We start from the raw sequence: 72,089 nt of genomic DNA on the forward strand, positions 1-72,089 counted from the left end.
GATGCTTTTCCGCAAAAAGTGCTTTTGCGGAAAAGCATCCTGCCAATCTAGACGTGCTTTTCCGAAAATGCTTTTAACAGAAAACTTTTCCGTTAAAAGCATTTTTGGAAAATCATGCCAGTGTAGACATAGCCTGGGGGTTTCCCGGGATATCAGAGGTATTCCAGAAAACCTCTGCCACGTCCAGGAAATGCTTTTGCTCTTCTGCTTTTTTATTTGCTGTAGTGCAAATGCACTCTTTCAGAAGCCCTGTCTTCCTCCTTCCATGAGGAAGAAGGGGGAAAAATGGATAAAGCTGTAGTGTAGCCATAATGAAAGAAAGAGAGAGAGAGAGAGAGAAAAGATTATGGCTCATAGAATAAAGGCTATCTAAAGCTATGTCTACGCTACCAGGGTATTTCAAAATAATACGTCCCAAAATAACTATTTCAGAATAAGCATATTCCTCTTCACAAACAGGAGTTATTATTTCTGTATAACAAGCCAATTATTTCAAAATAACAGGCTTGGTAGTGTGGACACTCACCTTATTATTTCAAGATAAAGGGAGTTATTTCAAAATACCTCCCCAGTGTGGACATTCCCTAAGAGACTGACCTGACTTAGGCATCTAACTCCAGGAGAGATTTGACCATTTAGGTCCCTGAATGGAAGGAGGTGTTTTTTGGGTTTTTTTGTGCCAAGTCAGGCAATTTACTCTTTCTCCTCAGAATTTCCCTGCTAGATAACTTAGGGGCTCCCTGCTCAGCTTACTGATTTCTGAAGTGTTTGTATCTCCCCAGACATTGAGGGCGGACGACCTGGGCACCTAGCATGGGTTTGAAAATTCCAGTGAGCAGCAGGTTCCCAGTTGCTCAGCGCTGCACTACGGAAAGGAGCAATGCTCACATACCTTTAAGGATCTGGGAGTAGGAGCCTTCCCCTCCTGAACCCTATCCTCTCTGCACAAGGATATGTAAGTGTTGCAGGATCAGGCCCATATAATAGCTTGATTCCCACTAAATAATGTTTGCAGATGTTAATGTATTTTAAGAGTCTGCTTTTCATGCCTTGCACTCTGCTGTGGTCGATCTTCTGGAGTTCGATTTAGCGGCTGTAGTATAGACCCACTAGCTCGAACTCAAAGGATGCTCCCATTGGCACTGGTACTCCTACTCCTCGCGAGGAGTAAGGAAAGCCGACGGGAGTGTTTGTTCCTTGTTATGCTCCTGCTATGTGGACAAGAATTTAAAGTACCTCAACTGTAGCTATGCAATTTATGTAGCTGGAGTTGCATATCTTACTTTGACTTTTCCATGTAGTGTAGACCAGTTAGAGCCTGCTTCTGCTGCCATTGAAATGTATGGTAAACTCCCACTGACCTCAATGGGGGCTATCCCAGATCATTAACATAGAGGCTACGTCTAGACTGGCATGATTTTCCGCAAATGCTTTTAACGGAAAAGTTTTCCGTTAAAAGCGTTTGCGGAAAAGAGCATCTAGTTTGGCACGGACGCTTTTCCGCAAAAGCACTTTTTGCGGAAAAGCATCCGTGCCAATCTAGATGCGGTTTTGCGCAAGAAAGCCCCGATTGTCATTTTTGCGATCGGGGCTTTTTTGCGCAAAAAAATAACATGTTGTCTACACTGGCCCTCTTGTGCAAAAGCATTTGCGCAAGAGGGCTTTTGCCCGAATGGGAGCAGCATAGCATTTCCACAAGAAGCACTGATTTCAGACAGTAGGAAGTTAGTGTTCTTGCGGAAATTCAAGCGGCCAATATAGACAGCTGGCAAGTTTTTTCGCAAAAGCAACTGCTTTTGCGGAAAAACTTGCCAGTCTAGAGACTACATGGCTCCGTCGACGGAGCCATGTAAACTAGTTGACACAGCATAGGCAAAGAAGCGGGGATTTAAATAATCCCCGCTTCATTAAAATAAACATGGCTGCTGCACTGTGCCGACGATCAGCTGATTCGACACAGCGTGGCAGTCTAGACGCAGATCTGTTGGCTGGGGAAGCCTTTGCTGACTGATCCTGTAAACCTCGTTACACGAGGCATAAGGGATCGGTCGGCAAAGGTTTCCCCAGCCGACAGATCCGTGTCTAGACTGCCGCGCTGTGCCGGATCAGCTGATTGTTGGCACAGCGCAGCAGCCATGTTTATTTTAATGAAGCTGGGATTATTTAAATCTCCGCTTCTTTGCCTATGCCAGGTAAACTAGTTTACATGGCTCCATCAATGGAGCCATGTAGTCTAGACATACCCAAGCTGTTTTGTTACTTTCTTAGGGTATGTCTACACTACAGAGTTAGTTCGAACTAACTTAGTTCGAATTAGTTAATTCGAACTAAGCTAATTCGAACTAACGCATCTAGAACTAAAAACTAGACACCCTGGCCACCAGGGAAACCTGGGGAGGACTAGCCTCCCACTAGTTCGAATTAAGGGGCTACACACCCCTTAATTCGAACTAGTAAGTTCGAACTAGGCTTAATCCTCGTAAAATGAGGTTTTCCTAGTTCGAACTAAGCGCTCCGCTAGTTCGATTTAAATTCGAACTAGTGGAGCACTAGTGTAGCGCCTATGAATGTTAGTTCGAACTAACGTCCGTTAGTTCGAACTAACATTGTAGTGTAGACATACCCTTAGTTAATAGTAGCAGAGGAGTAGCCATGCTAGTCTGTAATTAAAAAAACAACATCTGAAGATGTGGGTTGTGCCCACAATACCATCTACATTTTTTGTTAGTCTCTAAGGTGCTGCAGGACCATTCATTGTTTTTTAAGTTTTTCTTGGTTAATGTAATTATAGAATAAACCACCAGTTTTGTCTGCCCTATTCCTTGCAGTTTCCGTTCAGAATGTGGCCCACAAAGGCACCCTATCCCAAATGTATTCTGTAGTGTTATCAATTCTCATTTTTTATTAAGGGTCCTGTGATATTTGGTAGTTTTTTTAAAGACTCAGCTCTTGGAGTCTTGTGATGACGAGATCATCTCACCTTTCCTTAAAAAAAAGTTTCTAGCTCTCTTGATTGTAAATGTAAATCCTAACGGCTCAAAACCCAGATGGCAAATAAAAAGAACTTCAGATGTATTAATTTTTAAAAAATCATGGTTTTTATACTCATCTCAAGGCAGTTTTTGCCTGAATGAGGCATGCAGGGCTTGAGCCAATATTTTTTTCCCCCATTGGCTTTTGATTCAGAGCAACCAAAGAATGCCCATATAAATTTTCTGAGCATCTTTCTTGTTCTTTAAAATGACAAAACCAAGATGCAGTACCAGCCCAATCCAGGTGATATAAAGCTGATAATAAACACCTCAATAATACTTTTTTGCATTCCCAAAGATCAGCAGTTCTCTAAGCACTTTACAAACATGACTGAATTATCTCTTGCACTCCCCTACCTGTTTAAGCCCCTTTCCTATTTTGTCCTGTTTTGATTCAGACTCCACTGGTGCACTCGCTCCTTAAGGTACCATTGGTCTGTCACTTTACCATTATCATGAAGTTCTCTCAGCCCTTTCACTTTGTATTGGATTTCATTTAATGTTATTTGTTGATCTTTTCCTTCTTCCCAACATGTTATTCAGTGAGTGCCTGGTCTAACAAGATACTGAATCAGAGGGGTAGCCATGTTAGTCTGAATCTGCAAAAGCGGCGAGGAGTCCTGTGGCACCTTATAGACTAACTGATGCTCCTACACTTCAGTTAGTCTATAAGGTGCCACAAGATACTGAATATATCCCTTCTGGGAGGTGTTTTTAGGTACCTTTTGAGATTGGATTCTTATGGTGTAAGGTGAAGTTCTGCCTTCTTCAGGCCAGATCCTCAACCATGAAATCAACGGCAGTTTTGTCATTTATTTCACTGAATCAGGATCTAGAATTAGGGTCTTGATCCAAAGCCCACTGATATCAGTGGGAGCCTTTCCATTGACTACAGCTGACTTTGAATCAGGATGGGCAGTAAGATGGCGGCAGTTTGCCAGGTTTAGCTCCTGCTGGGATGTCATTGCAATATTACCTGCACCTCCACAGATACTGATGCTTGCAGCTCCCATTGACTGCAGAGATCCATTCCTGGTCAATGGGAGCTGAAGGAAGTTGTTCAGACCAGGACACCACTTTCCATAGCTCCCACTGTCTGGGAATAGCTACCCGTGGCCAATGGGAGCTACAATCACATGTACCTGTGGAGACGCAGATAAATGCAGTGGCTAACCCTGTTGAACTGGATCCAGCCCAGGGTCCTATATTTGCCCTCTGTTGCTTTGGATTATGCCCTAGACAAGTTCACATAACTCCCATTGATTTAACTGTAGGTTCCGCATGAATCTCAGATGAGACAACTTGGTCCATAATTTAGTAAGGAATTTTCTTTCTAACATCCATGTTTGTCTGAGGATGAAATTGAATCATTAATTAGTTAGAGACAATGGAAGTGGTCCCTGACCATCTGAGAGCAGAACTGGGATATAACTTTTAATGACTTATAGATACATAGATATTACAGTAGGAAGAGAATGTTATGATCATCTAGCCTGATCCTCTGCAAAACATAGGCCATAGACTATGGAATCATCCAATATGGAATCATCCAATGATTCCAGATTCAAGCTCACAACATCTAGTTTAGTTAAAGCACATTTAAAAGAAAGACATAAAAATGGGCACCTTATTTTTAGCCTGAGTTTGTCTAGCTTCAGCTTCCAGCCACTGGATCTTGTTATTTCTGTCCACTCCATTAAAGAGTCCCCTACTATCAGAAATCTTCTCCCCGTCTCCCCATCAGTGTATATTAGCCAGGATGAATAGGAATATTGTCCCTGTTTGTCAGAGGCTGGAAATGGATGACAGGAGAGGGATCACATGGTGATTATCTGTTCTGTTTATTCCCTCTGGGTCATCTGGCATTGGCCACTGTCAGCAGACAGGATACTGGGCTAGACAGACCTTTGGTCCAACACAATATGGTTGTTCTTATGTAGATACATATAGAAAGGGACTGGGGGAGGGGGGCGCTTAAAGACCATATATTTGATGAGTTTTCTAATGTCATGTGAGATACCCTAGTATTCTTTTCATTTGCCATTGTTCTATAAATAGCGCCATGTCCCTGCAACCAGTCTATAAAGGTCACCTTATAATGCTTTCCTATCTTGTGTATTAAAAAGCAATGCTTTTCAGCTGGCATTCCAACTTCAAGTCAAGCATGATGTGAGTTTTGTTCCAGATAACAATGAAATGACTGCAAAGTTTGGTCTATAATTGCTAAAGAACATCACATCCATAGTCAAATAAGGGCACTTCATCAAACAAAACCAGGCTGTATGAATACCAGATTGTCTCCAAATATTTGATTCATGCTAAAAATATAGCACATTTATTAAAAATATATATTTATAAACAGTGGTATGAACAGCATACGTCAAGCAAATGAAAAAGAAAAAATAAACATGTCACTTATTTCCCCCATTTTATTGTTTTTAGGCAGATCTTGCTCAACAGAATTGTTTTTCCATGATTGCACCATATGTTCATTCTAAATAAAAAGCCTGTCAGTTTCAATGTAAACAAAATAGAGGGAAAAAATATTTGACCTAATGGACATAAAATCTGTGCTATGTAGCTATCTTTGAGAGTATACGATATACATTAGTAATTCTAAATAGTGTACAGTCTCTTTCTATTGTGTTTTGCATCCCAGATGGAGTGCTTCAGAGCTGCTACTTACATAATTGCAGTCATTTTCCCCCACCCCCAGACCAAAACCAAATAAAAAGGGAAAGAAGCAGAGCAGAAGAGTTTAGCATGTTACTGCGTGAAGAAGTCCTGTTAAATTAATTGTGCTTCAGCTTTTGCTGCCTACAGGCAGTACTTTTATGATGTGGTAATACAGTACAGAATCAATTCTGATTAAGCAACATGTCAATAGCCTACAATGTTTGTTGTCACCTTTAGCAGCCGTTTTGTCAGTTCTTGTCCTGTGCCTTCTGGCTCACAATGTTGTATAAATGTACACAAAAATGATCACAATGAGATTCAGAATTGTTCCAATAATCCCAAGCATTGCCAGGATGGTTTCTTCTTTGCTCTCCTTTTCTTGATTGCCTTTATCTTCTTCATTTCCACTAGTGATTACCATCTTGGTGGCCAGTTTCTTTAGCCTTCTCCTCAGGCTAATCTGGAATTAGAAAGAGGAGCACCAAAGCAAATTGTTAGTTATAATAACTCGTTTCTAATATTGGAGCCAATCCGCAGTCCTTACCCTAAGGCTATGTCTACACTGCAGGCTTCTTGCGCAAGAACTGTTTTGCTCAAGAGTTCTTGGGCAAAAGGTCTTCCATAACAGCGAATCCACACTGCCATGTGCTTTTGCGCAAGAGCGTCCATGGCAGTGTGGATGCTGTCTTGCGCAATAAAGCTCTGATGGCCATTTTAGCCATAGAGGTTTCTTGTGCAAGAAAATCATGTTGCTTGTCTACACTGCCTTCTTGTGGAAGAGCTCTTGTGCAAGAAGGCTTATTCCTTATGGGAAGAGGAATAACTTCTGGAAGAAGCCCTGTTTTCTGACGCTGTACTGTCAATTAACTTGCGCAAGAATGCACGTGCAGTGTAGACGTAGCCTCATTGTATTTTATATAAGACTACATTTTAAAATAGTTTACATTAAGGGTTCACAAACAATTAACAGGTGTTTTAGTAAATGGTTAATCAAATACAATAATCCAACACTCCGAAAGTTAATGATCTTACTATATATTTTAGAAATGTGCATTTATCTGTCTGTCTATCCGTCTGTGAGTCTATTTGTTCAAGAACTCCTCCTAAACAGTAAGAGTTAGAACCACCAAATTTGGTATGCAGCTTTCTCCTATCACAACTTAAAGCAAGAATTTGGTTGTGCTGGGATAATGGGATGTGCTTGGAATTTGATTGTTTCTCATAAAATGAAAAGGAAGGGGCCTGGCAGGAAGGAGTTTATACTTCAGAATAACTATGGAGGGGGAGGGAGCAGCAAAGGGCCAGAGATAGATGCTGGGACAACTATAACACCAGTGGGCCAGCAGGAGGCAGGGGTAGAGAAAGAGACTGCTATCATTTATATATTTCAGAGATTTTGTCTATTTGTGTGTCTCTTTGTGTGTCTGTCTTTCCCCCAGCTGGGGGATATGCACTCCCTCCCCTTGACTGTGCCCACTGGAGCTGCAGCGGCCATGAAGAAGTACTTCTCACCTGGCCCCAAGCTGCTGCAGTCAAAGAGGGCTGGGGGTGTCCTCTCTCCCCGGGGCAACCTGCATAATGAACCCTTCATCCCCACCCCACCCCAGAGCAATGATTTAAATGAAGAAAGTTAAGGACCCAACCAATGCTGGGTAAATTGTCTAGAAACTGGCAATAACGGTTTCCACTGATGTGCTTATGACCACTTATAACATATATTAATCATGTCTGCAACGTGACCATTATGTCTATTAACTTTATAAACTGTTTATAAATGTACTTTTCATACAAAGTATGTCTCCTGGCTCTGACAAACTCCCATTGTGAGGTCTGTGGGAGCTCTGTCTGCATAAGAACAACAAGGAATGGCCCATGCAGTGCGGTAGAGGGCTAGAGGGGAGAGAATTGGTTTATATTATAGGACCATACAGCAAATGGGTAAGAGAAGTTAAACAGATCAGACCCTAATAAGAAAAACAAAACTTGTGCCAGTTCCAGCTTCCCAGCTAATGGCTCTGGGCACTCAGCAAATTCTCCCCTGGTGGAGCAGTTAACCTCAGAATGAATTCATGGTCTCCCAGTATTATATTGTTGCATCATCCGAAACACGTTATCAGGCTGACGCCACATCACAAACAGATACACATAGATGTATCATCACACTGCCAAACCATCAATCATTTTCTTCTCAAACACGTTGATAACTATGGTGCTTTCTCTGTAAAAAGGTAATGAAATTGGTCCCAGTCATAAAATCCATTGCAGGATTTGAGTCTCTGTTCAAGAAAAAAATCTCCAAACTAAATCAAACAAAAGCCCATGCCTAAAACAAAGGGAAGCTGAAAGTCAAAATTGAGGTATGTCAAGTTGTGGGTGAAAGCCTTCTATAGTGGTTACCTATTGGGTTAGCTGTTACTGAATTAGGAAAACTGTAGAAGCTGGAAGACTAAAGATATTTGGATAAAAACAAACATCCACACATATGACACAAATGTCATGCTGACTGTTGTATGGGTCAGCAAGTTGGAATATGGAGAATACCAAAGAATGATAGATATTGTCTGCAGAAATGAACTGGCTGAGGGGAATGCTGAGCTTCAAGATGGCAAAAAATGCAGTGATAAGAAAATGGCTAAGGTGAGAAATAATGCTAATACAGAAGATCCAAGAAAGATGACTGTGATAGTCTGAACATGTGTCAAGAATGGACTCAGAACAGATGCATACCAGAGTGCAAGGAAGTAGAAATGAGGATATATTATCTAGACCTGGTGAAGAATTAAAGAGGTCAAAAAGGTTTAAAGATTAATAAAGCCATGAAGATGGTACAAAACAGAAAATGAGGAAAAGAATTCATCCAACTCCATCATTACTGCTCAGCTGAGGAGCAGCAATCAAAGAAGAAGCCTTTACTTAAATACCACTGCTGCTTCTCTGTCCAAGAATTCATTTTTGGCATGTTATTCTGTTGCAACTTTATTGTTACATAACAGCCTTTCATCCAAGTATTACCTCTCTAAGAATTAATCTGCTCCATGCTTTATTTTGTGGGATCCATTATCATTTTAATGTAATCTTTGGGAAAGTCTAATATTCTCTTTAATCTCCTGTGAGTGGAGGGATGGGGGAGGAAGGATGATCCAGTAGTTAGGGTCTTAGCCTGGCAATCAGTAGAGCCCATGGCTCAGTTCTTTGCTCTGTTGTAGCTGTCCTGTGTCTTCTTAAGCAAGTCTTTGTGTCTCAGTTTCCCATCCATAGACTAGACTAGCACTTCCTTACTCCACAGGGATGTTGTGAAGTTAAATATGGTGAAGTGCTCACATGCTAGAGTAATGGGGATCTCAGAGTACCAAGATGGATAGGTTGGAATAGCAGACACCAAATCCAATAGTCCCTTAACATGGCCACTAGTATATGTTTATAGGACTTCCTGGCCACTGGGAACTTAGCAATGGGAGTGAGGAAAAAGCTTAGATCTTCTGCCTTCAATAGCACAGACCAATAACAAGTGAGCTAAAACTGCTCTGTTAATAGCCATGGTTCTATGACACTGAGGCTGTGTCTAGACTGCAAGCCGCTTTTTCGAAAGAAAGCAGCGAGTGAGTCTGGATGCTCTCTTTCTAAAAAGCCCTGTTGGCATTCAAGAACGCCTTTTTTCGAAAGAGCACTTTCGAAAAAAGGCGTTCTTCCTCGTGAAATGAGGTATACCGCCGTCGAAAGAAAAGCCGCGTTCTTTCAATTTAATTTCGAAAGAACGCAGCTGCAGTCTAGATGCAGGTGAAGTTTTTTCGAAAAAAGGCTATTTTTTTTTAAAAAACCCCTGAGTCTGGACACAGCCTGAGTAATTATGATTCTGAAAAAGGGCAGCAGCAAGTACCCCTCTCCAACTTATTGAAGAAAGTTTGCCAAATCTAAGATCTGGAGCATGCCCCTAAAGAAATGCCTGCACTAATATGCCTGATGGACTTTGTACCTGCTGGCACTTCAATTTGCTTTTGAAAAAGTTTTGGAAGTGACATGACTCAAGATTACAAGTCATTATTTATAAGGTCCTCAATTGGATTAAAGGCACATCCTGAATGCCCTGAATTCAGATGGGCTCCGGTGGAGCTAAGCATGATCACTGACTCGTGGGAGATGCTTTACATGTTGCTGGATCATCTGCCTGCTCTTATGTATTATTGAAACAACATTTTGAAAAGCACCATAGGCCAGATCCTCAGGTAATTTAAATCAGCATAGCTCCACTGACTTCTACCGAGTTACATCCATTTGCACCCTCTGAGTGTCTGGCCCATTATGTTCAATCTAGCTTAAAGATCTGATGCTATAAATTCTGCATGCTTAATCCACAATCTTAGACAGTCACCAGCAAAATTGTTCTGATCTTTAAACTTGTTTACATTCCCCAGGCTATCAGTTGTGATGACACATTAGCAGATACAAGAGCTTTAATTTTCTGAAGACAGTTTCACCCTCCAGGGATGAGAAATGTGCTACAGAATGAGTTTTGATTAGCAAACTGAAGAGGACACAGAAATCATGCAAAGAGTTCATAAGCTATTGAAATGTGACACCTCCCTTATCTCACAAAAAAGAGAAGCTCTAGTAGTGCTCAAATTGCAAAGCAGGGAAGAGAGGATTCTAGAGATATTTAATACTTGAACATCAGGAGTTTGAAAAATCATATGGAAGTGATATTTCTAATTAAAAGTTCTTTTAATCTCACTGTCCCTCTAAGGATGGAGTTTGGAGGGAACATTTAGTAACTTGCTCAGCATCAGCCAGTCATTCCCAGTAGCATTAAGAGATACTGTGCTGATGGAGGTTCAATTTTCTGAATGAGACATAACAACAATATCCTTAGCACCTGTGTTTTGCTAAAGATCCACTGGCATTTTTTGTCTGAGTTGTTCTGGCCAAGTTCCTACATTCTTCCTACCTAGAATCCCTCTGCAGTTCCAGATGGACAGGGTATTTTTCATTTCCTAGCCTAAATAGTTGATTCGTGTGCCGTGTGATTTTAAACAGTAGGCACGTTCCTCCCCAGAAGCATTTCAGTGAGAAAAGGGCATTTTACAAAGAATCCTGCCTTTATTCAGAGAGAACCTGGGGGTGCTTTGGGATGAAGAGGATCATATAAATGTGAGGCATCATTAAGAGAAAGAGAAAGAAAAGAGGAAAAATGCAGGAGCTTTATGAAAAGTGCATTAAAAAGTGACAAGGCGAGTGAGATAATATTTTGTATTGGACCAGCTTGTGGGGATGCGAGAGACAAGCTTTAAAGAGATTACCTAACCCATCTTCTCTTTCTAATATCCTGGGACCTATACAGCTACAACTACACTGCAAACATTAAAAAACCCCAGCATATATAACAATAGGTAATGTGGCTGATCAGAAAGAAAGCTTGAAAGCCAAAGAGAAACTTGAACCAAAGAGAGCGGGGCCTGAACTGAGAGAACAGAATAAAGGAGAGAGCATGGTCCTGGCTGAGAAATACTCCAGCAATGTAGGAGAGAGAAATGTGCTAAATGAAAAGGGACATCAGCAACCCAAAGGGGAAGAAGATGCTGGAATATAAGCAGTTTCTGAACAGGAAAATGGAAGGCCAAAGAGCACACCACCATGTTGTCAGACTTTAGGCCAAGAGCCATAATGATAACATGCTATTTGGTAGAATCCCAAAACTCTTAAGGGCATGGGACCTCCTCTAGGATAAAAGCCAGCCCACAACAGCAACATGGCACAGTCTAGGCCAGGTAGTAAAGTACATTGTGCCCAATTACCTGCAGGAGGAATTTTTAAGCCAACCAGATACAATTATGCAAAACAGGGCCACTTTCCATGAGATGTCCCATCAATGGCCTCACCAGCACTGACACGGGTTCCTCATGTTGTGAGAACTAAAAAGTTTGAGTCTAGGGCACAGTGCTGCAGCCCACTGATTGCATCTGTCTCTGCCATTCAGGAATGGCTTGTTTCTATTGTGCTTTAGACCTGAATGGAATTACATTAACGATAATTATTTTAAAAACAATCTTCATGCCCTTTTGAATAGAATGTATAATGATGAATGAGTGGTAATTATTCAAAATATCCCCATCTGTCTACGATGCGCTTGATTCCACATCTCATACGTTTGGGAAGCTTGGATTTGAATTGTATGACTCAGCTCAAATGCCAGAGATAGTGTGGAACACCTCACAATGTTTCTGCTCTGATACATTCATCTTCTTTGGGGAGCTCCTGATCTCTTATACAGTGCAATGAATAGTTATGGAACATTTAGGCTCCTCTGAGAAGCAGAAGTATGACTTTGTGAGGACACTGAAAGTCCACTTTTTTCTACTTACTTTAGTACTTAATATACATATATTTAGATCTTCATGGAGTCTGTCAGAAGATTCTTCCCACCCTTTCACCCCCAAAGATTATCTTTGAATCATCCTATAACAGCAATTCATGGAAGACCACATGGTCTACCTTTAAGTTGTTCACATGAATTACTTTACAATATGGCCACTGATCTTCTGAGGCCGGTCAGTCTTACCTCGGTCCCTGGAAAAATCATGGAAGGGATTCTTAAGGAATCCATTTTGAGGCACTTGGAAGAGAGGAAAGTGATTAGGAATAGTCAGCATGGATTCACAAAGGGCAAGTCGTGCCTGACCAATCTGATTAGCTTCTATGATGAGGTAACTGGCTCTGTGGACGTGGGAAAGTCAGTGGATGTGATATACATTGACTTTAGCAAGGCTTTTGATACGGTCTCCCACGATATTCTTTGCCAGCAAGTTAAGGGAATGTGGATTGGATAAATGGACAGTAAGATGGATAGAAAGATGGCTAGAAGGCCGGGCCCAGCGGGTAGTGATCAATGGCTCAATGTCAGGATAGCAGTCGGTTTCTAGCGGAGTGCCCCAAGGTTCGGTTCTAGGACCGGTTTTGTTCAATATCTTTATTAATGATCTGGATGAGGGGATGGATTGCACCCTCAGCAAGTTTGCGGATGACACTAAGCTAGGGGGAGAGGTAGATACGCTTGAGGGAAGAGATAAGATCCAGAGTGACTTAGAGAAATTGGAGGATTGGGCCACAAGAAATCTGATGCGGTTCAACAAGGACAAGTGCAGAGCCCTGCACTTGGGACTGAAGAATCCCAAGCATTGTTACAGGCTGGGGACCAACCAGCTAAGTAGTAGTTCTGCAGAAAAGGACCTGGGGGTTACAGTGGATGAGAAGCTGGATATGAGTCAACAGTGTGCCCTTGAAGCCAAGAAGGCTAATGGCATATTAGGTTGCATTAAGAGGAGCATTGCCAGCAGATCCAGAGATGTCATTATTCCCCTTTATTCAGCTCTGGTACGGCCACATCTGGAGTATTGTGTCCAGTTCTGAGCCCCCCACTACAAAAAGGATGTGGACGCATTGGAGAGGGTCCAGTGGAGGGCAACCAAAATAATTAGGGAGCTGGAGTATATGACCTATGAGGAGAGGCTGAGGGAGTTGGGTCTGTTTAGTCTGAAGAAGTGAAGAGTGAGGGGGGACTTGATAGCAGCCTTCAACTTCCTGAAGGGAGGTTCCAAAGAGGATGGAGAAAGGCTGTTCTAAATAGTGACAGATGGCAGAACAAGGAGCAATGGCCTCAAGTTGTGGTGGGAGAGGTCCAGGTTGGATATTAGGAAAAACTATTTCACTAGGAGGTAGTGAAGCACTGGAATGGGTTACCTAGGGAAGTAGTGGAGTCTCCATCCCTAGAGGTGTTTAAGTCTCGGCTTGACAAAGCCCTGGCTAGGTTGATTTATTTGGGATTGGTCCTGCCTAGAGCAGGGGGCTGGACTTGATGACCTTCTGAGGTCTCTTCCAGCTTTATGATTCTATGATTCACTGTAAGAACCTTCTTTTAAAAACAAAACAAAAACAATGTATGTTCTTATTTCTCACACAATTTACTGCTCTGTTATCTGTATCTTAACTCATGCGTACTGGTGATTAAATTTTCAATTAGAATATTCATATGAGACTGCATTTAACTGTGCTTGTGCCAGTGCTGAATATGGGCTAGAGGTCTGGCTTTCTCCATGTCGTGTGTAGCACACGGGTGCTTTGCTGGCTGAAAGGAGGATTGCAGAAGCTCTGGGGAAAATGAGGAATGCTGCTTTCGTGATGTGCTCCCTCTTCTCCTAATCTCTGCTGAACACCACTCCATGGGATCCAGCTCCTCACATGTAGCAGGGCTGACCAGGCTCCTCACCAACAGCCCTGCAATGCAAAGGAGGCCCCATTAGATATACTCTACAGTAGTGTGACTAGTTCTGCTTCCCTTCTGTGCTTGGAAATTCTTCCCTCCAATGCCAAGCTCTGAGGTTGGTAGCAGCTAAGGGAGTCTATGGCAGCACACTACCTGCAGGGACCATACTACCAAAGGGAGGCAGGGAACAGAGAAGGAGGGGGATGTAGGTAGCAGTGCAGAAGGGAGGACAGCCAGATGACCAGCTCTGGCTGGAGCTGAAGCAGGAACAAGCACAGGTTGAGCAGGGACAGAGGCAAAGGCAAGAACAGGCATAGGCTGAAGCAGGTGTCATTTGTTCGAACAAATGGGGTAGCAGAGAGCTTCCCCAAGGAGGTAGCAACATTCAACAGATTAGAGTGACTACTTTCATTAGGAGCCTATATATTTGTCTTGGGCTCACCTGGTTAGATACTTAGGGTATGTCTAGACTACATGCTGGCAGAGGCATGTAAATTAGACTTCCCAACATAGTCAATGAAGCAGGGAATTTAATATCCCCCACTTCATTAAAATAAAAATGGCCACCGCGCTGTGCTGGCTCAGCTGATCGTCGGCACATATGTGGCAGTCGAGACGCAGATCTGTCGATGAGGAAAGCCTTTGCCAACAGATCCCTTATGCCTTGTGAAATGAAGTTTACAGGATCGGTGTACCGGTAGTTCGGAATAGGAATCCTAGTTCGAACTACCTAGTTCGAGCCCCGTGTAGCCGTGCTGCACGGGGTTCGAACCAGCCGGGTTTTAAAAATGGCGGCTCCCCGCTTATGCAAATGAAGCCCGGGAAATTCAAATCCCGGGCTTCATTTGCAAGTGCGGTATGCCTACATTACCCCGCTAGTTCGAACTTGCGGGGTAGTGTAGACATACCCAAAGAGCCTTAAATTTGTCCCCTGCTCTATTACACAGATCTTTGTATGACAGGTTTTGTCTACACTACAGCACTAATTCAAACTAACTTAATTCGAATTAGTTAATTCGAACTAAGGTAATTCGAACTAGTGCATCTAGATCTAAAAACTAGTTCGAATTAGCGTTTTGCTAATTCGAACTAGCCTGTCCACATTGAGTGGACCCTGAACCGAGGTTAAGGATGGCCGGAAGCAGTGCCGGCAGGGCATCAGATTAGGACTTAGAGCGTGGAGCTGCTGTCTCAGGCTAGCTGAGGGCTGTGCTTAAAGGGTCCCGACCTCCACCCCGGACAGACAGTTCTCAGGGGTTCCCCGCTCACTTCTCTAACTCGATGAGGGACAGCAAAGCAGTCCTGTCTTGGAGTGCCCTGAGTACCCACACTCGGCACATCACAGCACTCGGCCATCAGCCTGGCTGCACTTGCCGCAGGCTGCCATCGGGGGGGTGTTAATCGGGGAGCTGCAGGAGAGCTTCCACTTCGAGGAGCCCGCAGAGCCACCCCAGTCCTCCCCATCGGGGGCTCGTACCCCATTCCTCCCTCACCTCCTTCCACTTACCCCTCCCTAGCCCCCCTTCCTGATGTACAAAATAAAGGACATGTGTGTTCAAAAATAGAAACTCTCTTTATTGAACAAAACTTGGGGAGACTGGGAAAAGGAGGTGGGAGAGGGGAAGAGAGAGGGTGGGAGAGGGATGGGCAACTAAAATAATCAGGGGTATGGAACAGGTCCCATATGAAGAGAGGCTAAAGAGACTGGGACTTTTCAGCTTAGAAAAGAGGAGACTGAGGGGGCATATGATAGAGTTCTATAAAAGCACGAGTGTTGTGGTGAGGGTGCATAAAGAAAAGTTCTTCATTAGTTCCTATAATAGAAGGACTAGAGGACACCAAATGAAATGAATGGGTATCAGGCTTCAAACTAATAACAGAAAGTTCTTCACAAAGCAAAGAGTCAACCTGTGGAACTCCTTGCTGCAGGAGGCTGTGAAGGCTACAACTAGAACAGAGTTTAAAGAGAAGTGAGATCAAGTCATGGAGGTTGGGTCCATGGAGTGGTATTAGCCAGGGGGTAGGAGTGGTGTCCCTGCCCAAGATTTGTGGAAGGCTGGAGAGGGATGGCATGAGACAAATGGCTTGGTCATTGTCTTCGGTCCATCCCCTCCGGGGTAGCTGGTGTTGGCCGCTGTCGGCAGACAGGCTACTGGGCTAGATGGACCTTTGGTCTGACCCAGTACGGCCATTCTAAGCTCAGGGCTCGGGGTCGGGGGTCTCACTGGACCACCTTGATTTTCATGCACACCTGCTCCTGGATGGCCAGGCTGGCAGCTCTCCTGCCTTAGACGGCCACTTTCCTGTGTCTAGTGCGGAGGTCGTGGATGTGGTCCACGATGTCCGCACTAGACCAGGCGGGCGCCCACCTCTTGTGGCCCTGGGCAGGCTCCTGGGAGCCGCCAGCCTGGTCCCGGGAAGAGGCGGAGGGCTGGGTGGCAGCGGGTGGCTGGCTCGTGCCGTGCCAGGTGTAGGGTCTGCTGGCTGGGTGCTGGCAGGCTAGCACCTGGCACGGGCACCGTAGCCAGACCGTGCCCCTTTAAGGGCTCCGGGGCCGGGAGGGGGGCAGAAGAGTTTCCCTGGTGGTGCCCAGAGTGGCCACCAGGGCAAGCTGGGGAGGGCTAGCCTCCCACTAGTTCGAATTAAGTGGCCACACAGCCCTTAATTCGAACTACTTAATTCGAACTAGGCGTTAGTCCTCATAGAATGAGGTTTACCTAGTTCGAATTAAGCGCTCTGCTAGTTCGAATTAAGTTCGAACTAGCGGTTTGCCTTTGTAGCGCCTATCAAAGTTAATTCGAACTAACGTCTGTTAGTTGGAATTAACTTTGTAGAGTAGACATACCCACATACAATATTTTTAAAATATCATAGGTAAGAAAGAAAATAGTCAAATTACTTGGATGACATACAAATTCATAGAGGCATAGATGCTTCCCTACCTCTTTCTTTGGTTAGCGTGTATTGGATGTTTAATAACCACCACAAGCCCTTTGTGTGTAGGAAGAGCACAAGATTATGTAAAATTGGTGTGGTGAATAGTCTGCTCATAGGAACATTTGCTGAACATGGCTTTTTAATTATTTGTAACACTCCTTAGCACTTTTCAAAATTGAATGCATAATGCAGCTAAAAGTAAAAGTATGCTACTAGAATCATGCATATTGATTGCACAGGGGACATTCTCATGAGGAACAGTGATTCTGAAAAAGTTTTGGGGGCATTAGTGGACAATCAGCTGAGCATGAACTCCCAGTGTGATTCTGTCACTAAAAGGGCTAATGCCATCCTTGGATGCATAAACAGGGGAATCTTGAGTAGGAGCAGAGAGGTCATTTTGCTTCTATATTTGGCACTGGTGTGACAGCCACTGGAATACTGTATACAGTTCTGGTGTCCACATTCAAGACAGATGTTGACAAGATTGGAAAAGGGTTAGAAAAGAGCCATAAGAATGATCAGAGAACCTGCCTTACAATGATAGTCTCAAAGAGCTCAATCTATTTAGTTTAACAAAGAGAAAGTTAAGGAGTGATTTACTTTACTTAGTCTAATGAGAATCAAATATTTAATAATTGGCTCTTCTGTCTAGTAGAGAAATATATAATATAATATGATCCAATGGCTCATAGTTGAAGCCAGACTAACTCAGATTGGATATAAAGCATACATTTTAAATAGTGAGAGTAATTAATTACTAGGACAATTTACCAAGCATCATGGTGGATTCTCCATCACTTGCAATTTTCAAATCAAGATGGGATGTTTTTTCTAAGGACACTGCTACACAGCAACATTATTTCAAAATAACTAGAGTTATTTCGAAATAACTTAGTTTGTGTCTACACAGCAGACAGTTATTTCGAAATAATGTTGAAATACTGTCAAGCTGGAGGGCTTATTCCTCCGACTCCTGTAACCCTCATTGTACAAGGAGTAAGGGAAGTCGGAGGAAGAGTGCTCTATTTCAAAATAAGTGCTGTGTAGATGCTCCCAATTTCAAAATAAGCTATTTCGAAATAAGCTACACAATTGACATAACTCAATTTTCATAGCTTATTTCGAGTTAAGCCCTGCTGTGTAGACACATCTACACATGTCTACCGGGAAATTATTTCAAAATAACTTATTTTGAAATAATAACTCCCAAAATAACTATTTTAAAATAAGCTTATTTCCCAAGGAAAGCAGAAGTTATTTCAAAATAACCAGCCCCTTATTTCAAAATAATAGGCTTGGCAGTGTGGATGCTCTGCTTGTTATTTTGAAATAAGAGGAGTGTAGACCAGGACTAAGAGATGTCCAATGGGGAGCAATGGGAGGTGTTACTATTTTGGAGACAATTTGCTGATTTTCCTGCATAAAAGAGAGGTTGAATTCTTTCTTTAAGGTCAAAGCTCACTTCATCACCATATAACTACAACTGGTGCCTCCTTAATATGCAGAAAGTTGAGAACCTGAGAAGGGAGAAGGCAGATACTACAGCATTGCTAAATACTATGGTGTCTGGAGCTATTGCACAATGTAAGCCAGAAAGACAATTGTACTGATTGAGAAAGTAAGAAAGTGCAGTGATTATACTTTGCTCTTTTCAGTCATAGATCTTACAGTATTTGCAAAGTAGGATCAGTATCATTATCTCTCCATGTGCATGGAGAAGCTGAGGCCTAAGGCAGGAAAGTGGCTTCCCCAAGATCACACAGTTTGTCAGTAGCTGGGAATACAGCCCAGTTTTTTTTTGGCTTCCAGTTCAGCATCCAGCCATTGGTCCAGATGTTTAATGGCTGTAAACTGACCTCTCTCTGTTAAAAACAATGGAGCTTCACCAGCTTACACCAGCTGAGGTTCTGGCACACAAGTTTTTAAACAAGCCAATCTGTTGCATCAATATTTTAATCCAGTGTCCCATAACTATGCAGGAACATAGGCGAAGAATGTGATTTATATTTTGTTGACCTCCATAAAATCTGTATAACTACAGCAGCACAGATGGAATTCTTAAAACACACAAGGATGGGGATGAAAACCACAATTGTGTTTCTAATATAGCACACTGAAGAAATTATTCAAGAACAGTTTATCCTACTGAAAATATTTCTCCTGTAAGTCTGTCAAGGTCAGTGTCATCTTAGATTATCTGCTCCATAAGTGCCAGCCACACAAGTTAGACCCACCCAAGGGCTGTACACTCTCGGCCAGAAGGTCATTAAACACTTGCACTTGACCTATGGCTCCTGAGACTAGAAGAAGAAGAACTGTAAGTAGAATGTGCAGGAATTTTGTTCTGTTTGAAGTGTATTTTATTTTGGTACCCAAGCAAGTGAATAAAACATATGGAAGTAGATTAGAAACTGGGGACTAAAGCACCAAAGGAATTGTTCAAGTAGATCCCTACTGAAATTACCTGTCTTATTGGGTGCAAAATCTGTTTGCTGCAAAAAAGCCAGCCACAGAATATAGTCTAGTCACAAGTGCAGCTAACTGGTCATGAAGAACTAAACATTTTTAGTTCATCTGAGCCCTTTACAATGTTACTTGCCTTCTTGGCATCCCCTAGTCTTTATGGGCCTGATCCAAAAGTCAAAATAACATCAACAGAAAGACTTCCATTGCCTTTGTTTTGCATCAAGCTCTATATGGACCACTCTGGTGCTTAGCAGTACATTTGAACTGCATCTTTCAACTCCATAGGTCTCCACATGCTCTATAGTTTTCAATATCTGATATGCAAATGGTGCAACGTGATCTATAAGTGAAATGTGGCTAATTCTGGGTTGAAGCTCAACTAGTACTTAGAACTTCATAGGACAGGAAGATACAATGACTTTTCAAAAGGCAAGTTGCATGAGCAATTTACACAGTGAGAAATGTTTAACACCAGACATCAAAAGGAATTACTTCTCAGTGCCAGAAACCTCAGACTGCAGGAGCTATAATGGATTAAAAGTCTTAATTTGTAAAAAAAAACCTATATTATCTTTCTTGTCTTTCAAAAACCTAAGCCAGAGGGGCTTCACACTCCTAACTTTGCTTTTTAAATAAAATCTAAGTGTTTCACTTGACAAACTCCAATTTAAAATCACAACTGGACATTGGTATCAAAGCAGAAAGCACTTTTTTTCTGAAGCAAGCCTTTCCATTGATTAACAATGGATTTTTTCCCCAATGGATCCACTATTTCTATTCATTTTGTTATTTGGAAACCTCTCTAGGGAGACATAACATTCCCCTGCATTGTAATTACAGTGGCCTGTTTCACATGCATGTGTGTAATCAGGCAGGGAGCTCCAGAGGTATCTAGCCACACTTTCTGGGAGAGCCCTCTTCTGTGGAGAGGTTCCTGGAGTCCCAGAAAGGCTAAAAATCTTTCTGGGACTCCAGGAACCTCTCCAAAGAAGGGCACAGGCTCCCAGGAGGGATTCAGAACAACCTTTTCTCCTAATCTTCAGCTACATTGGCAGAAAACCCCTCAGATTTACAGAAAGGTGGTGTGCTTGACTATAGCTCTCTGAAAGAGAGGCCAGCTAATGAGGACACCAAAAAGCATTGTCCAAAGTTCATGGATTCTTTTTCTTCCTGTCACCCAAATTCTTTAATCGCTTCTTTGCTCAGTTCTTCTTTTACCTCCTTACTTTTTTCCAAGAGCAACTCCAGATGAGGTAGACAGATTTTTCCACAATGCAGCTCCACTTGGGGTGGAGGCAATGTCTGCTCTCATGGCTTGAACTAACAGTGACTTGCTTCCACTCACAAAAGCAACTTTCCTTGGCTGACCCTGTAGGCACTGACACATCTCCTGACCTGGATCTCATACCAAAAGTACCCCATAAAAGCCAATAAACAGCTCTTGGATTTTCAGTTCTCAGAGATCATTAAAATTCAAACCCACAGAGGAACCACTCTTTTTAGTAGGACACACTGGCAACATTTGCTTCAAACACCCTAGGCTACAAGTGTCCGAAATTGATTTCCAGTGATATGCTCTTGGTGATGGCTCCTATAAGATCCTTCTTACATTTCTGCAATTGAAGTTAGGTGACTTTCCTGACCCTTCCTTTTGATGAAATCATCTCCTCTCTGGAAATGGCTTTAATGATCACTGGGGCTCAAGAAAACATTGCTGAAAAGCATCTGTGTTTGCCTTTAGTCTACACATGGATGGTCTTGTGGCTAAAGCAAAAGATTAGGAGTTACTGGAGCTGGCTTCTAGCCCCACCTCTACCATGGACTTAATGCTTGTGAAGCTGATTGAGACCTTTCAATTTATGTCAGTTAAGGAAGTGCAAAACATGACAGTTCTAAGAAAGCACTGAGATCTACTGATGAAAAGTGCTATATACTAGCTAAGTAGTATATTTTTTATTCATTATTATTTCTATTTAAACAAATTAATTACAAACACCCCTCTGGACACACTATGCACTGCAGAGAGGATCCTGTGCACAAGTGTCAGACTTTTTATTTTGGTGCCTGATTTTCACCAGAGCCTGGTATAATACATGCTCCTTTTCCTTCACACTGTCAATTAGTACCATGAAAATTAAAGGTTTGAAGAAATAAGTGCTCTACAGACACCTCTTAGTGAAAGACACATTGCCATCTGTCAAAAGCTAGGCCCTCGGACCCCCTTCACTATCTTTGCACTACATCCATTTTGTTTTCTCTGCCCGGACTTGTCAGTGTTAATTTTTGCCTTTCTGTTTCTTTTAGCAGTCAAAACCATCAGACTAAAATTACACTGGGTGCATCACCCTCCAACTAAGGAAGATTTACAGCTGTTTTGGCTTCATTTTTTAAAATGTCAATTTGTTTTTATTTTATTTTCCATTTTTATGGAACTTCTTTTTCAGCATTGAGCAACACAGTCAATAAGGCTAATAAAACCTACAGAATATGTTAGCCTATAAATTACTCCTGACCCAATTTGCAGGTTTTTTTATAATTGACACAGATGTAGAAATACAGTCATTTTAGGCAGGAGAAATGCCTCTTTATCCGTTCCATCTCATTGTGGAATTGTACCCAAAGGAGGTGCTTGACTGAGAGCATGCCTAGTGAGTGGGAAAAAAAGCAGCAGCATATTGAGCATGCCATGTGTATACTTCTGGACTAGCCTAGTATTCCTGGATTATTCACTAACATCAATGAGAATTCTTACATACACAAGAAATGCCTAATCAGGTCCTTGATATACTGAAAAACGTCTGACAGCTGACTCTTTACTAAGGTCTTCAATGTATAAAACATAAATCACAGAAAATTCAGGAACAGGGAGCGAATTTCAGGCAAAGAAATAAGTTATAAAGCCACATTCCATATTCTTTTTAGCAATTTTAATGCAGCCTCACCCAGTGTAGTGTTGTTCACTGATATGAAACCAATTAGAAGCCCGATTCAGCTATTGTTGAAATCAGAGGCAAAGTTCTGGGAATTGGCTCAGGTCCTCCAAGCAGAAGTCATTGAAATAAAAAAAATAGCCACCAAAATTTTCAGCCTAAATTTGTGTGTCCTATGGAAATGGCCCCAATATTGAATCACTTTGTATGATAGCACAGGAGACCGTTGAGTGACAATAGTAAGAGTCAGAGAAAGAGAACCTGTCTTCTAAAACTAGCAAATAACAACGTAAGTCTAAAGAAAACTGTAATATTCCAAAAGTTTCTCTCCTTCACTGATTCAGCACTCAGCTTGTGGGAAAAACCTTTCCCCAGCTCCATTCCTCCACCTTCATTCCCGATTAGAGATTAAAGATCCACTACACCTATTGTCAGAGAAACAAAAATGAACATCAGTCACAAAAAAGCAGGAAATACATGCAAAGTGAAATCTCAAAGAGAATGAATAAGAGAAACATTTGCAAACGAGAAAAGATCAATGTGTAATTCATGCTAAGGATAATAACAGAACATGACATTTGTTAAATGGTAATTCACAATGCCAATGAATCCTGGTGTTGCTCGTCTTATATGACACTTTAAAAATTCTAGTTATTAATTGGGTTATTTGGATTTAGTATTTTTATGGAGATAGCATTTATAGACAGTAAGCTCTTCAGGACAGGAGATTTCTCTTACTGTGTATTTGTACAGTATTTACCATGGTGGGCTCCAACCTTGGTCCAAGCGTTAGTCAAGTAATTAATAATAATAATTGTGGTTCAGTGTGCTGACTATAAGCTAGACGCTCCCTGAGGGCATGTCTACACACCAGGGCTAAAGCTGAAATAAGCTATGCAACTTGAGCTACGTCAATTCTGTAGCTTAAATCAGAATAGCTTATTTCATCTTTTGGCGCTGTCTGCACAGCAGGAAGTCCGAAGAAGATCACTCTTCCTTTGACTTCTCTTACTCCTCATAAAATGAGGGTTATAGGAGTCAGAGTAAGAAGTCCTCCAGCTCGATATTATTTTGACAGTATGTCGAAATAATTGTTTGTAATGTAGACGCTAATTGTGTTACTAGACACGGACACGGACATCAGTTATTCCAAAATAACACTGCTGTGTAAACGTACCCTGAGTTTTTAATCACAGGTCTACCACTTAGTCAGTGGTTATACTTGGGTGCAACTCCCACTGAAGTCCAACATAGCTGTTAAATCCTTGCATACGACGCCCGAAGAGGGAATAGCTGGCATTGTAGTCCATAGGCTTCCAGAGAAGGCAGGAGACTGAATTCCTTCTCTCAGCCTATTTTGTTCTCCAAATGCAGCTCAAATGCACAATCCAGCTGGCAATACAAGCTAACTAGTGAAAATTAAAGGCATTGTGGTTAAAACCTACTTAAAAGTTCCTTCACACTGTGAACATCATGGCTTGAGATGTTACTTTAAACTTGAACATTACAGTGAATACCAAGCTGTATGGTATGATTATTTTTTAGGCAAACCTTTCTGTATAATCAAAAAGAGGTATTTGTAGGAACAAACTGTTTTGACAATAAATAGCAGACTTCCCTTTATAGCACTGTCTAACATAAATCCACGTACAGTTTTTATTGTATGCTCTGTGAAAGCAATGGCACTGATGCTTATTAGCACGTTATCTGCTATAGATAAACCAGGGAATTAGAGCCAGATTCTCAGATGGTTTAAGCTGGCATAATTCCACTGAAGCCAACAGAGTTATGTCAGTAAACAAGACACAGCATCTTGTCCCCTGCTGGAAAAAAAAGCCAGCAAATGATGCAGGATCTGACCCATCATTATGCGACTGAACATTTTTACAAGCATTAACTGACTAAGCCTCAGTTTGGGACACATCAATAAGATTTATTAGCCCCATTTTATAGATGAGGAAAATCTCATCTGTTAAAACCACTTGTAACATACTTATCGCTGCTTCCTGGCTAGGGATGTAAGAGACTAGTTGACTAAATGACTACTCGATCAGCAAATGCTGATCAGGCAATCGAATAGGAATTCGACCAGTTGCTTTCCCCTAACCTTGCTGCCTCTATCAGAGAGAGGCAACAAGGGGAGAGAGCAGAAGCCAGTGCTCGGGGGAGCCAGCTTAAAAACCAGTTCCCACCGCACCATCTCTGCAGGGGCAGGGGAAGCAGAGGGCAGTAGGGAAAGAGCACAAGTGGGGATTAAAACATCCCTGCTCATACCGGTCCTGATGCCTGCCATGGGTGGCTCTTGTACATTTTGAAGGAAGAGACACAGTCCCTGCTGGTGCAGGCTCCCGCTGCCTCTCTTCCTTTGAAATGTACCAGAGCCGTCCATGGCTCGTGTACATTTCAAAGGGAGAGAGGCAACGGGAATGCCCTGGTCTCTCCCTTTGAAATATACAGGAATTGTGGGTGGCTCTTGTACATTTCAAAAGGAGAGTCACAGCAGGATAGTGAGTGCCCTCCTTATCAATTAATCAACTACTTTATTACCCGATTAGTCAAAATTGAACATCTATATATCCAGCTAGCTAACAAGTCTGCGGTTGTGAAAAGAGATATTAACAAACATAAAAATATCATTTTTCACAGATGCAGACTAACTTGCTGGCAAGTCTAAAAAATGCAACCAAAAAAGCCAAAGAAACAATAATAAAAAAGATAACAACATGCAAAACACCTTATTTGTGTTTCTATTTTGTTTAGGTCCAGTAAAAAATAGAGACAACTGTACATTATTTTTATTACTGTATCTGCAAGAAACCCCTACATAAATAAATTATTATGACTGGGCATGTATGTGTGAATAAGTATTATTATAATAATAAACACTCTGAAGCCATCAAAAATAAATTGATGTGAAAACCCATGTGCTGCAATTGCAGCTGCTGCATTGCCAAGCTCTCTATGCTGGAAATTTTATGGGTCCTCCCCAATCTATCACACCTTGACAAACCAAAGTAGTCTAGAAACCCTCACCATGGCACACAGGGTATGGAAGCCTTAACTTGCAGGCTGCCACACACACAACTTCCCCTCCTGTTCTGCACAATCCCATAATAGGTCTTAAGTGACAGGGGATTTGCATGGTTCCACTGTACCCAGGTGAATTTCACTCCAACTAAATCAGTCAATACAGGTGTTCAAGACATCACTTCTTGTTACTCTGCTTCACTTCTAGATTTTCATAGTTAAATCACATAGCAATCATACTACACAAAATATACTGGCCTAAATGCTATTCTCTGTGCACAGGTGAAACACCACTGAAGTCAATGAAGACTTTACTTTGGCTACGTCTAGACTGCAGCATATCCCCAGGATACCAGAGATATCCTGGAAAAGCAATACCACGTCCAAGGAGCATGTCTGCTTTTTTGGAACAATTTTTGAAAAAGCAGGCATGCTCTTTTGCCAACCCTGTAAACCTCATTTTATGAGAAAGAAGGGATGTGTCAAAAGAGGACTTTTTTCCCCAAAATTTGGCACGATGTAGACATGCCAAATTTTGGAAAAGCCTTTTTTGACAGTAAAACGGAAAAAGATACGCAATTTGCAAGTTTCTGTTTCCAATTTATCTTTGCAGTGTAGACCTAGTCTTTGTCCACTATATGCTAAAATGCATTCGAGAATTAACCATTGGGGGCAAGGGAATCCCTTGGGGAAAAGAAACGAGTTAATACAGTGCATAGTAAGATGTGGGATTTATGGACTCCCATAAGTAGGATCAGATAGGACTGACCAATGCTTCTTCTGTAAGTCCAACTGCACTAAGTAATGCTATACATCCTATGGGGTGTTTCCAGTAACAAGATATCCTGTAGTGCTCAAAAGCATGTATTTTAACACATATCAAAGAGGCTGTTAACAACTGTATATTAAGTATTGAAGTAACAATACTTTGTAATGGTTCCAAAGGAGCAGTTACAAGGTACACTGTCAAATGCTGCTGTGTTTAAAGAATGCATCCATCTGTACCAAGCACTTTGATGCAATGCGGAGCCTTTAATATGGGATGGCCTCACCTCTGAAACCCTGACGCATGGAAACAAAACAGAAAGGGCATCAGTGGAATGGATGACCTTTTGGCTACTGTTTTGATCTTCAATATATGGAGATAAGGAACAATATGTGTATATTTTTAGCAGCATGGAAGCAGCAATATACTGTAATACATTTCAAGCTGGGTATTCCATTAAAAATAATTATTTTTAGCATTTTTAAAGATATACTCTCAAAATCTCCTATTGCAGGCAATTTAACTATGTTTGGTTCTATAGCCTAGAGCTACTCTGAAAATTTGAACAAAATCCATTAACTGGTTTTTGATGTAGATACCCATGAAAAAGGTACATGGATCAGAATTGTAAATACACTGTCTTGATACTTGCAATCCAAGAATCAAACTTGGTCCTGATACAATTTTTCATCAGGGATAGTTTTTGACACTTTTACTCTGGGTTAGAGCCCTTTACTCCACAAATAGTCTCTCTGATTTTTATGGGACTGTATGTGAAATAAGATACTATCGAATCTGACTAAATGTGTCAGAATATCAAGAATGAAAAATACATAATTTTCTTTATTGATGTGGGCATGCAACATGAGGCATGTTTTATATTTACAGAGGTCATATTGGTTTGGCTGTCTCTCATATCATATCCATTCATGTGCTTTGTCTTTAAGGAGTAATCCTGGGACAGGTATTTTTCCAACCTGCTCTGTGGTAAAGATTAATACATAATTTAACTTCTCTGCAACCTTTTATTATCTTTAAAATCTAGTGTTCCAACAAACTTCCTCCAGGCCTCTTAACTTCTGATCTTTTAAAATAAGGTGTTATTGTTTATCTCAGTGGTGTGGCTGTTCTTCAGATTTCTTCTTATCCCACTTTACATCCATCTTGTAGCTAAACTGCTCAAGTCTGGTTCTATTTTCATCACTCAGGCTGAATGTTTTAGAATCTTTTCTAGAACCTTACAGACACCCTCTGAATGTTTTACAAAATTTAACTACATATGTCTTTCATAACCTCTGTTTGTGTAAGCAGGGTCTGAATCAATGCTTCCATTACAGCCGGCTGGGCCAAACCTACAGATCTGAACTTTCGATGATTGCAGCTCTTGGCCCAAAGCACATAAGAGAGACTCCTTATGGGGCCTATATTTAGCTTTATCATTGAAACAGTGAGGAGAAACAGGTTGAATCAGTCTTACAGATCTCACCCAGAGGAAATGTAGCCTGCTGACTCAAGAGTTGTGCCTTCCTCAAATTTGAGCTCACGAGGCTCTGGAAGTGGAACCTCTATCCATCCAAGTGTATTTACATTCCTAGTGTCTCTACTTTGTGCCAGGTTAAGCATAGACTTTCTTCTTTTGTATTCCCACAATAATTGCAGACTTTGCACTTAGAGTTAACACAATTTGTGACCCAACACCAGCCAAGCTGATTACAATGAGCAAAACACTCACTATTCTATCAGCTGAATATCTAACACATCAAAGCAAAGCAGGGGCATAAACACACCCAGGGTTTCTCTCCCATTCCAGCTGTCTGTAACGGAAGCATTGATTCAGACCCTGCTTACCTCAGTAAATATTATTATTTCCATTTTACAGCTGGGGAAACTGAGGCAATATTAAATGACTGGCCCAAAGTGACAAGGTGTGGTACTATTCAAGGGCAGAACAGGACACCAGTATCCCTATTTTTAGACATCACTAGCATTGTTTCAGAGAATAATAGTTCAGATCAAATATCTCTGCTTTGCAATATAATCACACTGTTAAAAGGAGCATTCTGGATTCAGAGCTTCCTTTATAGTCTCTTCCACAGTAAACTAACCAGGAATGGCAAAAGAAAATGATTGTTCTGTCAGTCCCATATCTCTACTGAATATTTCTCAGGAACAAAACACTCACATGCATTCAAAGGGTGTGGTTTCCAGCAAGAGCGTTACTTTTAATTAAATTGTCACCTCCTAATTCATTCCTGTCTAGTTAATGTGGATAAGACTAACACTCTCTGTGGTCTGTAGCTGAGTCACACATGCAGCTGTATCCTCATTCACTCGGGTAAGCACATCCCTTTACATTTTCAGGGACATATGCTGTGGAATTATTTCCAAAACACTGACATATTTACAGGGAACTTTTTTCTCCACAGATAAAATATTTTTATTGTGTAGCATTAAGACGATGTGGATTTTCTTCAGTCTTTGATGTATTTTTTGCCATCAGGTTGTTTTTAGTCATACCATGTTTTTTTCTTTTGATAAAGGGAAACAATCTGAAAGATTACCTTGGATAGAGGACTCTCAGTAGGGTTATTAGAAACATCTGTTATGTGCTATATTCTCTGTGTCACTATTTTGTGTACAAGCACTGTATTAATAATGACCTGTAAAAATTCCAGATAATAAATGAGCAGTTGTTTAATTGCACAACTGTTTGTTTCTTCTCTCTCACCCCCATAGTCCTCCTTCTTCACCCATAGTGATAAAATCTCCAATGTATAGTAAATCAGTTAGGGTATGTCTAAACTACCACCCTAGTTCGAACTAGGGTGGTAATGTAGGCAACCGGAGTTGCAAATGAAGCCCGGGATTTGAATTTCCCGGGCTTCATTTGCATATTGCCAGGCGCCGCCATTTTTAAATGTCCGCTAGTGCGGACTCCGTGCCCCGCGGCTACACGCGGCACGGACTAGGTAGTTCAGATTAGGCTTCCTATTCCGAACTACCGTTACTCCTCTTTGTCTATCTTGTCTATTTAAGACTGTAAATTCTTTGGGGGCAGGGACTGTTTCTTACTAGGTGTTTGTACAACTCCTAGCACAATGGAGTGCTGCTCTTGACTTGAGACTTTAGGCACAACTATATTAAAAATGGTAATGGTAACAATAACGCGTGTTTCCCACAGACCTAAAAGATATGTTCACTGTAATTCAGTACCAATTATAGTTCTTTAATGCAGATGATTTATTCGGTGATGATGTATTCAGTGAAGTCAACGCAAAAAAACTAAAGATAATCTTTCCTTGCAAAAAACCCTTTGGTCTGATTTGGAACAAACACATACATGTCAAAATATCAGAATTTACAGGGGGGGGGAAATTACAGTTTTCCAATCCAGAGATTGGGGTAACTTTGCATGCAGATTGTTTCCTGTCATACAAAAATAAGTTATAGCCTCATTATTTTTTGTCAGCTTTGTGGAAGAAATAGCTTTTTATGGGGACTTTATGGGTAAGGAGTGGTCTGGGAAAGGGACTCCATACATAGATTGTGTATGTGTTGTATTATTAAGTATATTCTTCAATAAAACAGCTGCAGAAAGGATACAAAATAGTTCCGACTTATACATAATAGTCCCATCCAATGAGTAATCCCACGAAAGTCCATGGAATCAATTACATGCATGGGGACTAATTGAAGTTATCATTGAAGAATCAGACCCACTTTGTTTACGATTCTAGACTTTGTCGACTTATGAATATACAGTGAGTCAGTGAGCTAAATACAGCCCTTGTGCCATGAAAGTGCCTTAAAGTAAATGGATGAAATGGCACTAGAGACAGTGTGTTCTAAATCTCAATTACAAACAGCAGCAAGTATCAGAACTTCAGAAAAAAATGAAAGGAAGATTTCACTGCTATGTACTCAAGCTTGTGTGTCAAAGTAGTGGATGTCCTCACTGCCCCCCACTATCCAGGACTGTCCGAGCCCTGAGCCTCCCACCCTCCGGCACCCTTTAAGGAGGGTGGGGAGGGCTAACACTCTTCCCCCCTCCCCCGATTCATATGGAAACATTGCTGGCTGTCCCCCTTGTCAGGGAGCGAGGGGAAAGTGCACAGTTTGCTGCATTCCTCCCTCTGGCTGGGGGACACAGAGGCAGATGTGCCTGCACCTGCCCCAGCTGGGAAAGACTCACCTTTCTCTGTCTGTGCCTCCTGGAGTTGTAACAATGATAGAGAGGATTCTCATTTGGCCCCAAACTGCGGTGTTGAGAGAGAACTAGCATAGTATTCTAGCTCCAGGCCAGCATGTATCCTGAACCCCTCATCCCTAGCCCCATCCCAGAGCAATGATTTAAATGAAGTATGTACATTTTTCATTTTATTTTTCAAAAACCAAATATTAATTGAGTTAAGGACCTGAGTAACGCCGAATGAAACTTCTAATTATACATATTGTATTTACTGTAGGAATAAAAAAGTAGTCCTGCTGAAGTATTAACTTTTGGTTTACGATACATTTTAAAAGTGCATTTCCGATATAGTCTATCATTTGATTTTTTTACCCAAAATTTTTACAACATAACTGAATTCTGACTTTTTTTATGGTACTATTTGTATCCTGGAAATGTCCTACGCCTTGCTAGCTACAACCAAGTAATAATCATTTGTTTTATAATCAATATACTCCTGTAAGCCTGTAAAATAAAATGTGAAACAAGTATATGCTCTGTTTAATTTATGTCTATCAACGCACATACGTATTCTGTCCGCACCTATAACTATAATTATTGTTGTATTTCCGTACCCTATGGATAAAATATATGCAAGTGTCTAGTGAACAGCTAATTATTATCATAAATAAGAAACAAATATATTTAACCTACTGGAAAACTTGTAGAACTTACTTATGTTTAATATTACCATGTTTACAGTGACTGTATTTCCAAAAGAGAAAACAGGACAGTCCTAGCCCCTTCCCCTGCCCCCCTGTGAGACTGTCACCAGAACCTTGCCCTCCCTGCATGAGGTGGTCACCCATCGCTGGAACCCTGCCCTCTCTCTTGCTGGAATACTATCTCTCCTCCCCTGCCCCACATCTGCCTCAGATCTGCCAGAGGTTGGTATCTCCACTCATCTCCTCCCTGCACACTCCTCCAAGCCACCCCCCACTTTTTTGATTAAAGTAGGCATTTCTCCTGTTTGCTCTTGCCAACAGAATAAGTCAGCAAAAGAAAATGAGACAAATGCCTCCTTATGAAAAAAAAAATGGGACAGCCAGGACAGGGCTTAAAAAAGGGACTGACCTGGCCAAAACAGGATGCATGTCACCCTAACCATGTTCTTATAAAGATCTCAGGATTGCAATGGGAATCCCTAATAATCCTCACTAACATCTTCAAAAGTGTCACTACAATAAATAAGGCAGTTAATGATTCAAATCAGAAAGCTTTTTGCTCATAATTTTAGACCTATAATAATAGTAAATTTTATTGACTATAATCAATACTTCATTGAAAAAAAGAAAGTTGAAAATCTTATGCTCAAAGCTTAATAATTTTGGTGCCATGACAATCAAAGAGGCTAATCTTACAAAACTTTTACTGATTTACTCACAAGTTGTCTCACTGATTAGAGTGGAATTGTAGTCATAAGTAAGAATTTGTCAGAGTACACCCATATTTAGAATCCAGTCCTGCAACCTTTGTTCACATGAGTAGTTATGGGACCACTTGTATATATAAGAATTTCTTGCAAGACTGAGGAGTGGAAGATAGAGCATAGCAGTTGCATTTTCCAGTTTTAAACAATTTCTTAGTTATGACTCCTGTCCTCATTACATTTTAAATGGTAAAATATAGGAAAATCCACTTCATTGTATGAGTATTTTTTGGCCCAGCCCTTGCTCCTATGATCAATTCAAGCTTTCTTAAGCACTCAGACCTCATGAATATGGTCTCATAAGTTGGTCTGCTTCCATTTGTGATCATTCGAATGAGTGATAATTATGGGGTCTTTCTGAAACACACCATGTAAAATTCTTTCTCATAAAACATGTCGTCAAGATCTGTCTTAAAATTTGATCCAAAATGAAGAAGGGAGCGTTTCTCTGTATTGGTGAGAGTTGGTATATCTTTCCGATTTTTAAGTCTTTAGCCTTTTTCATAGCTATCTTGGTGTGCGATATGATATGGCCTGGCCTGGCCTGGATTGGCTCTTTGGAGCCTTTCTGACTTTTAGGACTTATCTACATCAAAGGAAGATTGCTGCTGTCGTGATCAATCTTCTGGAGTTCAATTTAGCAAGTCTTGTTAAAACTCAATTGAACTCAGAGGGCACTCCTGCCGGCAGCCGGCACTCTTCCTTTTGCAAGGATTAAGGGAAGCCAATGGGAGTGTTTGTTCCCATCAGCCTCCTGCTGTGGGGACCCCACCAACCTCAGCTTATGGTAAACTGACTCCAGCTACGAATTCTATGTATTCAACCTAGCTGGAGTTGTGTACCTTAAGCCAAGCTGCAGGCTCTAGTGTAGACCTAGCCCCAGAGCTGTTGCTAGGAAACATCCCCTCCATTCCAGTTATATTGTGGAGTCACATGAAATCTGCCAAGCACATCCACTAGGGATGTAAAATCCCAGTTAATCAGTTAACTGGTTAAACTTTAGGAGCAGACGGTCTGATGGTCGGGGGGCTGCTCCGGAGAGGCTGGCGTGCTACCCCTGGGATCCTGCTTAATTGGTTAACCTGTTAACTGGGATTAAGTAGGATCCCAGGGGGAGCACTCCAGCCTCTACGGAGCAGCCCCCAGACCATCAGACTGTCTGCTCCTGGCCTCCCCATGTGTGGGACTACCACTTCTCCCCCCTTCCCCTCCACACACACGGAGCGTCTAGTTCTCAACTTCTATGGGGCTGGAACAGCCCTCCACCTGAGGCAGGGCACGGGCAGGGGGCTGCTTCTGGGTACCTGTTAACAGGTTACCCATTCACAGCTCTAACATCCACTAATGGTCCAATCCTATTCCCATTGAAATCAAGTGTTGGCTTTTGTTTATTTGTTTGCTTTTTGTTTGTTTGTTTTGCTATTAATTTAAATGAGAGCAGCGTGAGATCCTTTATACAGTTCACTCCTCAGGATGTAGCACTCATCTTTCCCAAACCTCAGTGGCAACCAGTGTGGAGAAGGACGGAGCATGTTCCTTACACAACATACTTCAGGGAAATAACGTTGCCCTTGAGTACTTTCACCTCTTAATCTTGTCCTGATTTTCAGAACGAAGACCCAAGAGGACTGTGTTCTGCAAAGAACTGCACTGCACTTCATTTCCCAGCCATTGTGATTTCTGCTCTGCTTGGTGATTTCTTGACTGTAACATTATTATCAGGTCAATAGCTGATTAGTAGCACCAGCATGCAGTCCTCTAGTGCCTTCCACCTAAGGATCTCAAAGCATTTTACAATTGTAGATGATGTATAAGAAGCAATGGGTATCCATTTGAAATCAGCCTCAATAATCTCATTAACACATGACAAAAATAATTTGCTCTGAAACAATTTGCACATAGAGCTTTTCTATTAATTTTTCAACAGTAATTTTATAAAACTAGTCAAGCAGCTGATTTCTGACCTTCTGAAATGTTTAAAAGCACAGCATTTCTACATCCCCCATATATTAATCCCAGCTTCTCCGTATGCACAATTGTGCACTTTACATTTCTTTGCCCACAGGGAAGAAAAGGAGGAGAATCTATCATTTCTACAATCTTGCATTTAAAAAATATCATTTGTTTGAAGACCCTGCTATAGCTTTTATTTACTTATTTAATACTTGTTAGAAATTAGTATGTAGTTTTCGTGTTTTTTCTTTTAGCTTCTGTTTTTATCTTCTAGCTGTCAGTACTGTATAATCAAACACAGCTGAAGTACTGGAAAAAATATGTACATTTCACCCTGCACAAACACCCCATACCCTGACAAATGTCAACAAGTATTCTTAAATAACAATTTTAGTCTGGAAATTTTTACAAACAAACAAATCTCTTGAAACCCATCACAAAGCACAAATGACAATATACACACTTGGCCATCGAAAAAAAGTTAGTGAGAACTGCAGTAATGATCAGGATCTCTAGTCCTGGAAACAATCAGGCTATAAAACATTCTTTTGGTTTGTTTTAACTTTTGTTCTTAACTCCCAGCATCCCAAGAATGTTACTGGTAAGGAAGGAAAAGGCCTTACCATGCAGTGCATCAGGAGGAGAAGAGAAGCACATAGCATGCTGCAGAGATTAAGCTCAGCATGGCGTTCAGATATCCTTTGCAACTGAAGAAGATTGTCCGACCCATTCGTCCTAATAAAGTGGACAAGTTTTCTCTAGGCTTGACTTTTTCACCACAAGTCAGATCCTTAAAGTGCATTATATTTTCTTCTTCAGGAGATATATTTCCTCCAGTTAAGTTTCAGCTCAGCAATGCCATTTTCAATCAGCTCTGAGAAGTTCTTCATTCCCAGATATGTGGTGTCAGAGGGATTCCAAAGAAAATCAAAGAAAGAAAAGGGGGAGGAAGGGAGGAAAAGAAAGAAAACACCTTACTGAAGCCCTGACATTACTATGCAAAGAAAAAACCAAAGTACTTTCCCTCTCTATATACATGTTTCACAGTAAACAGTATGATCTATCTGATGTAGGGTGAGTTGGCTATTGTATAAAAAACCAAACCAAACTTTCCTAAGCCCCACATGATATAGTTTCATTATTTCTGCACTACCAAACAACCCTTGCAATCTTTAGGAGTCTTTGTAACCCCCTTACCAAGAGAGCAGCTATCACATTTCTTTCCCAAGTAGGCTAGTTATTAGAAATTCCAGATTAGCTTTGAAGAACTCTGGCAAAAATAAATACATAAAATCAAGTCAATACATTAGGTACACAAGCAGAGCCCCTAAAGATGAGGAGAGTTTAGGAGACACATTGCCTGAGATTCCATGGGCATGCAGGAATTTGAGTGGGATTCTGAGCCACCCTTAGCCTCCCACCTTCTCTTTGGCAGCAGCTTGGGCTTCCCCTGCATCTTCTGCAGAGCATATTAATTGATTCTAGTTGCTCAGCAACTAAGTCTGGGGAGTCACACTGACACCTTCAGCACAGCCTCAGCACTGGCAGCACTCAGAGGAAGAGCCAAGAGGGTATGTTCTCTCGCTCCCTCCTATCTCCACCTCTCCGCATTTGTGTGTTCAGTTGTCCTGAAGGAAAGCTTGACAAATTTCTGCACTGAAAAGGAAAAAGCCCACATAAGGGGGAGAGGATGCCCTTCTTCCTTTCATGCTGCTCAGCTGAATAGCCCTGCTTCAAGCTGATAGGAATCCCATTTGCAGCAGTAGTGCTATGTCTTTACAACCCCAAGCGGGGGCTGTATGGACAGGGGCATGTCAGGTCAGGAGGGCTGGGGAGAGAGGGGTGAACTGGGACCGGAGGGAGAAAGGAGTAGCTAAATTACAATCCCCAATGAAAAGCAAAGCTGAATTAATCCTCTGCCTCTATCTGCATGTTGCACATCTTTTAGTTCAAAATACGCAATCCTATTCACCATCCAAACAGTGACAGCTGAGGCTATGCTCCTGCAATCACATTCATTGGACAGTATTGTGATCCCCAATCACTGGCACCATATGGTACATTTACAACACTCTTCACAAGAGCTTGTGAATTAAGACAGAGTTTGCAGTTCTCTGGATGTATTTCGATAGTCTAAATTTCAGAGCTGTCCAACTTCATTCTGTCACCAATGTATTCAATCTTCTGGTTAAGTTGATCAAAACTTCACAAGCAAACTGACTCATAGATTTTTAAAAAAGCACAAGTACTTTCCCAGTAATTTTTGAGCATTAAGTCAGTGGTACTGGATAATTCAATGACTAGTAAAGAAAGTTGCCATTTAGGAGTCATTCCAGCAGCTACTCTTTTTGAAGGATTACCATTGTTTTCAATGTGGCAGCAGGACTGTATCCTTAATATGGAAGGCCAAAATTCAGCATGAGACCAATGAGTATGAGATAAAAGGGACATTGATACTCGGGTGACTATTACAGTACTACACAAATTATCAAAGGCAGCTAGACAGGGCCTGATAAGAGTCCATTGAAATCATAGGAGTCTTTCTATTTACTTCAATGACTTTTACACTAGGGCCACAGTGTAAAAGAACCATGCAATGATTAAAAAAATTGTTACAAACAAATGTGTTGAACAATCAAATTGGAGAAACCATGAGGTCCTTACTCAGCCGATGGCAGTTATTCATGCCTTACTTGAGAAAAATTCCATTGTCTGACTATGGACCGAGAAAACACAAAATGGTCTTGGCCCACTCACATAGGCATAATAAGCCCCATCAAATTCTAAGCTAGGTGTGTTATGTGTGATGTTAACTAGATCAGCTATTTATTTTGGTTAAAGTGACAGAATAAGGAAGAACAGGGTCTTAAGCACTATACAACCTCATAAATTGGAAAGCTACCACATGTATCCTGTTTTGTGCTTCATAAAGCACTGACTATTTGGTGGTGAGGGGACAAAGCCACACTATAAAGAGCAGCGAGGTTTGTGCCAGTGAACTGGAAAAGGTGGAGCCTCTACTATGCTGGGAGATTTTTCATACCTCCTAGCATTCTCTCTGCCTACCTCTGAGCCCTCTGTTTCAGCTTTTGAAATGGTGTAACCCAAACTGAACACTGTGCCACCTAAGGACCGCTGATTTATGTAATCAGTTCCACATTATTCATTTATCATGGCACCTCTCTTTTTGACATCTCAGTTTCTGATAGTACCTCATCTTTATTACCAGATAAGAGTAAGTCTGCCTGCATAGATATTCTGTAGTGGTGGTTGATGAAAATAGATCATTAACCTTTTCAGAAACTTCCATAGGTTCTGAAATTGCTTCTTGTCCTTCACCCCCTTGATATATACACTACCATCAATGAAAGAACTACACTGCTATAGGGCAGATTTTCCATCTATCGCCCAAGGGTCTCTTTCTTATAATCCAAAAAGATCATACAGCCATACAGAAAATGTAGTGGGAAAGGAGTTAGGGTTGGTAGCAAGTGCATATCGGGGGTGCATGTGTAGGCATTGAAAGGTCGTTTAATGAGATAATCTCTTCAACAAAATAATCCATTGAATGGACGAACATGAGAACCAGAGAAAACCATGAGATCCATTGCCAGGCAGGGATGCTATTATGTTGATCCTGCTTATCATGCCACTTTCTTTTCAGAAAGAAACCAGAAGTTTGTACAGAGGGAAAAGAGGCAGAGATGGAGAAGTGATGGCACAATGTGTGATAAAAAAAATTAAACCAATCTTTACTGTGAGCCTGTATAATGATTTTTGAAGTTCCGCAGAGGCTTTCGTGCTAAAACCTCAAAACTACAGATGGGGCAAATAGTGCATGGTCAGGTTGAAAAATATAGCAAAGTATAAAGAGGAGGAAGAGAAAACATGTGCCGAGGGATCCAGGAAATTCCTAATGATTTCAATCCAAGGAACTGACACAGCTGGAGAGGTCTCTCTGACTGCTTTGTGCACATAAATCACTGGGCATGCATGAGAGTAACTCAGTATATACAGCACATATAATAGCTTTTGGCAATCGCTATTAGTTATCATTTGTGATTTTTCTTTAACAAGATTCAAAAAAGAACTAGATAAATTCATGGAGGTTAGGTCCATCAATGGCTATTAGCCAGGATGGGTAGGAATGGTGTCCTGTTTGTCAGGGGCTGGAAATGGATAGCAGGAGAGGAATCACTTGGGGTACGTCTAAACTACATGTTTCCATCGACGGAGCCATGTAGATTAGTGTACTCAAAAAAGGGAAATGAAGCGGCGATTTAAATAATCGCTGCTTCATTTACATCAAAATGGCTGCCGCACTGTGCCGATCAGCTGTTTGGCGGCACAGTGCGGTAGTCTGGACGCTCCGTGGTCGACAAGGGAAGCCCTTGTCGACCGCCCTGGTAAAGCTAGTTCCACGAGGCATAACGGGGCAGTCGACAAGGGATTCCCTTGTCAACCGCGGAGCGTCCAGACTACAGCGCTGTGCCGCCAAACAGCTGATCGGCACAGCGCGGCAGCCATTTTGATGGAAATGAAGCGGCGATTGTTTAAATCGCCGCTTCATTTCCCTGTGTCTAGAAACCTCATCTACATGGCTCCGTCGACGGAGCCATGTAGTCTAGACATACCCTTGATGATTACCTGTTTCTATTTACTCCCTCTGAGGTATCTGGCATTCGCCACTGTCAGCAGACAGTATACTGGGCTAGATGGACCTTTGGTCTGACCCAGGATGGCCATACTTATGTTCTTATTATCATTTACTCACATATGTGTTACCCAGTTACATTATGTATTTATCTGTTTTTAGTGCAGACAGTGAGCTCCTTGGGAACAATGACAATATACTGCTGGTATATCAATGTGCCTTGCACTTTATTTTATTTCTGTACAGTGAAATACATTCTTTTTATAATAGGAAGCGGATTTCGAGTGGAATGCTAACTTTCTGCACAAGGGCACCGGCCGTCAAAAGTACCAAGGAAGGGCAGCAGAAAGACAAAGCAATACATAAAAGGAAACAAGGCAACAACTGGTGATTCTAGTTGGGCATACAAAGCTTCAGATTATTAGAAAAAACCTCAGCATGAAAAGACAAGAGATGTCAATGTTCATATAACATTTAGAAAATGCAAAGCACTACAAATAAAATTTAATGCCATCCAAAGTGCCAGCACAACCACTTAAGTTCCACATCAAACCTCAAAAAAGGTCTGCATAGATCTTGAATTTCACTGGCTATATGTGCTAAGTGTTATTATGCATAGAGAAGCCCTAGATAAATATATGCTTTGTTTCCTATTCCACTTTTAGTTTGTCCCCCCCATCTCCACTTTCTATCCTTTCTAAAGCATCATTGCCACCTCTGACAATTACCATTACTGGGTCCCCATTCACAGAGAGATATAACTTCACTCCAGATTTCCTCCAAGCATCATGCCAGTAGCACCCAGGCCTGATATGAGTCATGTGACAGGAGAAAGCTGAACATGTCAACCCCTAGCCCGTCCTCCAATTCCATCTGTGCCCCGGCCCTGCCACATTCCTGTTTGGCCTTAGCAGCAGTTCCTAGAATACAAAAAGATTAACCCTCATTCTAACTATCGTAAGATTTAAATACATTAAACCAGTACTTCGCCACTTGTAAATTTCAGTCTTGTTAAAACAGTAATTATTTCTCACTCCCTGAATTTCCTGTTTAAAGACAATAGCATTTGTAGAATGTTCGAAAGGATGTCAAGAGCATGGAAATCATTAGGTATTAAATAATGCATGCAACTTACAACACATGTTGAATTTTAACTAAAAGTAAGTGAAACAATTAATCCATACATCAGAAGTTGTCTGGAAATGTTTCTAGCTTTGACCTTTCAATATCCCACAGCTCTATTACTATTCAGTCTATTGCAGTAAAACATGCCAAGTTGATTTTTTGCCTTTTTAGTTTAAATACTATATAACATGCATGGGAATTTCCATTTCAGGGACTTCATTTCCAGATTGCAATCTGCAATTCAAAGGAAAATCTCTAACTATGTGAAAAAGTCGTTATATTTTTTAAAATTAAATATATTGGAAAAAATGTACATGTCATATCTACTTATGGCATACATGGTTTTCACAACAATCTAAAAATAATTGACTTTGTTTTGAATATATGTTCGATAAAATATTACACAATACCTTTACATTTAGCAAAAATAATAAAAGAATTTTACAAAGCAAGTATCTGTACATGCATATTGTAACAAGTTAGATTCTTCTTTCACTTATGCCATTGTACAAAAAGAAATGTGATTTCATCAGGTTAAAACTGGTGCAAATCAGAGGAGAATTAGGTTGGTAAAATGCAAAGCATTATGAATTTGGTTGTCGTTTTCCTGCCTATTTTTAGGGCCATGCTCTTGTTTCCTTTAAGTAAATGCTAATGCACTGAAGCTGGCAAAGTAGCTTTTATAATAAAAGATTTTAAAAAAGTCTGCAGCTGAAGACTGTAAATTAAATGGTCTTACTTTTACCTTTGTCACTTTAATCTAAAATATAGTTGTATTTTGTCTGACTCTAATCTTACTTGCCTGGACTTTACACTGGTATTGTCTTTAGAGAACTCATTTCTGATTTACACCAGTGTAACTGGAAGCAAAAACAGGTTTCTTTGGTTAGATTCTGCTCTTACTTAAACCAGTATAAAACTGCAATTTTCCCATTGCTTTAATGAAGATATTTTGGATTCCTACTAGTGTGAGTAATAGCAGAATTTAGCATATACAGTAACTGTATCCCAGTACACAGATACCAGAATATCTCGCTATGTTATAGGCACATCACATACAATAAATATACTAAATTTTTTTCTTTGGAAAGAAAATCCTTGTTTCAAAAACACTTCCAAAATACATCAGTGGACTACTGCTAACACCTCACTTTCAATTTCAGCAGATTTAAAAGTGACATCTTATGCTAAAATGCAATTTATTATAACAAAATTGGTTTTTCTAAGCCAAATTAAACTTCTGAACCTAAAGGAGGGATCTGACTGCTTCCATTGAAGACAAAATTCTTATTGGACTTCCAGACTTGGGCCCTTTTTCTTTTATTAGTTGTATTCTTTTCGTACAAAAGTGCTTGGCATATTACACCAAATGAAGAAAGAACGAATTATGTGTTTCGTATTGCTTACATAAACAGATATAATTTGTATGTTAAAACACCATAGGACTTTAAGATATCATTTCAGTGGCCTAAGAAATGAAATGATGTATTTGCACATTCTCTATTTATAGCTGAAGCTCATCAGAAAAAAAAAACAGTAATCTTGCTGTACAGCTGTATAATAAAACAGGACATGTAATGCATGAAATCGCTGAATTTGAAGTGCTCTTCTGCCCGAAATCCTTTTCTTCAGAAGCATATTCACAGTAGGTAAAGAAAAGCTTTCAAGTAAGTTAAGCAGAGCAACAGTTATTGCTGGTGAATAAATACTCAACATTGGTTTTGATCTGGTATATACCCATTGGGAAAAAAAACATTACAGTATGTTAAAGAAGGATTAAACATCAGCTAAATTAGTCCTATTAAAGTTTAGTTACGCTCTCTGTTGTGCATGAAATGACGTTGCTATTTAATCACATAAGCAAAAGGACAGGCAAATAATGTATCTTTTTCATATTTATTTATAAGCAATTGTGGTCTTTTTAAAAAGGAAAAATTTCCTTTACTAGGTATCCTCCAAGCATTGGGAAAAGTAACAGAAAATGATATGTTCATATAATTCAAGCGGAATTTTCCTTGATAAACTGGGGCCTCAATATTAGTATTTTTGGTTGCTGCTTTATAAATTCTTTGCAGGGCCGAATACCTACTATTAGCCAAAATACTCTTAAAGATTATTAAACACTTTAAAGAAAGGGGTAAGTGCATTGCATGAAATGGTAGTAGAAAAAGAGTGCACTTTGAGAGATGGGGTATAAGACAAATTTTTAACAATTTAACTATTCCTTTCCTAACTTTCCTTTTCAATACTTTTTTTAAACAACGACAACATAGCTATACTCTTTTGCTTCAGAAAAGCAAGGCTCATCAGGCAATTAGTTAATGCCTGCAGAATTGGTTTTTGCCAATAGCAGAGGCACCCTTATGAGCAGTCCTTTGCTGAAAGTCATTCAAAACAAATCCTCCATTCTAAACTTTACAGCAAATGAACCTGAATTGTTGTAAAAATTGATTTGAAGTACTTTATGGATCTCTTCTGAGACCAGTCTAATTTGCAAAGTTTTTCAAATGAGTAATGAGCAGGGATTCACTCAGTGACCCACTCAGAGCCAACAAATACACACTGTTCCCATGACATTAATGGTATCCTTTATTTTTTTAAAAGACAAGAAAGAAGAAAAAAATGCACACCTATTTTCTGAATATTCTCTTTTGCCTCTCTTTCTTTTCAGTCTGACTCCTTTAGTCTCCTTCTTTAATAATTTAACCACTGCATATGCACATCAAATCATTTCTGGTTTAATATCTCAATCCTTTTCATGGATTGATCCGCAACTGAGATTTTAACAAAAGGTGTTTCCTATGTTCTTATGCTAAATTATTATGCAGGGGAAAAGTGACAATAGTTGTGCCTTCCATCAATTATACATCTAATTATTCATAGATTTTTATTTGTAATTATTCTCTGCCAGCATGCATAGTTTTAATTATTATAACCAAATTGGAAAGCACAGTTTAAAATAATTGCTTTCTGCAGACAAGCATAATTACTCCCTTTTTAAAAAAGTATGAATATTAATAATGCAATCCAATACTGCCTTCTTTAATAGACCTTCCTATATAAAGAAATCCATCCTAAGATATTCCCCATTAACAACAATAATTGCTTTAAAAGCTAGTAGATATTATCAGATGACAAGGTAACCATGTTAATTAAGAGAAAGCTTGCCAAGCAATTGATTTATGACCAAAGAGATATATTTTTAAATGTGATAACCATATCTTTTCTATTAAAGGAGAAGAAACTGCATGTTCCATCTTTAGAAGAGCTTCAGTGACAATATTTAAAGACAAGAACTGACCTTTCAAGTAAGAAAAAAAAGGATTATCTTTCTTGATGACATTTTCAGTAAAGGGCTAGGAACCCCCCTGCTTACTAAAATATTTCTGCAAGCTGAAACATGAAAGGAGTTGCAGAACTTCTGGTAAATTAAAGGGACAAGGAAGTGCAGTTTACAAAACAATTTACTCAGTAGAGCTATTCAATCAAAAACATGTGAAGAAAAGCTTTAGCAGAAAGCCACATCTACATAGGTTATTAGATCTATCAAATGGATCAATATTGTTTTAATCAGAGAGTAACAAACAGAGTGATAAATAGCTACAAGTATATATGTGATGGGAAAAGATTTAGGCATGGGTTCTTGACTAGCTAAGACCACTTAAATAAAGCTACTCTTGTTACAATATAAAAAAGAATGCAGATCTTTAGTAGCTTTATCAGGTAAGGGTTTCTTTCCATATTCTTGAATAAGATAATAATATAGCAAAAGAAATTTTACAACCTACAGGTAGTGGTTTTATATCCTGACCAATAGATGATGACAACATGTAAAGTACTGCTGCATATTTAAGCATTCAAATAACACAAAGTCTGCCTCGGTATGGGACACATTTTTCTGCTCAAACTCATACATTAAAACAGAATCCCATAAAACTTACCTATTTGTCTTATATGGAGAGCAAAGTTTTCAGGGCTTTCCCTCTCATAGCAGTCAGCTACTGGAATTTAGCTTACATGGAAATAATTACATTCTTCCATCCCTTATCTTCTTCCCTAGATGAGAGCTGTTGATGATGCCTGCAGTCTTGTTAGAATATTATTGTAATCCATTTAAGCTCCCGGAGATTGTTCAGGTAACCAAGACAAAATACAGACATTGCCATCAGGCTCAGGAGCAGCTTAGCATTTTCCTTGCAGTTTGTCTCTTCCTTTTTCAATCCTGCATTTTACATATACCTCAAAACTGGCTGTAGTTCAGGCTTTGCTATTTATACAGCACTCTGTGTGCTGCTTGATTTGAAAAGAAAGGAGTAAATGAAAGTGAAGGCTACCGAAATGAAAATGCTTTTACGTGTTTAGCCTTTCCCAAATGACAAGGTTATCATTTTAGGAGCAGACAACAGTTTAAAATTATGATTTAAATGGCTAGAGAAGCAGTAAGGAATGAAGAAGATACAAGTAGCAGCCCAGGAAGCAGCAGGCAAGAATGGGTGTCTTGTGATTGCTTTGAGTTAATACTCCTCAGGGGGAGATAAAAAAAAGCATGAATACAGCAAAATCTGTCTTACAAAGTAAAAATCTGTTGGATCTGCTAGGCTCTTCTGGCAAAGTAATACAGTATGTGTACTTACTCAGTCAATTCTAGCATTATAGCCAGCGTGCAAAGAATTCTATTAGATTATCAGCTTTGCTCTTGTTGCAAATACCATTGGTAGAAAGAGAGGGACAAGGAAACTCAGGCTTTATATAACATACTGAGCTTCATCCTGCTCCCACTGAAGAAGTGAGGCTTGGTCTATGCTACAGCAGAAGGTCGAATTAAGATACACAACTCCAGCTATGTTAATTAGATAGCTGGGGTCGATGTATCTTAAATCACATTTCCTTGCCATCCACATAATGGGAGGTCAACAAGAGCAAACACTCCCATCGGCGTCTCTTGCTCCTTATGAGAAACAGAAGTGCAGGCGCTAACGGGGTCCCCTCTAAGTTCAATTTAGCAGGTCATCACTTGAATCCTCACGCTGCTCGCTCTCCATTCCCCCATCCCCCCACCCCGCCCATGACAGATGCCACAGGGGAAGATTGTCCCTGCCGGCCTTCAGGGGAGAAACATTTTACATGTCTTGTATTTTCTGTGTTTGTTTTTTTTTACCGGACGGGGGCCAGAAATAATGGACTGTCCGGGCAAAAACCAGATACCTGGCAACCCTACTGACCCAAGATTCCCAAGCTGCTAGCCACGTAGGAGCTGCTGGGACTACCATTGGTGGTGTACCCTAGGGCAAGGGAGGATGTCCCTGGGATCCAACTACATCCAAAGGGGGGACTAGGAAACAGCCCAGGAACAGCCAATTCTAGTCTGGCTGCATTCTTGCCTGAATCCAGGTCAGTGATTTATGACTGGATTCACCGCTGGCCACTCTGCCACTGTTAGAGCCCTGATCTGGGACCCAATGAAATAGGTTAGGCCTGGATCCCACTGCCCTCCTGCTACCAACCTGTTGAGGCAACAGCCTTCCCACCTAAGGCCGGGGGCCTGTGTTGGTCTACTTTCTGCGAAGGCTAGGACCCTAGACTAGTTTCTGTGTTGCCCTGCTTGACAGCACAGAACATTAGACCTTTGACTGTCTGGTGCTTTGCCCTGTTTGAGGCCTGAGTTCCAAGACTGATGACTGTTCTGCCCTGCTTGAGGGCCAGAGTCAACAGTTTGGAGCTCCACCCTAGCTGAGGTCTTGAGCTCAGAGGCTGACTATTGTCCATCTCACTCAGATGGTTAGTGTTAAGCAAATGAAACTCAAAGGCCTTAAAAGCCTGATCCAAATCCCAACAAAGTCAATGGACATTGATGGGGTTTGCACCAGGATCTCTGGTAGCTTGTTCTGGTGTCCCTGTGTCATCATACAGTGCTAGGACACAGCAAACTGCCCATTGCTGCCCTAAAATGCTTGCACCAGCACTCCTCCTTTCTCCCTCTCCCTGTTTTGCTCTGTCCTTCCAGGAACACAGGAAGGCTACGTCTACACTGGCCCCTTTTCCGGAAGGGGCATGTAAATTTCACCAGTCGTCGTAGGGAAATCCGCGGGGGATATCCCCCGCGGCATTTAAATAAAAATGTCCGCCGCTTTTTTCCGGCTTTTAAAAAAGCCGGAAAAGAGCGTCTACACTGGCCCCGATCCTCCGGAAAAAGTGCCCTTTTCCAGAGGGTCTTATTCCTACTTTGAAGGACACTTTTTCCAGAGGATCGGGGCCAGTGTAGACGCTCTTTTCCGGCTTTTTTAAAAGCTGGAAAAAAGCGGTGGACATTTTTATTTAAATGCCGCGGGGGATATTTAAATCCCCCGTGGATTTCCCTACGACGACTGGTGAAATTTACATGCCCCTTCCGGAAAATGGGCCAGTGTAGACGTAGCCGAAATGTCCTCTGTTCCATACACCCCCTGCATACTCTTCAAAGCAATCAGAACCTCTCCAGTGGCACTACACCTTAAAAATCTTGAGAAGTATGAACTTAGCATTTATCCTTGTTAGCATTTTCATGCATTTTCCAGGCAGGGCTTGATATGGTCCTGAGAACTCAATATGACCGCCATGTACGGGGGGCGGGAGGGAAGGGTATGACTATTTCAATAAGTGTAGTTGTGGTAAAGGATGGAGCCAGTCTGTGTGGCTATGTGGTATGCTGCAAATTTGAAATTCACACCTGGAAAATAATACACACATTTCACAGCTGTGCTCTATATAAATATGCACATTAGATGTAGCTAATCCGACAGTCTGCGCTAAGGCAAACCTCACTGACAACAGTAGGGCTTGGCCTAAGGAAAGACTGCAGTGTTGGGTTTAGATTACAAATTTCTTACTCTGCACTTATTCAGCTTATAGCCCGTGCAAGGTGCCTGCTAAAATGTACTGTGCTTGTACATGCACAGTAAACAACCTGCACATACACATTTGGTAATAGTTTGGCTATGTATTAAAAACCAAGCAAGGGGGTTCAGCACCCAAGAGGAGGTTCAGGCACCTCTTTCTGGGTGCTTGAGGTGCTGCTAGCCCACTGTCTCTGGAAATTGTAGTGGCAGAAAATAGTAGAGCAGTTTTGGGGCCGCTGGGATAAAATCTTGAGCCAAATGTAGTCAACTCCCAATGGCTTCAGCGGGACCAGGATCTCACCATGTATACACAACAAGGAGATAAGTCCATGTGAAAGTAACTGCCTCTGCCAATGACTCAGGAAACAGTGATCATAAGTTGCTCTGCATACGTTAAGGTTGACTTTTTGAACATGGACTTAGGTATCTATCTGTAATCTATTGCACTATGAACTTCTGGAGAATAATGGCACAGACAATAATTTATCCCCTTGCTAAATCCCCACAAAAAGTGCAGAGCTGCATCCATGTAGACTTCACTATTTAAGCTCAGCTTCCCTCCCTCAGAGATTTTTGGCCATGTAACCAGGTTTCCTGCTCTTTTCATTCCTCTCCATGAAAAAAAAAAAAAAAAAAAAAGGGAAAGTCATGGTTCCTGGGTAAAACAGAAAAGTTCACAGAAGCCATGACCCGTACTTGACTTTTACCAAACTGTTCCTTACTAAATGGGGATCTACAGGTCCCCACACCCTGAAGGTGGCCAGCTGAGCGGGACTCAGAATAGCTTGCATTTGCTAGAGGCTGTGGGGAGGCCCTACAGTTCTGGGCTCCTCCACCCACCATGGTAAAGCACCCTTGCTGCCCACAGCTCCAAGAGCCCTTGGCAGCCAGGAACTCGGGAGTTCCTGCTCAATGGAGTATCCTGCCACCAGTGTTCACTATAAGCTGTGCACTTGTGTGGCTGCTCAGGAGAAATTCATATTCTGCCCAGTTGATTAGCAGAGCACCCACAGCTAGCTTTTTTTGTTTCTATTGGTGGTGCACATTTGGATATGCCCTGGTGCACATAAAATTCATTCTACACATGGATGGAAAAAGTCACCACATGGATGAAAAAATGGAAGGGAATATTTCCTGCCACCTGTGGTGGCCAGGAGTGCCAGAGGCAGCAAGGGGTACCCTGTAGCTCTCTGCATCCATGGGTGGGCAGTGGGAGCCCTATAGCTCCCAATCACTGCAGGCTGAAGATATGGAGGTCATTGGATGCCATGAGTTTTGTGACTTCTGCTATATCCATGACTAAATCGTAGCTTTAATTATATGAACAAATTTCTCGAAAGACCAGGTGCTAAGTTCTGTCTTCACATACATGCACGTAAGTTCAACTGACGTCAATGGCAGCTGTACATGCTTGTACGAGAGCAGAATTTGACCCATTTTACTCCATTATTTGGAAGGTGTCAGATCAATATAAGGAACATTTCAAACTAGAAGCAAATGGTAACATGATGTATGTATGCTTGGGGTTTTTCATGCTCCACCCTTTATAAAACATAAAAAGATTTTGATTGCTAACCAATCAAATATGTTATTGGGAAGGTCCCTGCACTTGATCTGAATAATCAGTTAGCTCTAAAATTAAATACAAATTATTGTGCCTACCTGCAGAGTTTATAAAAAGAGAACCTTTGGAAATCAGCTTCCCTAGCAAGGTAACTGTGGGGAAAAAAAACCTGTAATGTTGCAATGTAAAGTGATAAATACATTTTTAACACAAATTTTAATCTTTAAATCTGTTTGTAATGGTCTGTGTTTTTCAACAAAGCTAGTAATTTATGGATGCTTTGATTTTTGGAAGCCCAACGTGAGAACTCTTGAAGAGGTCTGATTTTCAGAGGGCCGGCATTCAGTTATTTTTTAAATTCAGGCCCCTTTAATTTGTGTCATGTAGGGCAGTGAAAAGATGAAACATCCAAAATCACTAGTTTTAGGAATTGTCACCATAATTTAACCATCAGCCACTTGATGTTTTCATGCTACAAAATGGACATCTCCAATGGTGTCCAGTAATTCCCAAATAAAAGCACTTCTTTACATCTAGTATATAGAACAAAATGCTTAGGGTTTATATATACACATTCTTTCAGTACAAATCTACAGAGCATATGTCCCAAGGTAGAGTATTACTAACCCTACGTGACCTAGAGCTTTCCCCAAGACAACGTGCCATTTCAGATATTGACTTTAGAAAATGGAATTTGTTCTAATTGTTGTTTTCACATTGAAAAGTTAAATTCCCCATATAAAATACTCCTGCGTACTCTAGGGTCTGATTCTGTAGAGTGCTGAGTGCCTCATGAGAAGCGCTGAGCACCTTCAACTCCCACAGAAGTCAATAAGAGTGGGAACCATCCAGTGCCTTGCAAAACTGGCCTCTTAACATACACAGTTTGAAGGAGTATTATGTCGTCTAGATTTTCACACATATTGGTCTAGAATGAAAATGGCTTTGACAGGCAAGGATCAATTCATTTTAGACGTTATATTAATCTCCTGGGGCACCGGCAACTTTCAAATATATAGTTTTTCCTGGTGTCATTCTGAAACGATTACAGCCAAGCCAATTTTTTCTTCTGTCTTGGTTATTTGCATATGCCAAATAATTAATTTAGTGGCCTATTTTCTTGGCAAAAGTGATTTACGTGGCAAAATAGTTATATGATCCAAAATAAAATGTTGAAAAACATAAAGAATATTGACCAATACCACTCTCGAGTATGTCTAATATAGTAAGAGACAATTAACAAGGAACATGGGAGTGAAAACAGTCTATAATGATTGTTACTACCTTTATTATTAACTAAACCCAGATGCAATATAGCCAGTTTTTCCAATCCAGATTAAGTTGGGAACTTTAATTTCCTGTTCCAGCTACCTAAGAATATGACTGTATTTCATAGGCCAAAAATAGCTGCTGCCATTTGACCATCAGGAGATGCAAGCATACTTATTTATCTTTTTGCCCCTTAAGGTCAAGATATAAGATCTTTCCAATAAATCAGTAAATTAAATGTGTCTATAGTATATTGATGCATGTTCTCTACCTTGTTAGTTGTAGTTTAGCTAGACTAGCTCTATTTAACTCTTTAGGGCCTGATCAAAGCCAATGGACATCTTTCAATTTACAAAATGGGATCTGGATCAGATCCTTAATTGTTTTTATAAGTATGAAACCTCCACCCTGTTCATCACTAGTTGCTATGCTTTCACCCCTCACCCCGCCTCAGATTTCTTAGTCTTTCTGGTAATGAAATGCTCAGAAATGAATGCACTACTCTAAGTTCTAAACAATCTTTCTCTATGGCTCTGATCCTGCTGTACTTGGCATATAGGAGAAACTGACTTTTAAGGAAGTATTGAAAGAGCTTAGTAAGTAAGGGTGTGTCTAGACTACAGGGTTTTGTCGACAAAACTAAACCAGCATCTACACTACCGCCGAGTTCTGTAGACATAACTTTGACAGAACTCAGCAGTTTTGTCGACGGTGGTAAACCTCATTCTATGAGGAATAACCCCTTTTGTCGACAGAGTTCTATACACAGAAGGCGTTATTGCATCTACACTGTCCTTTGCATCTACAGTGTCATGTCAAAAAAGCGGCTTGCTTTGTCCACAGAACTGGATGTAGTCTAGACGCTCTTTGTCGACAGAAGCTTTGTCGACAGTATCTGTCAACAAAGCCTCTGTCGACAAAAGCCTGTAGTCTAGACGTACCCCAACTGTAACTACTTATCACGGTTATCAAATGTTTGCATTGTGCTAGTGCCCTGAATACCCAACTAACATTAGGAGAGGGGATGATACAGAACCTGCTACTTTTTGAAGTCCACCAACGAACGAAAGTAGCTCCCTTGCCAAAATGCTTTGCTTGAATTCCTTCAATGGCTTTCAAACAGTGCTTCAGCAAAGCGATTGCTAGAAGTTAGGCTTGTGAGGAATGAGAAATACTATAATAGGATCCTCTAGGCAAGACTTCTAAATTTGATGCAGTCCTTGTCTGTGAACCCTGACCTTTTGTGAACTATACATGCTTCAAACAAGGCTCATGCCCAGAACTGAGCTTCATGTCCTCTCCAAAGATCAATCAGAAATTTGAGAATTCTCAACACTACTGCAGGAGGAGCTTTCTAAAGTGCTCAATGAGCTCATCGCCAGGTAAGAAGGAGTATGTCTACACTACCCTCCTAGTTCGAACTAGGAGGGTAATGTAGGCATACCGCAATTGCAAATGAAGCCCGGGATTTGAATTTCCCGGGCTTCATTTGCATAAGCGGGGAGCCGCCATTTTTAAAACCCCGCTGGTTCGAACCCCGTGCAGCGCGGCTACACGGGGCTCGAACTAGGTAGTTCGAACTAGGATTCCTAGTTCGAGGTGTACCGGTAGTTCAGAATAGGAATCCTAGTCCGAACTACCTAGTTCGAGCCCCGTATAGCCGCGCTGCACGGGGTTCGAACCAGCGGGGTTTTAAAAATGGCGACTCCCCACTTATGCAAATGAAGCCCGGGAAATTCAAATCCCGGGCTTCATTTGCAAGTGCGGTATGCCTGCATTACCCCGCTAGTTCGAACTAGCAGGGTAGTGTAGACATACCCAAGGATAGTTGGTTAAAAAAGGAAGAGATATGGGAAAGGGAAAGGAGGAGGAGGAGGAAGGGAAATGAATGAACATAGGTCACCATGGAGAGAGAAGTAGCTGAGGAAAGGTAGAAGAAGAAGCAGAAGTGGAAGTGTCAGAAGAGAAAGAGAAGCCAAAAGAGGGGAGACAGACAAAGGGGAAGGTAGAGCACAAAGAGTACAACACAGAATGAAATAACATTACATGCGGGCAGACCAGAGGTGAAACTACAGCCCCTAGCATAATAGGGTGGTCCATGACTAGGGTCCGTTGGTGTAACAGTAATACAACAAATCAATGCTATTTATAATAATGTGAGTGAAAGGGTGACATGAGAAAACAAAAGAAGATGATATGGGGTGCAGGAAAGCACATGAAAGGAGCAAATATAAGAAGATAAATGGGAAGAGGAATGTGGTAGTGACAATAATCTTAGTTAATCCTCTGTCTAAATTTATTAAAAGGGCACATCCCGAGGGTTCGTTGATGATTATTCTATCTGGTTGGACTTATCCAAAAAATAATCTCTTAGAAAGTGAGGACAGTGAAATGTTTCCCATATTCGTGTTATTGTCCTTCTGATGTTTGTTTATATTTGCAAAAGTCAGTCTTACAGAGACCACTCTTTTTACTATAGTTATTCATGCCTATTCATTGTAATACTGAAAATCCAGTGGCTACCATTTTGAAATAATAGGATTTGTCAAGTAGAAATAAAGGATGTGTATGCTTACTTGGTTTTACCATGCATACACAGCTCTGCTAGCCAGTCACTGGGTCTCCTGCTCCCAGTGCCCGTTGATGCAGGGGATGTTTATTAGGGTTTGAAGAATGTGGCAAGAGCACCGTGTGTGCAGTGACCCCATGTTGCATCACAACCCCTAGGCTATGTCTAGACTGCAGGCTTCTTTCGAAAGAGGCTCTTTCGAAAGCATCTTTCGAAAGAGCCTCTTTCGAAAGATCGCGTCTAGACTGCAGGCGGATCTTTCGAAAGAGCAATCCACTTTTTCGAAAGAGAGCACCCAGCGAGTCTGGATGCTCTCTTTCGAGGAAGCCCTATTTATCTTGAAGAACGCCTTCTTTCGAAAGAGGAACTTTCGAAAGAAGGCGTTCTTCCTCGTGAAACGAGGTTTACCGCCATCGAAAGAAAAGCCGCGTTCTTTCAAAATAATTTCAAAAGAACGCGGCTTGAGTCTGGACGCAGGGGAAGTTTTTTCGGGAAAAGGCTACTTTTCCCGAAAAAAACCCTGAGTCTGGACACAGCCCTAGGGTGCTGTTAACAGCAGGCTCAACTTAGAGCAACCTTGAAGGTGCTTTAAATTATGTAAGAAACCAGTACTGGTGAAGTAGAAAGGTACAGTAATGTCATAACCATTCCCCCTTTGTTGGCTTCTGAGGTACATACACTTTGACTTGGCCAAAGCACCTGTCCAATTATTTTCTTTGAAAAAAAAAACAACGTGTCAAGATTTAAAATGTTGAATTTCTCCCATATATAAAATGTTTGGAATGATCTTTGTCAGTTGCCTTGGCTTCAGGTTCCACAGAATTACATTCAAATGAATATTACAGTCACAATAAAAACACTAGATGCAAGGAATCATTCTGAAGTTCATTCACACAGCTAGTACAGAATAGAATCCAGTTCAATATGTCAATTCCGTGACCCAGCCAAATTTCAGTTTGGGTTATTGTATCTTTCTTACCTGAACCTCCTCTTGGGGTTTCAGCTGGACATGGTATTTTTTTTATTCACTTCTGGCCCTCACCCATTGGATCAGTTTCTACTCTGATGTATTAGTCTGAAAGTTGATGTGATGGACAGGATATAATTCATGGGAGAAAATGGCCCTTACTTGTTTTTCTGTCAAACACAAGCTTATAGGACTAGGTTTTCCTCTATGTATAGAAACCACACACATCTCTTGAATAAAGGTAATAGTTTTGGTTCTTTTTCGCTTTCGGACTGTCTCTATTTTCACACCGTGAAGAAAAGAAAATGCCTGAATATTATGAATCTAGAACACATTAATTTGTAAGCTTGGTACACTACAAATATTTTGTTACTTGCTCTTCTGATGCATACAGTGGGTGGCAATGACATCTGTGTACTTGTGAAAAATGGCACAGAAAAACTTTTAATCAGTGGTCCACGCATTCCCAGCTGCATCTCAACAAGCATATTTCACAGACAGCTAGGTGAAAATGGGTCATATCTCTGCCCACTGGGGGCTCCATTGCTTACAAGAATTATATCATGGATGAACCCAACCCATCATGCATCAATGAAGGCACATATAAAGAAGTATTATGTCACAAGGAGTTAGTACTTCCATTTCTAATTTGTAACTTATACAGCTACATTTGAGTAAGCATTCTTTTATGATTATCTAATGTAACAATACATTATTGAAAAAATGAAATTCAGTTCAGAGACACAACTTGTTTTCCTCTTTTCATCTTCACTGCTCTGGTCCACCTTCAGCTTATAATTTTTGATTATACTGTCTATATCTACAATACAGAGTTTTGTCAGAAAAGCGGACATTTTTCTGACAAAACTTGAGGAATGTCCACACTGTAATTGCGTTCTTCCATGAGAAAATCGAAGGAACAAAGGGGTTTTTCCAGCATTGGTAATCCTCATTCTACAAGGAAGAATGCGTTTTTGCAAAAGAGCTCTTCTACAAAAAGGTATGTGTGGACAGGGAAGAGGGAGTTCTTTCGGAAGAAGAGGAAAAAGGAAAAAGCACAGGTGCCCTAATGGCCATTCCATCCATATCAATCACAGCTTACATGCAAGAGAGTGTCCATTCAGTCTGGACTCTTTCTTTCGAAAAAGCAGATAGCTTTTTCAATGCACTTTTGCAGTGTGGACGCTTTCTTTCGGAAGAAGTTTTTTCGGAAGATCTCTTCTGAAACATGCTTCTTCCGAAAAAAGCCTGTAGTCTAGACGTAGCCTCCAATACAGCTATGTGTTTTCATGGCCCCTTAAATGGATATATTTACTTTCTATGGATGTGAAAATGTACATTAAATTGTGTAAAGTGCTTTGAGCTCCATGGTGAAAAATGATGTACAAATTCTGAGTTGTTGTTCTATTATTAATGAAGATAAGGAAGCTATTGCCTTTTCAGCTTGCTTAAAATCCATATTCCTAATCACATCATAATAATGTGTTACTGTTTCTTATTTCAGTAGTAGCCTCTTCCTTACTGATATGACCTCTCACTATTCAATCTTTGTTTGTACCTGCACCTGCCTGTTTTAGATATGAACTATATGTCATGAATTAATCCACACCAGATTTATGAAGGGATTAGAGAACAAATTTTCAATTTCCTAACCCAGTAGCATTACTCAAATAACCAATTATCCCTCTACAATCTTAATTGTTCATTCAGGTACTATTGCTTCCAGTACAGAAACAATGTTCCATGACTTTAGTCTACAGAGTTCCTTGTTAATGGATCTTTTGTTTAAGGAAAGACCCCCCAAAACAAGGAATTTTAGCTATGTGGCACTCTTGTGTAAAGCAGTACTGTTGCCTGGTGTCCAGAGACGCTATGCTATGGACAGGCTGACCTTTGTGTAAGACATAAAAATAAAAGTCTTGTGATTATTAAAGAGCCTAGGGCACATCCCACAAGTTTAGAGTAATAACTGCATTGCTCTGGCCAAACTACAACTTGGGAAATTACCTTATAACTACCTAAAATTACTTCTGTAGATTTATTTTTCTTCACTCCCTGTGCTGATTTCTTATGTAGAGCTGCTGTGCAATGTTAAACAGCTGTTACCTTTCATCCTGGAGTTGTTTGTACTTCAGAAATTGTTTTATACAGTGTAATTATGGGGATTGTTTGGCTTGAAAGGAACTATAGAAATGTAATCTGTTATACTTCCCACTTTAAATTAAAAATGACTTTTATGTGTAACAGCATTTTGTTAAACTTGTCATCCAACTATTCCATTGGCAAGGTTTTTGTTTGGTGAAGTAACTAACAATTCCTTCTTAGAGTACTCCAGTTACAGCCCGCACACAGGTTGTGTTTTATTTAAGACATAGGATATAGCAGGCCATGTGTTTCTAGGAGATTACCAGAAACCTCAGGTGTGGTGTGGACAGTGACCAAAGACTGAATGCTTTTGGCCTCTGGAAAAGTGTAAAGAAAGCCTCTGAAATGTGCTCTTTGCTATATTTTATTGTTGTTATGAAGTTGAGTTTATGGGAAAAACTAGGGGGAATGTTCCGTAGATACACTGGCTGAGGATTTTAGATAAACAGTACACCACCAACAGTGAAGAGCAAAATTTAGTCCTGATCTTTCACAGGCTTTGCATAATATACATAGTCTGCCTCTCTACATCAGCAACATCTAGAAGATGACCACTTCTGACTAGGCACCTTGTCATAGACAGCTCCTTTCCAGTAGCTTGAACAGGGTGAGGGTTATTGTTAACGAAGGAGCTTTTTTGTCTTCTTCCTTGGTGTACTAAGAATGTCACAGTAAATCAGTTTTAATGGCTTTGTTCTACAGACACATTGCTAGACCTATTGGAAATCTAAAATATTCAACTTAAAGTTATGTTCCACTTTTCTTCTGAAAGACTTGTGCTGGTTTCATATATATACACACACACACGCGCACACACACGGGAAGGAGTACATTTAAAAGTTAAAGCCAATTAAAATGAGATCCTGTTTCCTGTACTTTTAAATTCTGATTTTTCCTAAAACTCATATTATTTTCAAAGCTCTGAAAATTATTTAGTGCTGCGTGCTAAGCTCTGGAAATTCCATTATGATAATTGTTATCTACTGTGAAGATACACTCATTAAAAGATTATTTTGAACATATCTGCCTCGTTTGCTCTGTCTGCATATATTTTTGCCTGTATTTACACTTTAGATAGTAATATATTGTTCTCTTTTAAACAAAGTTTTAAAAGTACACTATTTTTATTTTTTGAAAAACAGTATGAAACCACTCATTTAAAATGTGCATTGTAATTACTGCTGGTCAAAATTTTTCAGACAAAGCCTTTTAATTATTCAATTTTTTCCATTTTACCAAGAGTGTTTTTCACATTGTTCCCCGGCTTCCTTCTCTCCCCCCAGTTCAATGGCAAAATTGAAAGAAAAAAAAGAAATGACTATAGGGAAGGAGTGGGAGAGAAGGAGGACAAAAGAAGGGTGAAAATATAAAAAACATTTGAAATATTTTTGGTACTGAAAATGCTTAAAATAGAAAACTCGGTTCTTTTCAAAAGCATTTTTCAATATTTCAGTTTCTTCACATTTTCTGACCTATTCCAACCATAAGACACATGCATGAGCAGTGTTAAACTATACATATTGCTTAATCACACACAACTTTTGGGGTGTAGTTTTTAAAATGGAATTGTATAGCATTTATTTATTTTGGGAGGGAGTGGTTGTCTGTGGAATAGATGATTTTTAAGATGGGAAAATTCGTCACCTGAAGCCTTCTTATGGCACCTAATGAGCACCATATTATAGAGTACCAATTCCTGAACACTTCAAGAACTGCAGTTTTTAACAAGGTAAAATGCATAGTGGATGAAGTGATTTTGGGGGAAAGTTTCAACAAAAATGATTCAACCATTTTGAAGAATGAGCTGTCACCTCAGTGAGTCACAGTTCAGAATACCAGATTCAGGACTAACAGCTGAGAAATAGGTGCTTATTCACCCCAACCTGGTGCTTATTCTATCATTAGATTATACCAGGCTTGAAACAAATATAAACCTCTGTCTCACCACATTACATTTTTGACATCTTATTATAAACCAGTCTCCAAGGCTGTGTCTAGACTGCATCCCTTTTCTGTAAAAGGGATGCAAATTAGACACATCGCAATTGCAAATGAAGAGGGGATTTAAATCCCCCCAGCTTCATTTGCATAAACATGGCTGCCGCTTTTTTCCAGCTTGAGCTTTGCCGGAAAAAAGCGCCAGTCTAGACGGGGATCTTTCGGGGAAAAAAACCTTTTCCGAAAGATCCCTTATTCCTTTTTTTAAGAGGAATAAGGGATCTTTGGGAAAAGGCTTTATTTTCCGAAAGATCCCCGTCTAGACTGGCGCTTTTTTCTGGCATAGCTCAGAGCCGGAAAAAAGCAGCAGCCATGTTTATGCAAATGAAGCTGGGGGGATTTAAATCCTCGCTTCATTTGCAATTGTGATGTGTCTAATTTGCATCCCTTTTATGGAAAAGAGATGCAGTCTAGACACAGCCCAAGGGATTCTAGTCCTTATTTCACCACCAAAATACTACACTTTATTTAAAACCAATTTAATCTCAAATTGCGTACTTCTAATCCAGTGGTCTCCAACCTTTTTGAGCACGAGATTACTTTTTGAAATTAAATTCAATCTAAGATCTACCTCAAATACCCTTCCCCTACCTCCTTCCCACCCTTTCTCCAAGGCCACACCCCTGCTCACTCCATTCTCCCTCTCTTGCCATCCTCACTTAATTTCAACAGGCTGGGGTAGAGGGTTGGGATGCAGGCTCTGGTCTTGGATTAAGGGATCTGGAGTCCGAGAGGGGATCTGAGCTGCACTTGGAGCAGGCAGTTGAGATATAGGAGGGGGTTCTAGATGCAGGCTCTGGAATGGCATTTGGATACAAGGATGCTCAGGGCTAGGGCAGGGATGCATGAGGGGGTTCATGACTGGGGTAGGAGTTTGGGATGTGGGCTCCAGCTGGGCACTGCTGGTGGTTCCTGGGTGGTGGTGCAGTGGGGCTAAGGCAGGCTCACCCCTGCCCTGGCCCTGCACCACTCCCTAAAGCAGCCAGCAAACTCCATCCCAAGTCCTGCTGTGCCCCCTCTCTGCTCTGTGGAGAAAGGATACAGAGTGGGAGGAGGCACCTTGACATCAGCACTCCTCCTCTCCCTCCACTGCCCTGCACAGCAAGCAGGAGACTCCCTAGGAGAATGGGCAGCTCCAAGGCAAAGGGCAAGAGATGAGCAGCATTGGAGAGAGGGGCAGCTGAAGTGCTGGCACTTGATATCCTCTTGGTCAAACTAATCAGAATCACCTCTCCAAGGCTCCAAGATCTACCAGTAGATCCCAATCTACTGGTTGGTGACCACTATTCTAATCCTAAAAGGTCAGCTACCTATGCATGTAAATATATAATTCAGATCTTATCCCCATAATCACACCACTGCTAATTCTTTATTTATTATTCTTTATTAATTAAAATGTAAAGGTTTATTAATAAAAGAAAAGAAGAAGAGCATTAAAGTGGTTAATAGATCATATCCATACAATCATTGAAACGTTCTTATATATTGTTTGTAGCAACAATGTTATAGACCACTAGCTTGTAAAATTTCAAGGGTACCTCTACACTGCAGATCTATTTTGGGATACTGGAAGTATTCCAAAATAGCCGTTCCGTGTATATTGAAGCAGCCCGTTATTTTGAAATAGATTTCAAAATAATGGTCGTCTTATTTCGACATCCCGGTAACCCTAGTTCCACAAAGGTTAAGGGGCATTTTGGAATAGAGAGTTATTTCAAAATTTGGTGCTGTGTAGACAGTGCCAAGTTATGGACTAAGCTATTTTGAAATAGCATTGAAATAAGCTACGCGATCTGCATAGCACAAATTGTGTAGCTTATTTCCAGCTAAGGGTGCTGTGTAGACGCACCCTCTGGTAACTTTCAAAAGATTGGAAGGTCCTCAGTCCATAGTTCAGTCTGCTCCTGTCAGTTGTAAATCCACAGCCTAGAGAATCAGGTCAGGAAAGACCCTTTTCCATACGCCTGTAAATGTACTGGTTGAAAACGCAGCTCATAGCCTCTGTCCAGTCTAGTTGTAAAATACCTTATGAGTATTACCCCAGGAACAAACCCATTTGAGACACATATATATAGCCAATATTTATAACTTCAGATATAGTCATGATACATGGATTTAAGCAGGATAGTCAGGTTTAGCAAATCCTAACTTTTCTGGTGACAAGTTACATGAAAAACTTTGTATAAGATTTCTTGCAATTGTCAACCAATGGCAGTGTCATTGATATAAATGGTCGTATTTCAAACATGCAGTTAGGGGAAATACATTTTTCTCAGATTAAGAAAAGAAAACTCTTACAACTATATCACCAAGAAACTCTAGCACCTCCATGTGGCTGGGCTGTGTCTGCTAAGTTGAGCTTGTGGGGCTCGGGCTACAGGACTGCTTAATTGCAATATAGACAGAGTTGAGATGGAGCCTGGGCTCTGGGACCCTATGGGTATGTCTACACTAGCCCCCTAGTTCGAACTAGGGAGGCTAATGTAGGCATTCAAAGTTGCAAATCAAGCCTGGGATTTAACTATCCCGTGCTTGATTTACATCTTCCCAGCCGGTCGACATTTTTTAAATTTACAAGTCCGGACTAACTGCCCGCATCTATACGCGGCAGGGACCCGGTATTTCGAATTAAAGCCCTACATCGAACTACCTGTTATTCCTCCTGCAAGGAGGTTTAACAGGTAGTTCGATTTAGGGGCTTTAATTTGAAATACCGGGTCCCTGCCGCATTTAGATGCGGGAAGTTAGTCCGGACTTGTAAATTTCAAAAAATGGCGACTGTCCAGGAAGATGCAAACCAAGAGTGGGATAGTTAAATCCCGGGCTTGATTTGCAACTTTGAATGCCTACATTAGCCTCCCTAGTTTGAACTAGGGGGCTAGTGTAGACATACCTTATGAGAGGGAGAATCACAAAAGCACAGTCATCAGCCCAAGACTGAATGTCGACGCCACAAATAAACAGCCCTGTAGCCTGAGCACCATGAACTTATGTCAATTCACATGGACCAGTTGATGGTATTTAATTGCAGTGTAGACTTGCCCAAAGATTACATACACACAAAAGAGCTAAATGAAAGTTGCACAGGCAACCTTAATTCTGACATTTCTAACTTTAATAATGCTTGAATTTTTACCTTTCTTATAAGGTCTTTTTGTGTATGTAAAGCACACATTCCCATACACACACACATTTGCAGATACAAATAGAAGAGAAGACGAACACAGCTAGTCAGCAAGATTTTCACATAAGCACATTTAATTTTGTAGACTTAACGGGTTTACTTAAGGAGTAAACCATTAAGTCTACAAGAGTTACTTAACGGGTACTTCTACCTGCCAGGAGTGATTCCTTAGCTGCATAATATATTTAATCTATTACACATATTTCTCTTATTAACAGCCTGCTGTAGGAATATAGGACTAAATTTTGTACTAACATCCCCTCTGAATCCACATGGAATATAACAGAATTACCTGATGAACTCCCCCTAATGAGTCGTGTTTCTGAATTAAACAGTTTCAGGCTTAGGAAGACAGGGCAAATTCTGCTCTCTGTTATATGTTGATTCTAATTTGGCTCAATAAATTGTACAGCAGAGCACTGCAAGTATTTTAAAATGAAACCCAAAATAAGTTTCACTACAGACTCCCAAACCAAGCCAGGTTCACAAAAAGGATTTTAAAACATGCTTACTGCACAGAAACTACTTATTTCCACCAATGTTATGCTTTCCCATGTAAATCTCCCATAAATAACTGAAGCTACATTAATTATTGAAGACAACAAAATATAAAATGTTCTTTTTCCTTTATTCTTCTCTCACCCACTGCTCCACCCTCCATCTTCACCTTGCTTTCTGAACTTTGGTTTTGTTTTCCTGGTAACTAAATTCTCATCATCTTTCCTAACTAAATTCATATTGATAATCTATCTTCAGCCAACACTTAAACAACACAAGAATCTGCCTATTTTCCATACCTGTTTATTTAATACCTCACATTTACTATGTGAGAATGATTGAGCCACACATTTTTGTAAGATTTAAAATATGGTAAGAATTTTCTCCTCATTTTAAACTCTGTATGGATATATCTATCTACACAGCAATGTTATTTTGGAATAACTGATGTTATTTCAAAATAAAATAATGCATGTCTACACAGCAAGCCATTATTTTGAAATAATGTTGAGATGGAGGACTTCTTACTCCAACTCCTGTAACCCTCATTTTATGAGGAGTAAAGGAAGTCAAAGGAAGAATGTTCTTCCTTCGACTTCCTGCTGTGTAGATAGTGCCAAAAGCCTAATTAAACAATTTCAACTTCAACTACGCAATTAACATACCCAAAGTTGCATATATTAATTTGGCTTTTGCTCGAACCCCCACCCAGTAACCTGGGAAATTCACACAACACCCATGAGTGCCTCTGGGAGGCAATACTTCCCCAGTCACAAGCACAGATTCTGAGTTTGGAAAAGAAACCTTTAATAAAAGGGGCAGGAAGTAACATGGGAAAACACCACAAAGTCCATAGGAAAACACCACAAACAGAGTTCATAACCCACGAGTAAACGTCCCAGCACAAGTAGGTTGGGCAATGTCCTTTTCCTCTCTGGCTCTCAAGTCCTGAAATGTAGATGTCCCCTTCACATGCTCAAGCCTTTTCTGCACCTCACTTAGTCACTGCCCTTGGTCAGGGCAGACCAGAGTTCAAAGGTGCATCTGCAGAGTTCACCTCCCCTCCTGAGATGGCGAGGGAGATAGAAGGCATCTCGTCCACTCTGCTGGTCACTCGCCATTCACCTGCTTGCTGCTCTCTGGTGCCACTCTGCTGGCCATTTATTGCCCCTCGCTGCTGCCGCTCTGCTGGCTACTCCTCATACCTCTCCATCACCACCCTGCTGGCTGCTCATTGCATCTTTCACTGGCTTGTGGTTGATTTGGCCGTGGGCCAAACCTAGTGATTTCAGCTCTTGGCCCAAAGCACAATTCAGCCACAAGTGATTCCAGCATCCACTGGAGTACATTTACACACAAAAGAGACCCCTTATGGAGCCTTTCTTTAACTCTATCATTGAAACAGTGGGGAGAAACAGCTTGAACCAGTCTTACAGCTCATGTCTGCTGGGCATGCTGTTTTCTGATGCCCTCCACAGCTTAATCTATAGGGCTCTGAAGGAGTAGACCCTGTCCATCCAAGTATTCATACTGACAGGCTCTCTCCTTCTGAGTTAAAAACAGTCTTTCCTTTCTGCGTTGTGCATTCCCACAATAACTGCAAGCATTGGTGGTCATAACTTACAATTACCACATTTACTGCTTACACAGAGGTTTCCAAACTTTTTGGCATCACGCCCCCCTTTTGATTTTTGAGAAACCCTCACGCTCCTCCTCCCAAAAAATAGCAGCAAAGCTTGGGGTGGGATTGACGAGGGTGTGCGTGGCTGGGTCGCCTCGTGCCCCCCCTGGAATTTCTTCACGCCCCGCCCAGGGGGGCACGCCTCCAGTTTGGGAACCCATGATTTACACAGTTTGTGACCCCCACAACAGTCAAATTGGTTACAATGGGCAAAACACCATTCTAACAACTGAATATCTAGCAGTCCTAAGCAACATAAGTGAAGTGTATTTACATAACCACATCAGGATTCCTTTCCCAATCCAGCCGGCTGTAACTGAAGTATTGATTCAGACCCTCCTTACATCTAGATAAGCACAGAAGCATGTAGAAAAACTGAAAATACTGATATGACTTTAAGATAATCTTACATATCCTTATCTGACAAAAAGTGTCTTTAAAAACATAAAAGTATCCCTTCTTATCAAGGTAACAAACTGTAGAGCAAATATTTTGCAGAGTTCAACTCAATACCCATACCTATATGATTTACTCATCAAAAACTGAAAGATTGTATGATGTTCCACCAGAAAATATAAAGAATCAGACAAGTAGGAATAAGGGATCTTCTGGAGAAGGGCTTATTTTCCGGAAAATCGCGTCTACACTGGCGCTTTTCTCCGGCAAAAACCCCGAGCCGGAAAAAAGCGGCAGCCATGTAAATGCAAATACCGCGGGGAAGTGAGGGAAGTGAGGTGTGGGAGAATAAAACTGTGCTCTGGAGAAATGTTTGGCTAGAGTTTCCCCTACAATATGTACCAGTTCCGACTTACATACAAATTCAACTTAAGAACAAATCTACAGTCCCTATCTTGTACGTAACCCGGGGACTGCCTGTAAATGTAAAATAACTGGTAAGTTATTGTAGAGTAGGGCAGATAGTGCAATTGCAATCTGTACAAAGACATTGTTGCAGTATTGGTTTGTTGCCTTTCTTGTTCTAAGTTAAAGGAAACTGGCTCCTTTCTCTGAAGAAGCTGTATTCACTTCAATGCAGGCTAACAGAACAGAATATGCTCATGGAAGCTTCTTACTCATTCCTCTAATAATCATAGGGGCTAGTTAAGTTCCTACATCCAAATACATTTTTTCTGACTAGGATTTCCAGTGTGTAAAAGAGGTGCTTTGGGTAAAAAGAACAGAGAATATGACTTGTGGCAAAACTACATTCAAAGTTCCAAGGATCAGATTTTCAAAGCAGGATTATGCCTTTTTTAGGTACTTTCAACTTTGGCTACATCCACTCTGCAGTTCTTTTTTGGGATACTGGAGGTATCTTAGAAAAGGTATGCCACGTCCAAGGAACGAGTCTGCTTTTCCAAAAAAAAAAAACATTTGGAAAAGCGGATACGTTCTTTCGCCATCCCTGTAAACCTCATTGTGTGAAGAAGGGATGTGGCAAAAGAGGAAGTTTTGCTGAAATTTGGCGCTATGTAAACCTCATTGTGCGAAGAAGGGATGTGGCAAAAGAGGAAGTTTTGCTGAAATTTGGCGCTATGTAAACGTGCCAAATTTCGGAAAAGCCTCTTCCAAAAGAAAAGCGGAAAAAGATACACAAATTGTGCTGGGGATGGGGTAGATTGGGATTGCTCCTTCTGTGATAAGGGGATTAGTCTCAGGGAAATCCTGAGGGCGCTGGCAACCCAGGGCTTTGCTCACCGTCCCCCAACTAACCTAGTTTAAAGCCCTCCTCACTAAGCTTGCAAGCCTGCCCATGAAGATCTCTTTCCTCTCTTGGTTAGGTGGATCCCATCTCTTCCTAACAATCCTTGTGCCCGGAACAGAGTCCTATGGCAAAGGAACCAAATCCCACTCTCTGGGTATGTCTACACTACCACCCTAATTCAAACTAGGGTGGTTAATGTAGGCAACCGAAGTTGCAAATGAAGCCCAGGATTTAAATATCCCGGGCTTCATTTGCATCTTGCCAGGCGCCGCCATTTTTAAAGCCCCAGTAGTTCGGACTCCATGCCCACGACTACATGCGGCACGGAGTAGGTAGTTCGAATTAGGCTTTCTAATTCGAACTACTATTACTCCTCGTTACTCTTCAAATTAGAAAGCCTAATTCGAACTACCTACTCCGTGCCGTGTGTAGCCGCGGGCGCGGAGTCCGAACTACCGGGGCTTTAAAAATGGTGGCACCCGGCAAGATGCAAATGAAGCCCGGGATATTTAAATCCTGGGCTTCATTTGCAACTTCGGTTGCCTACATTAACCACCCTAGTTCGAACTAGGGTGGTAGTGTAGACATACCCTCTGATACCACCTGCATACCCACACATTTACTTCCTCAGTTTGATGATCCCTACCTGGACCATTTCCTTCAACAGGGAGGATGGACGAGAACACCACTTGCACTTCAAATTCCTTGCTCCTTCTTCCCAGCACTACATAATATGCAGTGACCTGCTCAAGGTCATTCTTAGCCATATTATTCCCATGTGGAGAAGCAGGAAGAGGTAGGCTTCAGACACCCCGTCTCCTGGGTTGACTGCCCTTGTCACTTTTCTTCACAGCTGGACCAGCTCTGAGTGAGGCATATCTACCACCTCCCATGCCTGCCTCTCAATCCTGCGAGACCCACAGGTGCTGGCAACCCCAGGAAGACCTGCAGTCAGAACACATTGCCTGCCTGCCTACCCCACAGCGATCTCTCGAGCAGCACAAGTGGAGGTTGGATGCCAGCCTGGAGGAGCACCATGCTGGCAGGGAACTGTGTTACAGGCTGGGGACTGAATGGCTAAGTAGCAGTTCTGCATAAAAGGACCTGGGGATTACTGTTGATGAGAAGCTGGATATGAATCAATAGTGTGCCCTTGTAGCCAAGAAGGCTAATGGCATATTAGGGTGCATTAGGAGGAGCATTGCCAGCAGAAGTGATTATTCCCCTTTATTCAGCTCTGGTGAGGCCACATCTGGAGTACTGTGTCCAGTTCTAGGCCCCCCACTATAGAAAGGATTTGGACGCTTTTGGAGAGGGTCCAGCGGAGGGCAACAAAAATGATTAGGGGCCTGGAGCATATGACCTATAAGGAGAGGCTGAGAGAACTGCATTAGTTTAGTCTGCAGAAGAAAAGAGTGAGGGGGGATTTGATAGCAGCCTTCAACTTCCTGAAGAGAGGTTCCAAAGAGGATGGAGAAAGACTGTTCTCAGTAGTGAGGGATGGCAGAACAAGGAGCAATGGTCTCAAGTTACAGTGGGGGAGGGCTAGGTTGGATATTAGAAAAAACTATTTCACTGGACTGGGTTACCTAGGGAGGTGGTGGAATCTCCATTCCTAGAGGTTTTTAAGCCTCGGCTTGACAAAGCCCTGGCTGGGATAATTTAGTTGGCTTTCATCCTGCCTTGGGCAGGGGGCTGGCCTTGATGACCTCCTGAGGTCTCTTCCAGCTCTATGATTCTATGATAATGTGTAAGCAGATACCGAAAGGTCTCAGTTCAGATGATGGTGATGGTGATGTGCTTCAAACATGGTCATCTGTGGCCTAGACAGTGGGCACTTTCTTGCAGAGGCATGGACATCCCACAGGAGCCCTGCGATCCCCACAGTCCAAGGATGAGCAGACATATGAAGGTGCCAGCCAGGCCAGGAGCCTAAAGGTGGAAGGGGGATGATGGAGTGACTCAGCTTCCCTCAGAGCCGTACACACGCTGGGTCTGGCAGTGGTGGCGCCCCACAGGGAGCGGACTTCTCTGGAGGACGGGGGGGGGGGTTCCGCTTTCTGGGAAGGGTTATACTAGGATCCCCTTCTCTACTTCCACCCGGCAGGTTCCGCTGACAGGGACTTAGTGTCCTCCAGTTCATCACACTTGCCCGGAAGTAGATGCTGCCCTGAGAGTGCGGATATGTCCATGTGCTGTGTGCAGCACCGCTGTGTGTGTCCATGACCCCATCCTTTTCAGTGGTGGCTTGTGGTGGGAACATGTCCCACAATGGGGTTGGGAGTAAGGCAGGCGTTTGCAGGAACCCTGTGAGCAGGAGCACAAAGTTCCTGTGTGGCAGCCTCATTGATCCTATGTGTTCCAGTCTGGCACTCCAGACCATGTGCACAGGCTGCTGTGCGATCCCCAGTTCAAAAAAGCTAAGCGAGCACATCCCCTGGTCACCTCCACCTCCCCACACCTGTGTCTGGGGAAAGTAACGGAACTCACCTGATGGGCCTTGTCTGAGCCGTGGGTGACATCCTGGGAGGGAAGTACTGGCTCCATGGACAACATGACCTGCTGGCTGGCGGGCATGGTGTCACTGCTGGCCTCCTCCTCCTTCTCTTCCACAGTCCTGCCGTCTGGGAGGCTCATGACAGGCATCTCCAGCCCAGAGTCCACAACAAGCGGGGGAAGGGACTAATCCCGCTCCATCGATGCAGTGGAGATCTTCATAATAGGGGCAGGTCTGGGGCACTGCCTCTAAGCAGGAGCTCCATTCCCTTTCCTTCGTGTAGGCCTGACTCAGATCCTTCACTTTCATGAACACCTACTCCTGGGTGCGCATGTGTCCCTTCTGGTACAGGCTGTTGGACATCTGGCCATAAATGTCTGCATTCCTACACCTAGGCTACGTCTACACTGCCATGATTTTCCGAAAATGCTTTTAACAGAAAAGTTTTCCGTTAAAAGCATTTTCGGAAAAGCACGTCTAGATTGGCAGGATGCTTTTCCGCAAAAGCACTTTTTGCAGAAAAGCGTCCGTGGCCAATCTAGACGCAGTTTTCCGCAAAAAAGCCCTGATCGCCATTTTCACAATCGGGGCTTTTTTGTGGAAAACACTACTGTGCTGTTTACACTGGCCCTTTTGCGCAAAAGTCTTTCGGAAAAAGACTTTTGCCCAAACGGGAGCAGCATAGTATTTCCGGAAAATCGCTGACAATCTTACATGAGATCGTCAGTGCTTTTCCGGAAATTCAAGCGGCCAGTGTAGACAGCTGGTAAGTTTTTCCGCAAAATCATCTGATTTTGCGGAAAAACTTGCCAGTCTAGACACAGCCCTAGTGTGAAGACCCTGGAAGTTTGCCTCCTCTCCCAGACCTCAATGAGTTGCAGGATCTCTGCACCAGACCAGGATGGTACTCTCCACTTTTATCACCGGCCAGGTGCTTGGGAGTTAGCTGCAGCTGTGCTGATAGCCAGTGGAGGCTCAGATGGAGCATGGTTTGCCATGGCATCAAGGAGAACAGAGCAGGGCACTACTGTATGGCATGGTGCTAGAGGGGCTGACGTCATGCCATCAGCCCTTTCTCCTGTTGCTGCAGCTTTAAAGGCTACAGGGGAAAGGAAATTATAGGGCTCTGACAGAGTGTGGAGAAAGTGGCCCCAAAGCAACTGTGAGAAGCACTGGAGGCCACCTATTTTGAAATAATCACAGCTGTGCTGTCTACACAAAATAACCTTTTTGGAATAGGTGCTATTCCTCATAAAATGAGGGTTTATTATTATGAATAAGAATCCTGTTATTTCAAAATTATTCCTAAATAACGGGCTTGCTATGTAGACGCTTACATTGTTCTTTCGAAATAATGTGAGTCATATGATCTTAGCAAGGTGGAGGGAGGCACAGTCCTTTTGAACGTTGCGCTTCCAGCTGCCTGGTCTTTCTCTCAGACTCGTGAGGCGTGCCAAGTGGCAGCAGGGGAGCAGCAAGGATGGCTTGTTGGTCTAGGGGCATGATTCTCGCTTAGGGTGCGAGAGGTCCCAAGCCCTACTCCCGTCTACTGTGCGCTGAAGGCACTGCGCTTTGCCTTTCCTCTTTGGCCTCGGGCTCAGCTTGCTGACTTGGTCTGCTAGCGGTCCCTGGGGCTGGAGCGGGCGACTGGCTCCCTTGTGCAGAGGCTGATGCTTACTGGGGGGGAAGCCGAGTAAGCCAGCTTGCCACATCTATTTACATAACTTTGAACCTGTGAAACAGTCATTTGCTGGAATGAAACCATTTAACAGGTATGTGAAGGGTGCGGGGTGCGATCACCCCCTCCCAGCTCCGGCTCCATGTCAAGGAATATGCTGTGGTGTCCAAAGGCAGGGCAACCAAAGCACGCACTGTGAGTGCTTTGCTGTCCCTCAGGGTATGTCTACACTACAGAGTTTTGTTAAAAAAATGGACATTTTTCCGACAAAACTTGAGGAACGTCCAAACTGCAATTGCGTTCTTCCGCAAGAAAATCGAAAGAACAGAGGTTTTTTTCCAGCATTGGTAATCCTCATTCTATGAGGAAGAAGCCTTTCTGCGAAAGAACTTTTTCACAAAAAGGCGTGTGTGGACGGGAAAGAGGGAGTTCTTTCGGAAGAAGAGGAAAGAAGAAAAAGCACAGGTGCCCTGGTGGCCATTCAGTTCATAGCAATCACAGCATACATGTGAGAGAGCGTCCATTGATCTGAATGCTCTCTTTCAAAAAAGTAGATCGCTTTTTCGACATGCTTTAGCAGTGAGTATGTTCTCTTTTGGAAGACTTTTTTTGGAAGATCTTTTTGGAAAAAAGCTTCTTCCGAAAAAAGCCTGCAGTCTAGATGTAGCCTCAGAAAGGCAGGCAAGCAAGCAGCAGAAGCAGAGAAACGGCTATCCACGGGTACCTTTAAGCATATGTCTCAGCTAGCCTTAGGCAAGAGCACCCAGAAGCAACTGCTGACCTAAAGTCCTGCCTGAACTGCTTCCAAGTGGCCTTAAATGCAAGATAGCATCCAATCAGTGTGGACGTTCTCTTTCAAAATAAGCTTTTCTGGAAGATCTCTTCTGGAAAAGCTTATTCTGAAAGAGGCTTGCAGTCTAGATGTAGCCTTACATAAGAATTTTAAGGAGTACATAACTGAAGAGCCCCAATGTAACTTCCCTTCCATTTACATGATTTGTATTTCCCATTACACCCTAAGGAACTTCTATATTCTTTCAGTATCTCAAATATTTGTCATAAGAATGTTTAAATAATCCAGGGCTACTACATTATAATTTCGACTTCTACATTCATCTTTCCAAAGAACATTGTGTTTAAACTTCCATGTTAGTGGCAAAAAATGACCTCAGAAGAATTGCAGTTTGTTATTAAAAAATGAGTTAATCATCTAAGTGAGAGAAAGAGATGCAGCGACATCTTCAGTGTAACTAAATGTACCGTTCTTAAGATCTGGTAAACGATATTTTATGTTTAAGAGTCTCTCTCCTCTCTAATGATCATTGGCTTTTCTCTGAAATATTACCACTAATACTCTGAACAGTTCTTAGTATAATATTCTAAGACAATAATTATATAGGGCAGAGAAATGTCAAACATATTTCATTACTTTTTAAATTAAAAATCCAAATCTCATTTTAGCCTCTAAGAAATTACTTGAATAATTTTTCTTATTCCAAGGACAAATGACAGAGAATCACATTCTTATGCTGGAGTAACGCTATAAATATCATACACACAGAGAACTTGTTGAAGAAAATACCAAGGTTCATCAGCTGTAGTAATGTCCAATTCAACCACTCAGCAGGTTTAAATCTATATATATTTCTTCAACTTTTACATGAACTGAATAGCTATGCATTTTTTCACAATGAGGGCAATTAGGCATTGGAACTACTTACTAAACAATGTGGCAGATTCTCCATCACTTGTAATATAACACTAAACTTGGCTGGCTTTTAAAAATATATACTCTCAATAATAACAAGAAAAACGCATTGGACTTGTTGCAGAAGTTACAAATGAAATTGTATGGCCTGTGTTATGTTGATGGTACTGTGTCCAGCTCATAATGGCTCCTTTTCACCTCACAATCTGATAATCTGACTGTAGAGAATACATTTGTTCTGTGTGTTACCATAGGTGCCACTGAATTATCTTTCACAGCCTTCCACCATATTGTTGATGCAGCAAGTTTGAATCCTGGAATATAACTATATTAAATGCATTTATTACAGATCAGCCAAGTATTAAACGCCAAAGCATTTAAGAATGAAAGCAAAACATTTGTGAAGACTACTCTCCCTCCTGTGGCAGTCCACATGGATTTTTTGTTTCTGCATCCTAATTATTTATGTTCCAATTGGATAATTTTTCTAATGAAAATTAGGCTGGCTTTGCCTTTTAGAATGTGGCAAATGAATCAAATGAAAGCAAAGTTATTAGCTCAGGAATATATCTCTGAATAATAATACAATATGCCGAGAGACTGTGGGACATGAGGGGGAGCATGATAAGAGTCTTCACATAATTGAAAGGTGTAAAAATGAATCCTGGTCGGGAATTATACAGGGTGGTGCAATACATGGGGAATAATGAGGATTAATGGAATGGAATTAAGGAAGGGAATTAACACTGAATATCTTGAAAATATTATCACTGTGCTATGCACAAGACTGATGTAAATCCTATTGGTGTGGAAAGTTAAAACTACACTTGGAAAAATACTGAAAAATGTCCAGTACACATAGAAAGACACACAAAGGAGTAGAACTTGATAGTATTTCCAAGTTCCTGCTTTTATGACCTTTTGATAAAGACTACATGGGTCTGATCCAACATGAATGAAACTAGTGAGTTTTACTTCACTAGCTGCATGATCTTTGCCTTAATCTCCATGGGGAAATGTAGCTCATATCAGTCCATTCATTCTACCACCAGGGTTTATCAACAAAGTTCCTTTCTAATGAGTCCCATTTAGCCCAAAACCATTGACATGGATGTCACATTACTGGATTTTGAGGGGAGCAGCCAGATCACTGCTGTTGGCCTCAAAAGTGGTACAAAGGGGGCCATGTGAGGTGTCAAATATAAGCTTACTTTCTTCTGATTCCATATATGCTACTCATGTAATTGTGTAATGTCTGTGTGTGAAGTTATAAGCATGTACTTTGTATGAATACCAAATGTTTCTCTGTATGTGGTTGAACTATGGGCAAAGCAGCTCAGCCTAATGAGCAAGTCTCTATGGAACAATAGCCCTCTATAGGCCAAGGACATACCTCAAGAATGGTGACTGATACCTAGGGGCTACCAGCAAGGAACACAGGGATAGGCCACGGGCCAGGTGACCTGCTGCAGCCAAGAAGAGACCAGGAAGGAGCTATAAAGATGCCATGTGGCAGCCTACATTTTGGTCTTGAGATCCGCTCCTGACCCCAGATGCGGCCTCGCAGGGAATCACGAGCTGGGAAGAACTGTGGACCCATCTGGACATAGGATGAACACCAAGGACTTTTAAGCCAGCAGTTATAACATCTCTGCTGCAAGCCTGCATCGAGAACTGGGAGATTTGATGCATGTAATGTATAATACTTTAACAACCTTTCTCTTATGCTTTTCGTTCATTTAGTAATAAATCTTTAGATTTTAGATTCTAAAGGATTGGCTCAGCGTGATCTTGTGGGTAAGGTCCAGAGTGTAAATTGACCTGGGATCTGTGGCTGGTTTCTTGGAACCGGACAGAACTTGTTCGGGGAAGGTGAGATTGGGTCCTAAAACCCCTCACCTGTGTATGAGGCCCGGGGCCATCTGGGGCACGGATATTTCTGGGGTATCGGAGGGGTTTTGCTCGTGAGGCTTGTGGCTGGCTTGGCAGGCGTCCATGGGACTGGTTTGTGGCCTATTCGGGAAGGTCTCCAGTCTGGGGGCTACAGAGAGCCCCAAATGAGAGCCCCAAATTTGAGTAATTCGCCCTGAGCAGACACCCTCAGCTGTGCCCAGACCTGGCCCAGTCTGTCACAATGGCACATCTCTTCTTGTTGGGCTAAGAAAGTAACTCAGGCTGTGCCTACCCTGAAGTGAGATTGTAGTATGTGTAGAGACACCCAAATTAACTTTAATCTAGCTAGCTCAAGATAGTCCTGCAACACCTTAGAGT

At 41.4% G+C, this 72,089-nt stretch overlaps 1 protein-coding gene across 2 annotated transcripts; it reads right to left on the reverse strand.

The window, feature by feature from the left end:
- Positions 1 to 5,370: 5,370 nt before the first annotated feature.
- TUNAR (transmembrane neural differentiation associated intracellular calcium regulator) lies at positions 5,371 to 44,199 on the reverse strand. 2 transcript variants are annotated; one of them, XM_075926037.2, is made up of 2 exons: positions 43,422 to 44,199; positions 5,371 to 6,168 (listed from the first exon to the last, which is right to left on the reverse strand). In XM_075926037.2, exon 2 carries the CDS (start codon positions 6,127 to 6,129, stop codon positions 5,983 to 5,985), a length of 147 nt encoding a protein of 48 aa, XP_075782152.1. In that variant the 5' UTR covers positions 6,130 to 6,168; positions 43,422 to 44,199; the 3' UTR covers positions 5,371 to 5,982. The 2 variants fall into 2 exon arrangements, with proteins under 2 accessions (XP_075782152.1, XP_089634345.1); XM_089778219.1 differs by lacking the exon at positions 43,422 to 44,199 and adding an exon at positions 34,325 to 34,600.
- Between the last annotated feature and the right edge of the window lie 27,890 nt (positions 44,200 to 72,089).

Source organism: Pelodiscus sinensis, chromosome 5, assembly GCF_052426305.1.
Source record: "Pelodiscus sinensis isolate ZL-2025 chromosome 5, ASM5242630v1, whole genome shotgun sequence".
Classification (NCBI taxonomy): Eukaryota; Metazoa; Chordata; order Testudines; family Trionychidae; genus Pelodiscus; species Pelodiscus sinensis.

Coding starts and splice junctions, on each gene's coding strand:
- TUNAR (XM_089778219.1), bottom strand. CDS start 34,363: ATGCTATGTGCTTCTCTTCTCCTCCTGATGCACTGCATG. Junction 6,169..34,324: donor TCCTCCTGATGCACTGCATG/GTAAGGCCTTTT, acceptor TTCTAATTCCAG/ATTAGCCTGAGGAGAAGGCT.